Raw genomic sequence first — 72,089 nt, 5'->3', positions numbered from 1 at the left:
TGAGCAGAAATAATTTGGCAAGACATTTCATATGAAGTAGAAGAAGGCTCAATGTATGGATCTGGGATCGCCGATTAATCCAAAGTGAGTAATATTATTATTCGAGTTACTCTGCCAGAATTGTCTCTCAAACTTAAAACGCTTTTTTCTTGAAACTACATTTTTGGAGGTGGTTGACACGATATCTAAAGTTCTACTCAACCGATTTCTTTGAAATTTTGCGAGAATCTTCCTTATAAATCTCTCATTTCAATTATAAATATTTTTTTGAAATTCAAAAATGTAAAAAAAGGATACAAAAATTAATTTTTTTTATTTCGACGTCATTTGATGAATTTTTATTTTACTTAGATTTAGTACGATAACGACATCTTTACTAATTTAAAATTTTTCAAATTTGTTTGATTCAGATATCAACAAGTGAGAGTGTCGTGTTTTTTTTTTTTTTTGTAGCCCGTTAGAGATAGAGCAAAACAATTGTAACAAAGTCTCTCATCAAAATACCAACAACTTTTATTCGAAACATTTTTTCGAAGACACAAATACGAAAAGATATTCAAAGTTTCTGATTCATTCATTCATGTAGCTCCGAATGGGGCAGGAACGAATCTACTGAAGGGCTTTTTGAGTTGTAGCCCAGAACCCGTGGATACAAAGAACCCACCCTCCATTGAAAAGATAATTTAAATTTTTTATGGATTTGTAAGACATAAATATGGAACACGTATCTGGAAAGTGTCCGTAATATCTATTATTGATTTATTATCCAGATGACGTAAACGAACATTTAGTGAATGAGTGCATTCAGTTATACACAACCAAATATTTAAAGGAACAAAATTTTACCTAGCAAACAGCTGTATCTCTGCAAAAAGTATAATAACAAATTTTGGTAGGAGAGCTGGTGACAGTTTTTAAGTCATCATTTTAGCAAGGTTGAGAACACATTTTATCGATAGTGCTGGCCCAATACATGAGTAAGCTATTGGTCTTCCAAGCAGTATGCGTTACAGTGTCCGGCTGAAGGGCCCGAAACGTCACAAGAAAATATTTTAAATGTACAATTTGACTAAAGACGAAACTTATTTTTATCGATTAATTAAAATCAAATAAATGAGAAAATGTAAGTCCTCAATTCGAAAAATGTTGTAAAATGCGTCTTCCTAAGTGTTAGACATTGCAAAAATAATTTTAAAATGTACAAAATGACCAAGGTTGAGCTTCTGTGAGTGGATAGTTGGCGTAATAAGTAAACGGAAAATCATCGTATTCCATTAAATTACAGTTGCAAACATCGTCTCAGCAAGATTGAGCTTTTGTTAGTAGATAGTTAGCGTGATAAGTAAACAGAAAATCAGTAACAGTAGATAATGTTTGCAAATGTAATTTAATGAAAGACGATAATTTTCCGTTTACTTATTACGCCAACTATCTACTAACAAAAGTTCAACCTTAGACAATTTGTAATGGGAGACTTCCATTTTCTCATTTCTTTGACTTTAATTAAATGATAAAAATAAGTTTCGTTTTTAGTTAAATTCTACATTAAAAACTTTTTTTTTATGTTTCGGGTGCTTCGGCTGAACCTTTTAAATGAGCTATTTCGGGTCAAAATTCGATAACTTTTTGCAGAGATGTTATCGACTAAATCATTTATCAGTTTAATTGCGATTTAACAAAGGAGTTTCAATGTGATAAATAAAGAAATTTGCAGCATAAAAAAGTAGACTTACAAGCCACCTTCCTCTTTTTTATGTCGAGATTCACTATTTTTCGCGGTTTTTAAGAATTAGGACACCATTACAGTGCCTTCAAATTGAGGTCGAAGGTTAAAAATTTCTAGTTAATGTTAAGAATGTGTTTTTTTTACCTGTCGATTCTCTTTCAACATTAACTACAAATTTTCAACCCTCTACTCAATTTGAAGGCACTGTGGTGGTGTCCAAATCCTAAAAAACGCGAAAAAATAGAGAATATCGAACACGAGTGGTGTTTTGGGGGGTTAAACCCCCCCCCCCCCCATTGAGAATCTGTCCACATAAATTTTGAATTAACCATATAGTCCTTTAAATGCACCCATTTATGAGGCGCATTTCCACTGACGAATCAGATATCAATGCATATTTTAAGGCGAGGCTATCGCACTGGCAGATGCGGTGAAATATATTTTGATTGAAAGAAGAGGACGCGCTGGAGAAGAGTTCAGAAAAATTTCAAAACCATGAGCGATATCTGCGATGAATACGACATAGAAGTGCGGAAGCCAAAATTCGCGTCATAACAGACGCATGAATATACAGATTGATTCAGTTGAAGATTATAGATCGATTTTTGAATAATCACAATATTTTATCAAATTTAACTTCTCAATAAAATGAAAAATTTTAATGAAAACTCTTGCTCGACTTATTGAACTAGAATATTAAATTTTGCACGATGATTTCCGTGACATCTGGATCGACAAAATTCAACTTTGGCGAAAACGTATTGCTGGACGGGGTGCCAAAAATTCACTCGAAGCACTCAATATTTGCAATAAAGATGCTTTTCCGAATGTCTACTAGATGCTTTGCGATCTGGCAGGGTTGCCTTTGATAACACTGACGAATGCACGCTGCTTTTCACCCTTGCCGTCTCAATACATATCTTAGATCAATAATGTTTGAAGATTGGCTAACCGGTTTATTTCTCTCATTCAATATACATCGGGGTACTATGCACACAACCTGCGCATGGGCCTGATCTCGATATTAAAAAAGAGAGATGTGGCTGGTAAGTTGGAATAAAAATAGGTACAACTTTTATTCAAAACTTTAATTTGCTAATGATAATTATCATAAAATTATAATTTTTACGATAAACCTTATCGTTTTTAAAATGTTCCAAAAAATCAAAATTGTACCACTTTCCAAAACTGCGTGGGAGATGCTACAACTAATAAGACGCAATTCTAGCAAAGGGAAGAAGGGTGGAGAGTGTTAAAAGAGGTAAAAGTACAATAAAACTAAGTGTACTAACTTGAATCTTTATCAGACATTTCTGATGTATACAATTGAAATACTGATCGTGTATCACTCTTACGATCGCACTCTGGTGCTTCATTAATTGTTAAGCTCTCATATTGATTCTTCCATAACATTAACATTTGTTTGGCTGTGTTCAAGGCCTGCTCACCACCGTACTCGTGAAGTTCTAAGTGTGCCTTAACATTCATTAAATTCAAACAATCTGGATATTCATCCAATGCTGTGTTAACAAGTCGTAATGCTTCACCATGTTGCCTGGATGCAGACAATAGTAATGCTAACAACTGTAATGCTCCTGAACCTTCAGGGCGTAATGCCAATGACATGCGAACATGTGTTAGTGCTTCATTAATACGTGCCATTAATGCTAATTGTAGTCCACAATAATATTCAGCCAAATGATCATTAGAATCTTCAGTGATAGCCGTTTGAAAATTTTCCAATGCTAAATCGTTAAATTGATTCTTTTCATTTTTAAGTTGGGCCGCAGTAGCTTTTAATTGGTAACCAATACCAACGTAAATGTGACAACGTGCCAATAATCCTTGTGGCGAACTTGTTTCCTTTTCAATTTTTAATGCTTTCTCGCTCCATTTTAAACCTAAAATTGGCAAGTTCATGTGTTCGTAGCATATTTTCGCAGCTAATAAGCATGGAGACACCAATGTGGGTTGCATACGATTGACTTGTTTAAGGACATCCAAGGCGTGACTGTAACGACCCATGGTAACTAGGCATAAGGCTTGTTGATGCCATACATGTGGCTCGTCAAATGAGAATTTCATAGCACGTTCTAATGCTTCACACAAGAGTTCCGTTTGACCCCAACGAACTGTTGCCAATGTTAATAAATCGTATACACATGTTGCATCAAGGTAGGCTCGTATACGTGCTTCTTTAAATTCTGGTGATTGTGAAAGAACAGCATTGTGAACAGCCATTGCTTCTGAGATCAATAGAAGTAGAATGATTTCTTCATTTTCATTTTTTGGTATAAACTAGAATAAAACAAATCAATTATTTGTAATAAACAAATCAAAGAATGACCAGACAATATATCCCCGTAAAAATACTCATATAAAAATACAGTGGACCCACGGTAATCCGACAAACGTTTTGCAAGGTTTTGAAAAATAATACCTTGTAATCCGACAAATTACATATCAAATTGATAACATTTCAATCATTTCCTAATTTCAGTCAAGAAGAATTCATGTATTTATAATAAATATGCATTGAAATTATCGTTATAGTTTACAAGGGGATTACAAAGGATGCCGGATTACCGCGAGTCTACTGTATTCCTGAAAAAAAAAACTCGAATAAAATATTTAACCTAAATAACAATAAAAATATTTTTTTCATAAAAGGACAATTCAAAATTCTACGTCCTACATTCGAACATACTCAACGGTACAAAATTTAGTATGTATACAATTATCAACAATTGAAGTTGTTTCGGTTACGGAACCCTAAACCACACTTGAAACATAGCTAAGAACATTCTCCATAAAATTACCTTTTTCCTTATAGCCTTCTCCAAACTGAGACAATTTTGAATATCAATGCCTCTCTTTAAATGTTTCGAGTACAAAACCCAAACTTGTACTTGAAACGTAGCTAAGAATACTTTCCATTAAATTACCTTTCAAACAAAACAAAACAAAAAATAAAAATCGGTTTATCCATTTAAGAACTACGATGCCACAGACAGGCAGACAGGCACACACATAAAGCGGTAAAACCTATAAGATCTCTCTTTTTTGTTCGAGTGTTGAATAACAGTAACGTATCTTCAGCGAAAGCAAAAATTATTTTGCGTAAACTCCAATTATCACTATTCTTTTCCAAAAAGTGCTAGTGAGCTTTGTCGTACGATCTACTTTTATCCCTCGAACCAAAAAGAGGGGTGCTATAAATTTGACCGCTATGTGTGTGTGTCTTTCTGTCTGTCTGTGGGATCGTAGTTTCTAAACGAATGAACCGACTTTGATTTTTTTGTTTTGTTTGAAAGGTAATTTAATGGAGAGTGTTCTAAGATATTATGTTTCAAGTACGAGTTTAGGGTTCCGTATTCGAAGAAACTAAAAATGTGATTCAGTTTGTGATTGAGAAAGAATAATTTACTGCCAGAGCGAAATAGACACTTTGGACTTTAATCCGCTATGTCACTTGGAATAATGATCACAGAAATCTACCTGATATCATTTAAAAACGGAAAGTACTTTCTGCAAAATTTTTTCAAAATTCGCTAATAATAGATACCATGGTACTTACTTGATTCAAACTAACATAACGCTTAGGTTTCCATGGAGTGGCGTTGCTATCATGACCAGCAGCACGTTTAGATAGACCATATAATGGTGGTTTATCTGGTGTTACATATGAGTTACCAGTTACACCACGTAACAATACTTCAGCCAATTGACGTGTAAATTGTAAACGTAATTCGTGTGTGCTATTTGATTCTACAGCTGTTAATATAGAACGATAACGTTCTACAGCTGATGCCAATTTATTGTTACGTATATATAACAATGGTGAACGTTTTAAAGCTGTTTCCATAATTATACCCATCATCATTGGTTTATTACCACTACTTGTTGTTGTATTCACTGTACTCATGGTATTTGTAGGTTGTGGACTATGTGAACCTATATTCAACATTTATTTTATCATTTCTTTTATATTTAACTAAGTAGTACAATTAAACTAAATATCAAAAATTAATGCATCTTTGAAATTTTCCACAGTTGTTTATTATGTTGTAAACACTTCATCGTCGTAAAAAAAGTCTATCTCTTAGGGACGTATCTAGCCCCCTTTTTTAGGGGGTAGTTGAGGGTTTTAATCAGTTATTTACAAATTTAAAAAAAAAAAAAAAAAAAAACTATGCATCAAATAAAAAAAAGTTTAATTAAAAGTTTTAGCTGAAGTATTTGTGCACATTTTCGTTTTTCTTTTCGACTTTCTACCTTCAAAGTTGATTGAGATATGCCAATTTTAAAATGGAATTCTAGAATGTTTCACAAAACTACTAGTTGCAGTTAACCTGAAAAAAATCAACACACTTTTTTTATAGTTTTGGAGAAAATGGGCACCATAGTTTTTTCCTAAGTTGCGCCCTCACGGATAAACTGTGATGTTTACGAAAGAATGATTTAAATAAAAGTTGGTAATTTTTTTTAGGATTAACTTTTACATTTAAACTTTTGTTCTATCTCTAACGGTTTACAAGCTGGAAACTTTTTCATTTGATTGAATGAGCAAAAAAATTAAAAGTGGCATATCTTGATCAATTTTGAAGCAAGAAAGTCGAAAAATAAACGAAAATACGCACAAATACTTTACTAGAACTTAACTTTTTTTTTATTTGATGCATATTTTTTTTTTTTTTTTTTTTTGTTATTTGTACAAACTGGTTAAAAGCCCCTCCCAAAAAAGGGGTTAGGTACGCCCCTGAGAGCAAGACTTTTTTTGCAAATGTGTGTTTAACCTAATAAACAACTGTGGAAAATTTCAAAGATGCATTAATTTTTTCTTTATTACCCTGATAGTCTATTTTATTTTATTAGACTTAACCCGATCATCTTATTCAATATAAGTGATCAAACTCGGAATCTAACGGAATAGTCTGAATTTTTGTACAAACCTTTATTTTGATAGTACAAATGTCACAAAAGTCACATATGATTCCGCGTGGGCGTCGTTATATATTCAAGGTCAAATGTCTTGAAAATCAGTTTTTTGTGAATATCTCGTTTCTTTTGCCATCAATCGTATTAACATTTATTATAAAAGTTGTAGAGGATAAAATTTTCTACAAATTTTGCTTGAAACTTTTTTTTGTAAGCTGAACCATTTTCGAAATAGAGGGTGCAAAAGGTGTTACGCTCAGCTTAACGTACTTCAGTGCTGGGTCACTATTTATAAATTTAAGGTATTAAATAATTATTTAAGTAGTATTTCATGAATAATTATGGAAAAAAACCGCATAACAGACTGGTATTCACGATTGATCTTGACTATTATACAGTTTTTTCACTTAATTATCAATTAAATACTACTTAAATAGATTTTTAATGCCATATATTTATAAATATTGACCCTGAACTAAGGTAAGTATCGCTGAGATACTATTTGTCTGAAAGCTTTTTTTATACGTTAGAACGTTTTTGAAATAGAGAAAACAAAAAAATGTTTCAAGAAAAATTTGTAGAAAATTTTATCCTCTACAACATTTTATAATGAATGTTAATACGATGGAAGACAAAAGAAATGAGATATTCACAAAAAACTGATTTTCGAGACCTTTGACCCTCAAAGTACTTGAACGGCAAAAGTTTAAAGTCTATATAGTATTTCTATTCGTTGTGTGCGTAGTCATGGTAGGGACAATAAAATCGATGCTAGCGCTTCTAGTGAAAAATTTTGGCGATAAAGGAGGCTGTTATGACTAATTTGTAGTTCTTTACATGTGAATGTTATAGAAAATGTCAAATTAAAATTATTGAAAAATATTAATTAATTAAACTTAATGCATTAAAAATTGTGAAAATAAGAAATCAAATTGCACAAATATTATTTTTCAAATATAAATTATCATAATTATTTATTTAAATTTGTTAGACAATAATATTAAATTTTCGATGTAAGTCATAAATGCAATCCATACAATTATATATGCATCCATACAATTATATATGCATCCATACAATTCTATAATTAAAGTAGTGTATCGTTATCATGGAAACGAAACTCACGCACGGTGCGAATACATGGTATTTCAAAAATTAACTCAGCCAATTGTTTGTTTTCAATTTAGGAAAATGAAAAAATTAAATATTATAATTTTTAATTTTCCAAAGCATTTTTTTCCACTTTTCAAAGCATTTTTAATAACAAGGAGAAAAGTTTTCCCTCATCCTCCGAATTTCACCGCCACTGAAAATTTGTCGCCCCATGTGCCTATATTATAATACCAGCGCTATACACACTTGATATTGTATGAGAAATAGTTGAGTGGTACCGTACAGTTAAAAATAACACATTATTTGATTATAAGCATGTATACTCTTTTCCTATTTGTGATAAAACATGCAAAAATCAGTGTGTTTAAAACTAACCTGTAATTGAACCTTGAGTATTATTATTGAGTTTGTCAATCTCTTGTAAATAAAGTAAACTTAAATCAGATGCTAGTTCGTAGCATCTCATCATTTCTGCTTCTCTTTCGGATTGTTTGAATCGACTGCCAGCTGGGTCTGCTTTCTCTAAACAATTTCCTTTAATTGCAAACGATTCAGCCACTATTCTTAAACTACGACTGTTTTAAACAAATAATTTTGATTATTTATATTAAATATAATACGAGACATATTTAAAACGGAGTGATTATTAAACGGTTCTTAATAAACGAAAATACTTGCAATAATCTGGTCAATAAATTCAAATTATTGAAATATAGACATAATAGTCGTAAAAATACGTGCTATAGCTCGTTGAATTCGGAATGATGTTTAGAAAATGTGCAAGAAAAGATGTAAAAAAGGCATTTCGCCATAAACTATTAATATTTATGAAATTTTTAAAAAACATTCTTAAAGAGGATGAAAGTTTCAATAAAAAAGTCCCACTCCCAGAAGTGTAACCATAAAAGTATCGAAAAAAGCTTGAGGATCCACCTCAAAGTAGCGGGAACATATGAGAAATACATTCGTTTCATGTCTCCACGAACACAATTTATGTGGTTTTAGAGATATATAATATCAAATACATATCATATATCCCTAAAACCACATAAATAAACTTTCATAAATATTAATAGTCTATGAAATATTGGCGTAAAACGAAATAACTTTTTTCATCTTTAATTATTTACAACTTTTTCAATTTTTTATGTGCTGAAGAACGATTCTTGCACATTTTTCTAGACATCATTCCCATTCAATCAAAGGTATCACACGTATTTTTACGTTCATTATTTCTACCAATTTGAATTTGTTGACCTCACTACAATATTTCATCGTCATTTTCATTCATTTTTCAAACTATTTTTCGTATCTAGAAATAAATAACCGATTAAATAAATTAAAAACGAGCTATTAATTATCGCAAGTATTATTAAAAATGCCAAAAAAATATGTTTAATTTGTATATCAAAAGTATTTTGATAATAAAAATCCACTCAGCCGTCATATTTAACTCTTGGGACACAGAGTGAACACAAGGGCAAAAAACTCGCAGACTCGTGCTCTTTTATTTAAATGCGTGGCCAACCCGTGAAAACTATGTTATTATTTTCGTTAATTAATAACCGTGCTCCTTGTAAGTACTAATAGTCACACCGTATATTAAAATAGATAAAGCATCGAGCTCACTTACATTGGAAGATGTTTTTCAGTAAGGGTATGTAATTCTGCTAAGTTATAATGTTCCAAACTTTCTGAATATTGTCCGCACGCAAAACATAATTTACCTAACAGAAGATGTGCATCCAAGGCAACACCAGCCTTTTTACCTAAATCATTCGCAGCCTCTTTTAGATATCGTTTTGCTTCTGATAAACCAGATCTGGCCTTTGGTGCATTTGCTTCAATTGGTGGATTTGTATCTAAATACAATTCTAAACGACCCTCTCCAATTAGAAAATTTGATAAACATTCTAAAACAGACACATAAAAGCTCAAGGTTATGTTGTACAGTTCTTGTGTGTAACATTTTACCATCTTTTCTAGATCGTGTTTTTAATTGTTCAGCTAATTCAATAACACGTTTCCAATTCGATTCTTCTCGACTCTTTTCAATTTCTGTTTCTAGTCTATTAATATTGTTACGAGCTTTACCTGCCATTGCTTTTTACATTAATTTACTCAATAAATGCTCAATAATAATATGTCAATTAAATACAAATGAAATGACAGTTACTAACTGTCAAATGAAACTTAAATTTTCTTCGTATAGATGGTATTACTGTTGTTATCTTTGCTGGTAGTGCTACTAACGCACTGGTAGAGCACTAGAGCACTGGATCAATTGGATCGAATCGAGGCTAAAGTCGCTAAATACAACAATGTTGAACAATGTTGTATATGTATAGTTTGGCAACAATCTCAAAACAAAGAGAAGAGGACGTTCTTATGTATAAAACAAAGAGGGAATGTATTATACTCAGTGCCACAAAAAATGCAGGGATTACAATTCGTGTATTTTTTGTGACACTGAAATACTGTGAATGATGTGCGCTGTATCGTTTGTGTACAACTTCAAGTGATATACAAGTGATGAGACCATAGTATACTTATTATACATAAAGAACGCGAGGGATCTGCTAGCCTGTAAGTGGATGCGATATGATGAATGACAAGGAAGACTGTCAGTGAGTTCCCCTGTGTCCTTGTCATAATCATATGTATACATACATACTTATTATATGTATTTGTAAGTAATATACTTGTACTAGACAAGGACAGAGGGAAACTTACTGGCAGTTTTCTCTCTCGCTTCGTACATCGCATCCACTTACAGGCTAGCGTTCTCTATCTTCATATCTCTATAGATAAGACTGACTGGCTGTGTTCTTGTATACACATAAACAACTACAGATCAAATGATATCATTACGCGCGCATCACACTCAATACATTGTCTGAAGACTCATAATGTCATAATTACGCAAGATATGAGTCAAAGATGAGTCAGGTTTGAGTCAATATTTCCGCCTTGCTGACGTAAGATTTTTACGTAAAAATGACGTAAATATGACGTAAAATTGACATCTATATGACCTAATTGACATTATAATGATCTAACAATGATATCACAGTGACGTCACGTTTATGTCAAATATCTGACTTAATTATGATTTATCCTTACGTAAGATTTACATAATTCTTACGTTATTATATGTCACGATATTTTAATTAAAATGACCTAACAATGATATCACAGTGACTTCATGTTTATGTCAAATATCTGACTGAAATATGATTTATCCAATTTATCCTTACGTAAGATTAACATAATTCTTACGTTATTATATGTCACGATATTTTAATTAAAATGACCTAACAGTGATATCATAGTGACTTCATGTTTATGTCAAATATCTGACTGAAATATGATTTATCCTTACGTAAGATTTACATAATTCTTACGTTATTATAATGACCTGAAAATAATTAAAATGACCTGGAAATGATGTCATAATGATGTCAAATACCTTCCTATAATTTGATTTTTCTTTACGTAAAGTTTACCTAATTTTTCCGTTGCTCGTTGTCACGAGATTAAAATGTCATCGATATGTAATGAATTGACCCAGTGAACACATGACCTTAATATGACGTCATACATAGGTCATACGTCATATTTTACGTATACATGACATAAAGGTGACTTAATTTAAGTTGTTAATATGATGTCATATTGAATGACCTCACTATTATGTCATACTGACATTAAATGTGATTTTGATATGATGTCATTTTTATGACTTTAATGTTACGTAAAACTGATGTCATATTTAAGTCACATTGTGACGTCAAATCAAAGTCATAAGTTTACGTAATATTTACGTAATATGTGAATCATATTCTTACCTCAGAAGCAGGTCATACTGTTACGTAACACTGATGTCATTTTTAAGTCACATTGTGACGTCATATCAAATTCATATCCAATTGGAGCGCGTTACCACTTTTACTCCGACTGCTTAAGTATTATTTGGAAAAAGTTTATTTTTCTGCAATTAATGAACATTTGACGGTGAACCACCTGTAATAGTTAATTTTTAGGTTTTTCCCTAGTTATATGTAATATTTTTCTTTAATAAATTTATTTTGGTCATCATTTCTTCAATTGAAGAAAATTACAAAATTTCCCGTTTGCTATTTAAATTTTTTATGTTACTTATGGTTAGTTTTTCTTTTTTACTCCCTTTATTATCCGGTCAAATTAAATAAAACAAGTGAAAACAAACAATTGACTGAGTTAACTGTTGAAATACCATGCATAGTCAGTGTTGGTTTCTTTATCACATTACACATTCAAACATGTGACACATACATATACTTCATGTACATATAACTGATAATCAAGCCATAGTACATATGTAAATGACTTTATAGGTTTCTGCATTACCGACCGACATTTAGTGTATAGTTTGTACACATATTATAAAATTTCCGCCTAATTGGCGCCCTCACGGGTAAACAGTGATGTTTACGAAAAAATGTTTCAAACAAAAGTTGTTTAATTTTTGATAAGGAACATTTTTTTAAACTTTTGTTCTATCTCTAACGGTTTACAAGATGGGTCCTACGGACCCAAGACCCAATTAACCTATGATGCTCATTTACGAACTTGACCTCACTTTTTACGTCCTGAGTACGCTGTAAAAATTTCAGCTCGATATCTTTTTTCGTTTTTGAGTTATCGTGTCCACAGACGGACGGACGGACAGCCGGAAATGGACTAATTAGGTGATTTTATGAACACCTATGACAAAATTTTTTTCCTAGCATCATTATTTTTAAGCGTTACAAACTTGGGACTAAACTTAATATATTATGTATATTTCATATACATGGTATAAAAATATGAGTGAACAAAAATTTTATGCTCCACACAGTCTACTTGCACAGATTTATTCCGTGCATCTCTCGAACTATTAGTGATTCCATAAATATACAGGGTCTTCCGCAAGTACCGCATACTTTTCTTGCATCAGGTAGAAAATAAAATTCTAAGACGAAAAGTCCTGTTCCATTTTTTGATTTAATGCACGGATAGTTAGCTATTAAATAAAATAGGCAGCAAATCAGAAGCATTCGAATCACTCGACTCTGACCGAGACTTACTAATTAATGATTTTTGATTGATTAAAAATTATTAAATAATTTGATAGATCAAATTCTTTAATAATTATTATTGTCATTATAAAAAAAAAATTAAGTATTCAGTTTGAGTAGAGTCGAGAGCTTTTAATTAATTGCTATCAAAATTAATTACTCAATACCTAATAATTTTTTAATATTAATTAACAAGTTTTTTTAAACATTCAAAAGTAAAATAGAAAAAAATTTTAATAAACAAGTGAAAACAAACAATTGACTGAGTTAATTGTTGAAATACCATGCATAGTCAGGGTAAACAATGATGTTTACGAAAAAATGTTTCAAACAAAAGTTGTTTATTTTGTTATAAGGAACATTTTTACATTTATACTTGTGTTCTATCTCTAACGGTTTACAAGATGGGTCCTACGGACCCAAGACCCAATTGACTTATGATGCTCATTTACGAACTCGGCCTCAGTTTTTACATCCTGAGTACGCTGAAAAAATTTCAGTTCGATATCTTTTTTTGTTTTTGAGTTATCGTGTCCACAGACGGACGGACGGACGGACAACCGGAAATGGACTAATTAGGTGATTCTATGAACACCTATACCAAAATTTTGTGCGTAGCATCAATATTTTTAAGCGTTACAAACTTGGGACTAAACTTAGTATACCTTGCATATTACATATATGCATGGTATAAAAATACTTTTTAGGAACAATTTTTTATTGTACTAAAAAGTAGAAAATGATTTTTCTTATGAGTGACTATTACTTAATTATTTGTAAAAGCGAGTTCAATGTAAAATATCAAGAATTATTGAGAGCACCTCATGTTTACTAATAATCCAGTCAAAATAAAAAAAAATAAGTCATAACTTAGGAAAAATTCGCATAGTGCTGAAAATTGCCAGAGACGTTAAATACATCATTATAAATGAAATATCAAAAATCCCCTTCGATCCTACTTCTGCAAAAAATTTTATTCAAGGTCAAAAGTATAAAATTAAGGTTTTTTCCATTTTTCTCGAAAACAGTAAGTATTATCGTAAAAATAGGTCGGACAAAAGTTGTAGATCATACAATTCTCTACAAAAATGGGCCAGTCACTTTTTCTTTTACGACTCACCATTCGTGAGATATCGCGGTTTTAATCATTAGAAAATTCATATTTTACATAATATGCACTAAAATGCAGCTTGTATACGTCAATAAAACTTGTATAAATTAAATGAGGATTTTAAAATATAAGACTATACTGCCAGTCCTATTCGTCGGTAACCTTGAGTAACATCTACTAGCTACGTCATTGTTCGAGTGTGGAGGGGCGCATACCTGCTTATTTTTGAATATAAATGAAATGCTCGAGAAATCGTATCCGCAGCGCCTGAAGGATCTGATTTATCGAAGATCATAGTAAGACTTGGAGGTTTTCATTTACTCATGTCTTTTTTTGGAGCGATTGGATATATTATGCAAGGAAGTGGTATAAAAGAAGTACTTTCTCTGATTTATGCACCTAATTCATTAGAAAAAATGCTCAATGGTCATGCTTACGCGAGAGCTGTTCGAGCTCATACCTTGCTACATCTTACTTTAGCAACAATAATATCCAAAGAGCTTGTTCTCGATAGTGAGATGGATGAAAACCTTACAAATACAATTGAACTTATAATAAATAAAACTTTTTCCTATAATGATATTGAACAAGGCGATGAAATAGCTGAAGCATTACTTTATCAGTTTAATGAAAAACTACAGGAGCACGGAGAACGAGGACCTACAGCAAAACTATGGATACAATATTTTCATATGGTGTCTATTGCAAAGGAATTTATAAGAGCTGAACGTATGGGTGATTGGCGAGCTCATTTGAATTGCGTTAAAGAAATGCTTCCTTATCTTCATGCGTCAGGACATTTTAATTATGCCAAATCTGCGCATTTATATCTACAAGATATGATGCAATTAGAGAACTTGATGGATCCTAGTGTTTATCATAGGTTTATTGAAGGATTTTTCACTATTAGACGTTCTAATAAATTAAATTGTGGAACTTCGACGGATATGGTGATTGAACAATCGATGATGAAGTGTATGAAAACAGATGGAGGTGTTGCTCGAGGGAGAAGTACGCAAGAAAGTGTCATTAGTAAATGGGTTTATGGCATGCATACGATGAATACTGTGTGTGAAGGATTGGAATATCTCGCAAATGTTAGAATGGACACAACAGACCAGCATGTGGATGCAAGCGATTCTCGTGTAAAGAGAGATATTGAAGATATTAATAAACTTATGGAGTGGCTCTTATTACATGATCCGTTTCCTATAATTCCAAAAATTATGTCTATTGCTAGCGGAGTCGTTGGCGATGAGAAAATTAATTGTCATAATGCTCGTGCAGTTGGACTTGCTTCTATAAGCAAAATGACTGGTCAAACGTTTAATAATATTAAATTAAAACGCGCTGATAGAGTACTTCCTCTTTTAAATGCAAGTAGCGTCATAAAGGTACATGATGAAAAGGTGCCTATAGACCCTGTATTGTTATTTCAACGCATGAGCATTACTAAGACATTCGAAGATGAACTTGAAACATTCTTCGCATATGAATTAGCTCCTTACCCATTATCACTGTTTGATGAAGTGGGAATGCGTAAAACTATGAAGTCGGCTCTTTATAATTGCTTTGAATGTTTAAACTCCGAAATTGATAACACAAATGCTATCTACATCATCGATGGAGGGTATCTATTACACCGTGTTGTGTGGGATAAAGATGAACCATTTCATTCTATTTTTGAAAAATATGTGCAGTATGTACAAAGACATTTTGGTCATAACAGTACGATTGTATTTGACGGCTATACTAATCATACGAAAAATATTAAAGCTGCAGAACAACGTCGTCGGACTACAAAAACATCTTCATCTGTTGATATCGTTTTTGATCGACATATGAAAGTTCCAACAAACCAACAACAATTTCTTGCAAATACTCACAATAAGTCTCGCTTCATTTTAATGCTATGTGAAGAATTTACAGCTGCTGGTATTTCAATAAAACAAGCTGATAATGATGCTGATGTCCTTATTATTGAAACAGCAATAGAACAATGGAAAAGTTCAAATACAACTGTCGTTGTTGGGGAAGATGTTGATTTGTTGATATTACTAACTGCACGGACTCCAAATGATCAAATGATTTACTTTTTAAAACCTGGGAAAGCTTAAGTACAATCAACAATATATTCATCACAAAGTCTGACTGCATATCCGAAATGTCAAGCTCATATTTTATTTTTACATGCAATAACTGGTTGCGATACTACATCAGCCATTTTTAAAAGAGGTAAAACATCAGTATTTAAATTGTTTGAAAAACGTAATGATTTAATTCATTGCGCAGAAGTATTCACAAAGATTGACTCTTCTCCACACGACATCGTTACAAATGGAATTCGTTTTCTTCTTGCAATGTATGGTGCTCCAAAAAAAATTGATTCCATAGACAAATATAGATATTTGAAGTTTGTAAAATCTGCATGGAACAATAAAACAGTACAGTTGTCTTGTCTGCCTCCAACATCTGCTTCTGCCTTTCAACACTTGTATCGTGTGTATTATCAAGTTCAAGTGTGGCTAGGCAATGAGCTGGACCCAGAAGAATGGGGTTGGAAATTAACAGACAACTATTTGGAGCCAATTAAAACTTTACTCCCGCCTGCTCCAGAAAAACTACTTAATACTATTTTTTGTAAATGCAAGACGGATTGTAGTAAGAATTGTGGCTGTCAAAAAGTAGGATTATTTTGTTCGCCAGTATGCATCAATTGTCAGGGTCAGACTTGCTCCAATATTGAAACAAATACAACAGATGAAGATATTTATGATATTAATGAAGAGACAATTGATGCATCCCTTTTCTTAGAACAGCGAACAGAAATTCTCCAAGAAGAAGAGAATGAAGACGAAGAAATAATTGATGAATATGAATTTTCTAAAGATTAAAACCGCGATATCTCACGAATGGTGAGTCGTAAAAGAAAAAGTAACTGGACCATTTTTGTAGAGAATTGTATGATCTACAACTTTTGTCCGACCTATTTTTAAGATAATACTTACTGTTTTCGAGAAAAATGGAAAAAACCTTAATTTTATACTTTTGACCTTGAATAAAATTTTTTGCAGAAGTAGGATCGAAGGGGATTTTTGATATTTCATTTATAATGATGTATTTAACGTCTCTGGCAATTTTCAGTTCTATGCGAATTTTTCCTAAGTCAAATGTTTATTTTGACTGGATTATAATAATCATGGATTAGTGACTCATAAGAAAAATTACTTTCTTCTTTTTAGTATAATAAAAGCTTCTTCTTAAAAAAGTTTTTTTATAAAAATTTTTAAGATTATACTTACCATAAAAATCCATTGTCATAGTATTTACATAGGCATGCAGAATTTAAACTCAATCCGAAACCGAGAGAAATTTAACTTTCAAATTTTTTTTCAGATACCGCTTTTTTTAATTTAAATTTTTGTTCGATAAAATTCCAATAGAGTAATAGTGCATAATGGTGACACCTACATTTAATTTTCAAAATTAAAAATTAAGTATCTTTTTACCAAAAATGACAAATTTTTGACAGTTCAAATCAAAATAAAACTAAAAATATTTACATTTAAGTATGATAAGCGACAAGCAATTTTTCCAAAAAGTCATCCAAAACTTAGCTAGAACTTTAGCCTGTGTAAATCCAACACCATGGGATAAAGTAAGATTAATTTTCTTTAAAATAATTTAATTCGATGTAAAGTATCTATCATGGCTTTTAATTTCGTTAATTTTGTTTTAGCTTTTAAGTCTTTATAACCATTGTCCACAAGATAATGGCCAGGGAGTGTTTCGTATGGATAATCGAAGCTTAGAAGCTATATATGCTTTGGGTATATACTTCTTAGAATCAAATTTTCAACATGCTGAACAATTAGTACCATATTTTTTAAAAGTTTTAAAAGGATTATCAAAAATTATATGGATTGATGAAGTTAAATCGTTTCCTGTGGAACGTGAGTATTTCAAGTTTATACTTTAGATTTGTTTGACATTAAGGTCAAGGTTCATTTTTTACATGACATCATAATACGGTTCTACAACCACCGTTAAATCACTGAAATCTGAAGGTTATTTGATTATAAATGCAATTTTTGTATGAACCTATATAATTTCAATTAAAACTTAGGTACCTACTTTAAAATCTTATTAGTACTGGTGTAAATAGTTTTTCGATGAGCAACAATATTTTCAATTTTGATGCACCCACTCAAGTTTTTTAATGTAATTATACCATGTATATATGAAATATACCAAGGTATACTAAGTTTAGTCCCAAGTTTGTAACGCTTAAAATATTCACGCTACGAACAAAATTTTGTCATAGGTGTTCATAGAATCACCTAATTAGTCCATTTCTGGTTGTCTGTCTGTCAACACGATAACTCAAAAACGAAAAGAGATATCAAACTGAAATTTTTATAGCGTAACCAGGACGTAAAAAGTGAGGTCGATTTCGTAAATGAGCAATATAGGTCAATTGGGTCTTGAGTCCACAGGACCCGTCTTGTAAGCCGTTAGAGATAGAACAAAAGTTTAAATATAAAAAATTAAACAACTTTTGTTCGATACATTTTTTTGTAAACATCACTATTTACCCGTAAGAACGCAAATTAGGCACAAATTATATAGTATAGTATGTATGTTTGGCTATTTATTTTAGGCTTAAAACAATGCTGTTTTACTCATGTAATTTTTTTGCTTACCACTTTGTTTTCGAGATAAAAGTTGTTAATTAATCCAAGTGGTAATTGTTTATAGCCATTCTGACTCTTTACAAAGAAGCAAATTATAATATTAACACCCTTTCTTTGTACATTCTACAAGTTCTCGGTAAACTCGGTAATACGGCTTGTTGTTCAATGGAGACAAGGTTTCTTAATTTATTAAAATGTTTTAGTTTTTAAAATGGAAATTTTTTCTTTTTTCAGGAATACCAGTAGCTGAAAAATTTAGCTTTTGCCTCAACACCCTATTATCAGATATCGCATCAAGATGTGAAGAATATCGTGAAACAATTATCGTGGCTCAAGTTGAATGTTTAACATCGTTAACAAATATTATTCGCGAGGCAAAAGATCGTAAATCTGACAATACTCCCGGTAAAATATATCTATGTCGATCAACTGTTCCCGCATTAATTGGATTATGTCGTTCAATGGGACGATTTTGTACACAAGATCCACCATTAATGTGTCGTATTTTCCCGAAACCAGAACATCCTTTAGGTGATAAAATGAAAATGAATAATATTGATGATTCGAATCGATATAATACGTTAACAAAAAAATCGAGTTTCACGCATTATCGCAGTATAATTCCACGATCATTATCGGGAAATTTGAATGCTGTTATTCATATGGATAATTCTCAAAAATCAATCGATACCACTGATATTGCATACAATACGGATTCTTTAAAGAAGAGTACAAAAATGACGTACAGTAATCCTGCCTTGGCCCAGTATGATTCATCCAGATATTTTTTCGTCAAATATGGTTAGTACAGTTTAAATGTGTTTATTTAAGTCGAAGGCGAAGCCGAGGGTGACAAACATCAGATTTGAGACATTATTTACTTGCTCCTGTGGTGTGCATACTATTTTTCTCCCCGGCGGAGGGAGAAAGCGGCAACTTCGTTTTGCACAGCAGGACGACACTTTCTGCACGGTGGTGACAAAAAAATTTTTTTTTGGGTTTACAAACTTATAGTGAAATGAAATTAAATATCTAATTAGAAAAAAGTATTGCATCTTTGGAATTTTTCACACTTGTTTATTAGGTTGTAAAAACTTTGTACCAAAAAATCGCCCACTTAGAGGGGTGCTCAACCCCTTTTTTTGTAGGGAAGAGAGGTTGTTAGGAATTATAATCAGTTTTTTACAAATTACAAAAAAACTATGCATCAAATAAATTAAAAGTTCAAATAAGAGTTCTAGCTGATTTAATTGTGCACATTTTTTTTCAACTTTCTAGCTTCAAAATTGACCGAGATATTCCAATTTTAAAATGGAATTTTTTTTGCTATTTTAATCAAAAGAAAAATGATCCATCTTGTAAAGCGTTAAAAATAGAACAAAAGTTTAAATATAAAAGTTATTCATTATAAAAAAATTTCAACTTTTGTTTGAATCATTCTTTCGAAAACATTACTGTTTATCCGTAAGGGCGCAACTTTGGAAAAAGCTTTGGTGTCCAATTGCTCCAAAACTATAAAAAAATAAGAGAGTTTAAAATTTTCAGGTAACTTCAACTAGTGGTTTTGTGAAATATTCTCGAAAAACGAAAAAAAATTTTTGTAAATACTTTCTAAAAGTTTTGAAAGTCTAATAAATATTTTTGAGACGCCCTCACGAGTAAAAAGTAACGAAAAAATATTTCAAACAAAAGTTTGTTATTTTTTTTATAATAAATAACTTACATTTAAATTTTTGTACTATCTCTAACGGTTTACAATCGATAAAGATTACATAAGATTAAGAAAACTCCGCAAGATTTTTGTCAGATTAAGGTACAGCATGACCAAGTGATTAAGTTGAACATCCAGTATGAAAGTCTGACGCGCTCAAGTTACTACAAATGTCGATTTTTTTTTGCATTTCCAAAAATCCGCCATAAGCTTGCGTCATCTCCAAATCTTCAGTCTTTTGTATGGGAGCTTCGTTGTTGATTCACTTAACGTCCCCTTATGAAAATCTGATGCCCTCGAGTTACTTTTTTCCATTTTCAACCTTCATATTAATACATTTCCCCTATCAGAGATAAGTGGGAGTATCACAGTTTCAATATTTGAAGCGCTCGAGTTACGCCATGAGTCTGTTATTTTTTACATTTTCTAAGGCCTATAAGAATCTTTTTTTTACTTGTGTAGGTTCAAGTTTTAACCAATTTCCGTACACACGTTTATCAGAGAGTCCTGAAAAGAAAATTGCTATGTTATTTTCAATAACACATTTACAAGCAATTTTGGCAATTGCGAAAAAATTATTGACGAAGGATATGCTTGAATATTTGGATGATCAAGCGCATGAAGTTTATGATGGTGGAAAAATATTAATATTTCCATATAAAAGTTTTTCCGAAACGATGAATTTAGTTATGGTTACACTTTTACGTGAATTACTACAGAATCAAAAAAATTTACCAATACCGTTTACAAAAGATGTACAAGAATTTGTTAAAGGATTATTTTTAAGTGGTCAAACTGAATTACAAAGTCGCCATCATGATGCAAGTGAAAAAGAGGATCGTGATACCAATTATGCAACGGTTAATAAATTTAAAGTAAATGTTATGGCGAATGCAGCTTGTGTTGATTTATTAGTGTGGGCGATTAGTGATGAAACAGGTAAACTTAATGTTTTTGACTTAATATTAGGATACGATACTAAATTTTTAAAGTAAATATACTCCAGTAAACGAGGAGAAAAAAGACGAAGTCTCTAAATTTTGGCCTATAGTACCGATTTTGATGAAAATTTGGGATTAAGTTTTGCTCACCCTCTAGATCAAAATTTATGTGGTCTTGAGTAGTGCTTTTGCCTAGGGTTTGGTAACCACCCCTTCTAGGAGGGGGAAACATTCGTAATGTTTGAACAAAAAGGGCCGAATCACATATTATAATTTATTACATAAATAGATAGGCAACTCTACTGAACATGAAATGTTGTCCAAAAAGCCCCCTGGCGTAAGGAACTTACAGTAAACTATTTAAAAAAAATGGTAGGAATTGGGCCTTATTGAATTATTTTTATTTAGTGGAGAGCCGTAATATTTATATCTCGGAATCCAAGAACAGTCAATGAACTTTTATAAAAACTGTGCGACTGCATTGTTTAAAGCTTACTAAAAACCCTTCTCGGGGGTAAAAAATTCATGCCTTTCTTAAATGATACCTACAGTATAAAATCAATATCTTACCGAAATTTCAAACTTCTATCATTAGCGATTTAGGCTGAGCGTTGAAATACCAGTCGAGACATTTCCTTTTCCCCCTCTAAGTAATTTCCCTCCTCTGAAAGGTTTCTGATTTTAAACAATATAAAAAAGAAACAATAAAAAAGTCGTCAACATCGGAGCTGTTATTGAGGACTCCCTAAGAATGGTTATTTTATGTATTCCTTTATTCGACTAGTACGAAAAACTTTCTTTTCATTATAACTCCGTTAATTTTCGTGTTATATGAAAAAATTTTAGTTATATGACGTTAAATACTCCGAATTTCAATCGCCAATAACTCGGAAAGTATTGACTTTTCGAAATATACTGAGATAATGCTTTTTAATTAAAATTAATCATTCTATCGATTCCCGTTGCCATTTTTTATATACAATTTCCCGCCTCCTAGAAGGGGCGGTTACCACATCCTGGGAAAAAACATCATATCAAGTTTGTTTCTTGGGGTCATATCTACTTACCGTCAAATTTTCAAGTCGATTGAAGTTAAGAATTTAGAGATTTAACCCTCGTATATTGTACTAATATCATTTTTTAAATATTAAGTGTATTGCAGAGTCTGAGAAATTCACCAAACACCCCAAAAGTGAATTTTCATTTATTTATCTTCAGGTCGCTCATTTTCTGTGTTTTTTAATTCATATTTTTGGTCTAGTTAAAAAAAAGCCTAAGGTATCTCATGATACCGCACAAAATGAAAATGATTCGTTTCAACTAGTTTTTATCAAAATTCTTTAAGGGAATTGCTTTTGTACAACTTCTGTATCGCAAATCAGTTGAGTTGGCTTTACGGGCCATTCTTTTTAAACGTAACAGATAGAAAAATATTTCAATGCTAAAAATTTTTTTTTTTTTTTAAATTTTTTGTGTTATAAACATTTTATCATAAGTTTCACAGTTTTATTTTAATCAATCAACGCCGGCATTTTTTTCGTAGAAATTATCAGTAAAAAATGGAATAAATAAAAGTTATTCGGTTCCAAAAGAGACACATGATGAATGTCCTGATTTGACCTTAACTTGTTGGGCTACTTAAAATACTTCTCAATTTCATAACTGATAAGAGATATAGGTACTCATCAAATTTGAAAGTTGTTCTTTATGAACAAACAAACAAATTTTGAAATTTGTATAGATTCGACAAAAATTATCTTATTTTAATATTTCACCAGGGAAGGACTTACTCTTACATGAACTGCATGAAAATTATTGGTAACAAATAGGAGAACCTTTTTGTCACCTTGAATTTGACTTTTACCTTCCATGGTAGCTGCCAACTCAAGTTAATAGTCGTAACAAAGCGCCTTAAGGATGCTCTTCTGATTACAACAACTTGCATACAGGTCATGTTAGAATTGGGCCCCCCGACAAATATGCATATTTTTCCTTGCAGCTCTCTCCAAACTGAACCGATTTTCTTTAAATACTCTCCATTAAATTTCATTTAAAAAAAAATCCAAATTGGTTCGCCGTTTAGGAGCTATGATGCCACAGACAGACACAAGGAACAATTTTCTAATTTGATGTTTGCCTCTATTTCTGATCAATTATGAAATCATGCCCACTTTTATGCTCCTATTAAAAATTAAACTCAAATCATTTTAACTATGATCATTTTTTATTGAGAACATCCATGACGAATTGCTGGCGGTGATACATTAAAATAAGCACCCTGAATATATAGTAATATTTCAAAAAAATATAAAGCGTGTTTCTTTAGAACCTTTTCATTTTCGAGATGTAGAATGAATTATTTTAAAACTTGGTTTATCTCAGCAAGCAAAAGTCAGAAACTTTTTCTTATTTCATTGAAAGGAATAACAAATTTTTACTTATTTTTTTTTAACGATTTTTTCAAACAGTTAGGGTCGGATTAACCATTTTGGGGCCCCCTGGCAATGCAAATTTCGGGGCTCCTGTTCAGTCGTTTGAAGATCATCAGCTCTTTTCAAGTTGATGAAACGATATGAGTAAAATGATACGCGGATGTTTTAATTTTAATTTTATTTTTAAATTCAATAAAAAAAACAATAAACGAAAGAAAATATTTTTGTCAAGTAAATGAAGTTTAAATATTAACTTGCATAACTTTTTGCATACAAAATGTTCATAATATCTTGAAAGCCTTATCTTTTGTACGTACGCAGGACCCCTAGTCCATGGGGGGGGTGGTCCTCTAGACAGTTGCCCACTCTGCTTAATGGTTAATCCGACCCTACTAACGATTCTCCACTCTAATATCTAAATCAAACCTTGAATACAACTTGAAACTACTACAGCAGAACTTGAAGTCATCAACTATTAAAGTTTTCTAGTTTAGGTTGGAAAAATGCTATAGTATATTTCTAATTATAAAATTCTGCTTTTAAATACTAATTTTAAAAAATTATTATTAATATTACTTGTTCTATTCATACTCCATTTGATTCCATTCTTAAGAAATACAGTGCGCAGTGACAGTTTTTATTTGATTTTTTGTTTTAATTTTCAATTGGCAGTCGACGAAGAATTTAATTTTGGTTCTTTAATAAATGCCTTGAACATGAATATAGGTGAAGTTTGATTTTTTAATTTTTGTTTTTGGAGTTCAGATCATTATTTATTTTATCATATTTAATTCAATACCTAAGGACAGGAATTACTTCATGTTCCATATATTTTTTAAATCAATTTTGTTTTTAGAGAAAGGTTTTCCCTCAATAAAAGTCCAAATTGATTCGTACTTATATGTAATCCAACATATAAAACAAATCCAACATTCTCTCCACACATATTAAATGATTGGGATTTATCAAAAGACTATCCTATGTACCGTACCTAATTCGATAACTGATTGAATTAAAAATTGTTTTGTTCGAAACTGAATAAAGCAGAGTATCCGCTGTCCGACAAGTTATCGGATAAAGAACTAAAAATTTTTATTTTTTTGAAATTTCAAACAGTTATCTCGGCGAAAAATGATTATCAAACATTTTTATCATCCCTTAATATTTTATATGCAGGACTGGAACGCTGAGCAAATTAATTGATTAATTTGATATTTAATTTTAAAAGCGTGCACGGGGTACATAAATATTTATACAAAAAGAGTATGTGCAATCGAAAACTTGTTTATTTCTCTTTAAAATGAGCTTAAATTATTTTTTATACAAGCTTTTAAGGTCGAATTATTCGCCGTCAAAGCAAAATAGATACTTTTCACTTTAAAATCTCCTCAAATAATGACCTTACAGAATTAATCTAAATTCACTCGAAAGCCCTTAGAAATTAAACCTTTATGTTTTTGAAACAAAAGCTAAAAAATTTATATCATCCCTTATCGCTTTGTGACGAGGGTTCAAATTCCGAGCAAAAACTTTCTAATTGTTTATGAACTTTGAACGGTTGTACAGGGTCCTAAAAGTTTTTTTTTAATAAAAAATTTAATAAAAATACTTGAAAGCTTGTTCATTTCTCTTTAAAACTTGCTACTATTCGATCTCGTTTGAGCTTTCTTGGCTAAGTTATTCACTGTCAAATCAAAATTACTAAAAAAAAAAAAATGGTGACTAACTTGTCATCAAGCAATTCTTGTTTATTGTGAATGACATTTCGTTTATCGACTAACTTCATGATGTTAAAAAATTGAAAAACTAACTTCAACATGTAGTTTATGATGGGTTAGGGTTTGTGTATCATTATAAAAATTCACTCTCATTATTTTTTCACAACGCCCCTATAAACAAGTATAAATTCAATACAGGCCTGTGCTCAGGAATTATCCAAGGGAGGGGTTCAAACTTTTTTTCGCCATGTTAGGTCATAAGTCATTAAAAACAAGAAATGCTTTATTCGACTAAAAGAACATTTAATTAGGTCAAAATGTGATATTCACAGCATTTTCACAGCATTAGCAGTTCGCTGGCCTCGCCAAGACCCCGGCTTTCTGTTTGAAGTACTCGACTCAAAGACAAAGTCAAAGAAGGTACCGAGCTGAAAATATGCATGGATATCTCATTCTTCAGTGAAAATACGAATCATAAATGGGTGCGTTTAGAGGACTATATTGTTAGCCCAAAATTTATGTAGACAGATTCTCAATGGGAGGGGTTTGAACTTCGAAAACATCTCCCTTGCGCGCGGGCCTGATCCAATAAATCTAAAAAATTAATTTATCAACAAAAAAATTTAAAAAACAATGATAAGAAATTTCTAATTCAGTTCAGTGAGTTCTGGTTTATTCCTGTAAGGTCATTATTTGAGGAGATGTGGCAGTTTAATGTGAAAAGTGTCTATTTAGCTTTGTTAGCGAATAACTCGATCCTAGATGAATCTCATTTTAAAGATAAATAAACAAGCTTTCGATTGCACATACTCAATTTCTAGTATAAATACTTACGCTTTTAAATCCCGTCTACGCTTTTAAAATTCATATAAAATTTATAAATAAATTCGCTCAGCGTTTCAGCTCTGCGCATAATGCGGAACGATAAATGTTTGAGATATTGATTCAAAAACTAGAAAGTACAATATGTTCATTCAGATCCAATCATTTTTCGCTGAGTTATACCTGTTTTAAATTTCGATAAAATTTAAAATTTATTAAGAGCGCCACTTTTTTAGGGGGCAGTATATAAATATATTATAAAGTTTAGTTTTGATAAAAATATAATTTCTGTTTGATTTGAGGGGATGCCTTTAACTTTGATTAGGTTCATACTTTATCGTACCCCATAAGGTATTTATCCAATTCCTTTGTATCGCTTACAGAAAATGACCAAATCAGCTAAGCTAAATTTCCCAGTTTTATGAATCAGCACAAAGCACGTTTGATTTTTGGGGTGAAATATACTAATTTCAGTTTTTGTTTTCTTTTTTGCTAAATAAGTCTCTCATATATCAATTCACCCATTCGTCCATATTTGTCTATTTTCCTAAATTACCGTTGACCATATATTCCGTTGGGTCTAGGATCAGTGTACACTTTGTCAATTTACAGGAATTTGTGAGACTGTTGTCAAGAAAACTTCTTTAACGGTAACGATATATTCAAAATGGAAAACGGCTACGGCCCGAAAGCATGGGATAATTTAACTTTTCTACACTTGTATTGCCCTCATACAGCGCTGTAGACAATGAAGTATTTAAGGTTGCAATTTTATGGGACAATATAATTTTTTATGGGATCTGGCTCAAAATGTTCGTATGAGTGTGTTGAACAAAGTCATATTGATTAGAAAGTGTGCTTCACCCAAGCTAATTCTGCTGGAAAATCATAAAACTTGAGAAAACAGCCATTGGATATATTTTGGGCTATTCTAAGCATTTTTTTTCTCTTAGTCAAATTCACTGTTTTTGAGATACAAGTCATTGAAAAAAAAACCTAATTTTGATAAAAATTTGATATTGTCGAAATTAACGATTATTGTATGGTTTCTATCAAATATTTACAATTGTATCTAATTTTTTTGGACAATTTTAAGCAATTTTTCTCTTAAATTTTTCATATAACCTGATCGTTTTTGAAACACCAACGTTTTAAAAAAAAAAATTCGAATTTTTAAGTTATAATTTTTTCATCAACAAAATCACCAATTATCGTACGATTGCGATTCATATTTGTTTTAAAAATGATTGAAATTTATATTTTGGACTAAGTAAGTTTTGTGTGTTGTCATTTTTAAAAATTTATAGCGATTAATCCTCCAAAAAGCGCTTAAAATTCGAAAATGTGGAAATAAGGCGAAAAATAATTTGTTTAGAATAGTCCAAAATATAAATTTCAACTGTTTTTAAATCAAATATTTGATCACAATCACACAATAATCGTTAATATTGTTAATTACAAAATTTTAGCTTAAAAATGCGAATTTTTTTATAATGCCGATATCTCAAAAACGGTGAGATGAAGGAAACAAAATCAAGAGATAAAAATTGTTTTAAAATGGTTCAAAACGTGAGATCCAATAAGTTTAAACAAATCCTAGATTCTAAGCTTTTTTTGTTATAAGTGATCATTGTCTATGAAATAAACTCATATTGCCTCATCCGATTTTGTTTCGTTCGCAAGATATAATCCTTCTTGTTAATTTCCAGCAACTAACGCTTCTTTTGAGTAAAACGCTCATAACTTTTTTTCGGTCATAAAGATTTTTGTTAATGCCAGCGTAAAGAGAACAAAATTTATCTACAAGCTAGTATAGCTTTCTGTGTTTTATAGTTGAACTAATACAGTTTAGTAGCGTTAAGTTGGTAAGACATGTCTATTAATTTTTATCGTCAAATATTTGCATTTATGTTCGCTAAAAATGAAAATAGCGAGATCATATTCATGTAGCCTAAATTCTGGACAAGTTTTTGGTATATCTCATTGAGCATATTTAAGATGCAAATGAACGTTACCAAACTGTATTAGCTCAACTATAAAACACACAAAATTATATCAGTTTGTACGTAAATTTTGTGCTCTTTACGCTGGCAACAACAAACATTTAACCTACCAAAAAGTTATGACCGTTTTACTCCATAGAAGTGTTGTTTTTCTGGAAATTAACAAATAGGGTGATTTCTTGTGAACGAAGAAAAATCGGATAGGGTAATATGGGTTTATTTGGGAGACAATGATCATTTGAATCTAGGGTTTGCGTTTGAGCTACTACTTTAGGGCACTCTGTATAAGATCCAATGGTTGTTTTCTCAAATTTCATAAGTTTTTAGAAGAATTAGCTTGGGCGAACTTGTAAGCTCGCACGTTTTATAAAAGCACACTTTTTAATCAATATGCCTTTGTTCTACACACTCACACGAACATTTTGGGGCGAGTCCCAAAAAAAATAATATTGTTGTTTTAATAGCAACCTTTTGGTCTTTATTCCACTTCATTTCTTAGATAAATAAATAGATAAGTTTGTCTCTCATGGTCAGTAGATTTTTCCCAAAATGTTAAATTAGTCCGTAGCTTTCAAAGCCTAAAACAGCCTTTCAAATTACTGTCCTGGATAAAATGAACTACTATAAAGTATACTGTACCTATATATAAGCTCAGATACAAAAAATTGGAACACCTAAATTTTGATTTTTAATACGGTAATAAATTTTCAAACTTGGATCATAGGTAATAGTAATAACACATAACATTAAAACGGGCAAAATTTTTGAAACAATCTAATAATAAACTATTTTAAAATTTCAACTAACACGAAATCGAAATTTTTGTAGATTTTTTCTTTTGTTTTGATATAGAGATACATAAAAAAAATTCAGCCAAATTGATAAAATACTTGGGATTTTCGTCAAGTAAAAAAACAAAATTTAGGTGTCTTTTTATTTTTATAACTGAATTTATGTTATGTTAAAGTTTGATTTCAATCCCAAAAAGCTAATGTTTCTGATCATGGCTGCGTTAATTGAAGACACGAACGTCAACCATATAAATTGCGCAACTCCTACATGAGTCGAGTAGCTTGTTTGATTGTCAGCTCATAACAAAAAAACATAATCAATTTTTAACACTCTGCGGATGATGGAGGACATGTATACAGTCACAAGTAACAGAAAAATGTATAAAATAACATTCATGACGAATTAATGCATACTTAAAAATGAAAATTTGTTTTAAAACACAGAGAAAAACTTTTTACCGTCTTCCATTCATTTGAGTAGAGTTCATTAAAAGTTGATTGGCAGACGGTTTTCTCGTGTACAAACTTTAACACAATCAATATTAGTTAGTAAAAAAAAATTGTTATGTAAAAGTTTGTACACGAGAAAACCGTCTGTCAATTAATTTTATTGTATTGAATAGTCTTGCATTTTATTTAATTGGATGGCCGACGGTAAAACGTTTCTCTCGGTATTTTACAAACAAAAGTTAATTTTTAACTATGCAATAATCGTTGTGAATGCTATTTTATACATTTTCCTGTTGCTTGTGGCTGTATATATGTCCTCTATCATTGACAGATTGTAAAAAATTGATTATGTTTTTCTGTTACAACGAACTGACGGTCTATGTATTTTCTTATGATTACACACAATCTATAATAATTATGCAAACCTTTAACTTCATTTTGCCAGAACTTGGTTGCTTCTTTGTTCGAAGATCAAAGGACTTAAAACCTAATTTTAAATGTGTTACTAATTTTTGATATTGTATTTTAGGCGCCGATAGTCTTTGTGGACGTTTAACTGAAAAATTAAATTCAAATCATGGACAAAAACTTGTGTTAGCGCATATGCCATTATTAATGGTATGTCTTGAAGGTTTAGGTAAATTAGCACAAAAATTTCCAAATATTGCTTCCACATCGATATATTGTTTACGTGATTTTTTGGTAACGCCATCTCCAATACTCTTTAAATTACATAAAAAGAATACTGATCGAATTAATAAGGATAATAAGTTTAAATACTCAGGTAAAGAATTTTTGTTTAAATTTATAAGTGAATTTAATTTATAGCCCGGAAACTGGCAACAGATTTCGTTTTTTATTTTCGTATATATACATACTTTTTTAAGTTGACATATGCTTAAAACTCGATAAATAAATTTAATCGAGAAAAATGCTTCAAACGAAAAATATTAGTTTCAAAAGTACACATTTTATACCGGAATCAAATTCGATCAAATCATCAAATCAACAAATCAAATTAATTAAAACCTCACTCTGATTTATAACTGACAAACATTAGACGAAGGGTTTAAATTAGAAAGTTGTTCTTTATAAATACGGAAACATTTTTTTGTAAACCGAATAGTTTAGATAGCAATTGATAGCATAAAATCTAGCTTTTTGTGTGTTTGTTCATTCAATTTGAACAAAAATGGTCTTTATAGAAAAACAAACTACTTTTATTGGATTTATTGGAAATTTTTTTTGGAAAAGTGTTAGATTTCCCAGAACAATTATACGAAATAACAATTTTGATACGAAAAAATAATTTTGGATAAAACATTTCATTCAGTTTCGGTTTGTAAAAAAATGTTTCCGTTTTTATAAAGAACAAATTTCTAATTTAAAGTGTTAGTCTAATGTTTGTCAGTTATGAATCAGAGTAAAATTTTAATTGAGTTTAAAAACTTAGATTGATGTGTGCCTTTGAAACTAAAATTTTTCGTTTGAAGCATTTTCCTCCATTAAACTTATTTTTCGAGTTTCTCGCATATTTATACTCATCATAATAAATAAAGAATAATTTAAAAAATACAAAATTTTACTAAAATTTCAAACAGCTGTATCTTAACAAAAAAGCCATTGGATTGGGAATCTCAAAAGGTCTTTTAAAAGTACTTTCTAGTTTTGGAATATATTGCTTAAAAGTTTCTATCACCTTTTGCCGCTTTGTACGGATGGTTTTAAGAGTGAGAAATGTTATCCCCAAATTTTATATGATATTTAGAAGCGTACAAAAACATTATTTTACCACAAATCTGCTAAGGCCTATATAAAGATATTCATTTTCCACGCAAAATTGATACTGAAATTTGTCTCATATCATTCGAAAACTTAAACTTCCTTCTTTTAAGCCTTTTGCTTATTGTCTTGTAAAAAAAAACTCGCCCACTTTTCGTTTTTAAAGCATTTAAAAAACATAGAATTTTTCCATGTTTCAGGCGTTTTTTATGAAATGTTCATGTCCTCTAAACCCATGTAAAATTCCAGGTTTCTGCGTCTTTTTTTTTTTTATAGTCACAGCTACCGAAAATTCAATGTTATTAAAAAGTAACTTTTTTATTGATTTTGATTGAATCGTGAATCTATTTTATTTATTTATTTATTTATTTGATGTGCCCTATTGGGCTAATCAATCCATACATAAGTACATAAGCTCTGATAAAACAATAAAAAAGTATATTTACATCACAAAAAAGAAAACTTCAAATTCTTGAAACAATTAATTAATAAATACTACTATAAATATCGAAACAATGGATATCGTGAATCAATAAAAAGGCGTTTTTCTGAATCGTATGTATCCGATTATCCGCCATGGTTCTAATGAACTTCTCTCAACTTTTTTGGCATATCCCAAAACATGAGTAATACTTAACTATCGCTAGTACTGTAGTGATAGTGTAATTTTACATTTTAACTTTATTAAACAGTTGCGAAACTTTGCGAATAAAGTCATAGAAAACCGGAATTAAATCATTTTTCGCCAAGATTTAGTAAATTAAAATTTTTCCCGTTGTTTCTGTATGATTTAAAAAATTTTAAAAAAATTATTCTTTAATGAAATTAAATAAGAGAAAATTATTAAGAGAAAAAACAACGCAAAAACCTGCAATTTTGCATAGCTTTTGGAGGAGAAAAATCATAATGGGATTTTAGATTTAAAAGGTTTAAAAATTATAAATTTAAAAATTATAATAATAAGAAAGCGAATATCTTGGTGCAAAAGCTCGTATGGGAACTTTTTATAGCTCATCCTATTTTTCATGAAAAATAAACAAACTTTCGATAGATCTTAGCAGATTAGTTGTAAAATAATTTTAAAAAGTTTTGTACGATTCGAAAATTCTTATAAAATTTAGGATGATAACATTTCTAACACTCCGTATAAAATTGACCAATATATTCCAAAACTAGCAAGTACAAGTTTTCAAATGAGATGCTATTGAGGTTCAAAATTCTATGATTTTCGTAGAGATATAACTGTTATATATTACTTTACTTACTTATATATTACTTACTTACTAATTTTGTCGACTATTAATAAATTCATCAAAATAATTCAAGAAAATTTTAAAAACACAATATTCTACAAATATTTTAAACAGTTATATCTCTACGAAAATCATAGAATTTTGAACCTCAATATAATGTAGTAAGTATACAAAATTAATAAAATTTGTGGTTCATTTGGTAAATTAAATTTGTAATTGTTAATGGTTTTTAGTTCAAGGTAAAGAAAATAAAAATTTGAATGTTAAAACACATTCGTCTGCTGAAGAAGCATTTGAAAAATTACGAGATGCTGCTATTGAAAATTTATGCATTGCATTAGAGGCTTCGTATGCTGTCGATCCCTATTGTGTACCTGCTTTGGTTGCTAGTGTATCAAATCGACTGTTTACAGCTGAAAAATCAGATAGGTACAGGTTTTACATTTATTTTATTGAATGACTTAGATAGTGGAGCAAAAATTATAAAAAAAAAGCTTATTTTAATTGTTTAACCAACTAATTCTCGACCACCAGCGACGAAAAACAAGAATTTGCTACAAAAAATATGTAGTTATATTTAAAAAAAAAGTTGAACTCTGTTGATGTTACATATCAAGGTGGACCGTTTTAATAGCTCGTTTTGTAGTTAACCAATAAAAAATAACTTAAACAAAACATACAAACTTTGATAAGGGGCATCATGTTCTGACATTAAATTGGATCTATTTCTTCGAGTTGCTTTAACAATCAATTAAGATCCTGAAATATAACAGATAAAACAACACTTCACATTAGAAAGTTGATCCTCAGGAAAAACGAACATTTTTTCGAAAATCATTAGATTTCAGAAAAATATATCATTATTGCATTTAATTAAAAGAAAACACGCTAGCTAAGAAAAATACTTTGGTCAAAAGTTGTCAAGGACAATAGAGGATATTCACCTATGCACAGAACAATAACATGAAATTCTAGTTTCATGGTCATTTGACCTTGATCTTCAAATGATCTTGAAAATTTACCTAGACTTAATACTTTTTATTGCATTCTATCTCTTACCTATGATCTAAATTGACTATTAAATCAACACGTAGAATTAAGTCCAATCTGATGCCAGAACATGATGTCCCCCATCAAGCTTTGCAACTATTGATTAAGTTATTTTTCAATTAATTAATTACAAAACGAGCTATTAGCTATTAAAACGGTCCACCTTGTATATATATGAATGCCATTCAGGTCTACATATCTAACACAAGGGTTCAACTCTGTTATTTTGACAAATTACATATTTATTCTATTTTAAATATATTACAAATTACATTCAAATTCTTATAGTCTTATTTCATCTTAAGTAAATTACGATCCACTGGCAATCCGGATTTCTACAGATTGCTCGATGAAGATTTCCTCGTATAAAAAAACAAATACTGCATTTTCATTTCACCTAAAAATGAATCGATACATGTTGACGCGTTTTATGATTTTTCATTACATTTTCGAAATATTAGGTTTGAACTATTTTTAAAAATCATTTGTAGAATCCTTCTGTATTCTTATTGTCAAAAATATAACTAAATGATAAGGTTTTAGCCCCCTATCCTTTACACTTGGTAAATTGTTAATGTTCGTTTAACTTATTTTTACAGTGAATCTTCGTTAATTTCAACAAGTATTGTTATTATGTTAGGCCATGTAGCCGTTTCATTAATTAATACACCAAAGACCAATGAAACTATTTTACAATTTTTCCTTCAACGTTTTTGTCGCGTTCCATCTCAATTAGATAATTTAATCGTGGATCAATTAGGATGTATGATTATTGCCAAATGTGAACCTCATGTTTATGAGGAAATCATGCGTATGTTTACAATGATTACTGTGGAAGCGAGTAGTGCTGCATATGGAAATATGGGTGATGATAGGAAACAATATCGGTAAGATCACTTTACATTTATTTCTAACAAGCTAAATATTTTTTAACTAAAAAATTACGAAATCCTTATTGGCCTATAGAATAGCAGAAAAAGATATGGCTTACGTGTTGTGTTCGGTTATAGGTCAGAAATTTTTTTAATCTCTGGGAGAGGGGTACTCATATAATGGACCTGCCAAATCCACTCGCGCGGAACCTGGGATCTGGAGTTATTAAACAAATTTTGTTTTGCCTCCTTCTAAGTGATATACCTCGTAAATGCTGCACTTTCACTTTAGAATACTGGTGCTATGGAACTTTTTGTTCCTTAGATATTTTCGTATAACTTAAAAAAAAATTTTTTTTTGTACCAAGTTTTTGCGAAAAATTCTTAAAATATGCTATTTTTCAAATGAATTTATTCGCAAATATGTGATTGTTTATAATAATAATAATTTGATATCTATCATGTAGCTAAACTCGGTCCTAAATCATGTTAGAGAGGTCTATTTTTTTTAAATCTTCGGATTTCTAAGCATTTTGCTAAATTATAACCACCCACATCTCGTTAAGTTGAAAATTCGTTGAGAAACTTAATTTTGCAACTAAGGAATTTTCGCCGTTTTTTGTTTTTGTTAAACCGCTGTAATTGTGGTCTGCTGAAACTCAACAATTTCTTTTGAGACATTTAGTGCAAAATGGAATTGTGCAAAAACTATTAGGTCGAATGAAACGTTCCAAGGTCCCAGGCGAGTGTACCATTATGTGAGTAACACCCCCCCCCTCCCGCAAAGATTAAAAAAACTTTTGACGTGTAACCGAATTTGGGCCCTGTTTAATCGGCTTCTCCCACGATAGTTGACTAATTACCGATTGTAACTATAGTATGCGCACTGCGCATTTCCTACATCCAAATATTGTCCAATTATTGACCCTCTAAAAAGTGTACAGTGTGTGATGGTACTAATATTCAACCACAAAAAAACTAACTACATTCTGAATTAAATTTTGTAGACATGTGTCGTTAGCTGTTATAAATGCCTTAGCAAATATTGCAGCAAATATTCAAGGTGAAGCTGCAATGACTGAATTATTGGTACGATTACTGGAGTTGTATGTACAACTTGGTTTAGAACTTAAACGTGCATCAGAAAAAGTACCAGGAGTGCAAAAAGCATCGAGTAGTGCGGGTAATTTAGGTATGCTTATACCTGTTATTGCTGTCTTGGTACGACGTCTACCACCCATACGGAATCCAAAACCAAGATTACATAAATTATTTAAAGATTTTTGGTTATATTGTGTGGTTATGGGATTCACACAATCTGATTCCGGTAAGTAATTCAATAATCCTTATATATTATTACTCCAGCATGTTTTTTTCTATCCATACTTTATCTTTCTTATTCCTTTATCAAATTCCATGATTATCCCCTCATTTTCAAGCTTATCATGCTGCTTTTCTGACGAAAAATATACTCACGGTCTAAAAATATACCGCTTAGGAAAAACAGACTAGACAATTAATGAAAAATATCCATAAATTTTAACAAGTTTAAATAATAAGTGTATTAGGCAAACATGTTTTGAATGTAACAGTTTGAATAGATTTTCTCCTAATACTGAAGACATCATTAAGTAGTAACGGAATTCCGCACTGGTCGAACTAGTAAGATAATATTGGAAAATTTGTCAGTGAATGTTAATTTAGTTAATTTATAAGTCGAGTCTGGGTTGTTTTTTGTTCGTGTGGTATTTAGTGTAGCAATAGTACTATTAATAGATAAAAATTTGAATTTTTCTCTTTGGAAAGTTTAATCAAATGTAGTAGCCCATCGCCCTACATGACTGTGCAATATTTTAAATCGTTATTCCTATAAATAACGAAAATATGAGGGTGTCTTTACCTTAAATGCGACACACTGTTTATGTTCTATGAGAGAAAATCCTCCACATCGACTCAGGAGCTTATTTACTACGCGACAGAAAGTTAGGGTTGGTGGGTTTTTTTTTATGTGCCATATCCTAAAATATTAGGAAATTTGTATAATAAAAAGTTATTGTTTAAACAAATATTAAAAGAGATATCGGTCAAATAATCAATAAGAAAATCGCAATAGCCGTAAACGATTAGTGATACCAAAAAAAAATTTTTACAAAAAAGTATAGGAAATTTAATTATCTACAATAAAAGTTTTTTTGGTCTAAAGAGCACGGTTTTGGAGATGTAGACCAATACAGTTTTCCTTAAAATGGAGACACTTACGCCCTCATTTTTAAATTCCTGTAATTTAGTACAGTATGTACAAGAGTAAGGAGCTTCTATATTATCTGTATGCAAATAATTTGATGTGAACTGTTACAAGAAGTTTGGCGGTCTTGAAAATTTATTTTTTCATTTTTATGATAATTTTGTATTTTTATTTTGTGTTATTTTAATTTTAGTAATGTTTCTAAAACTCTGTAAAGAATGTAATTCTTTGCATTCTTAATATAATTCTATATCTGAAATTACGACAATTTTTTTGATAATTCAATTGTGACGAAGTTCTTTGCTAGCTTGCCTACTTAAGTGTATTAACTTTATTAAGTACACTTCTCTAAGATTTTGTAGTCCTTTAGCTGATGATATATTGTTGGACGCTTTATTGGTTTTAGGTCTTTGGCCACAAGATTGGTATGAAGGTGTTAAAGTGATTGCCGTAAAATCACCCTATTTAGTTTCGCAAACATCGAGTCGATCGGAAATGCGAGAATTACAATATACAAGTGCGGTCCGAAATGATAGTGTGTCACAAACTGATGTACAAGAGCTTAAATCACAAATATTAAATTTACTGGAACATCCACCAGATATTTTGGCTTATGTTAAGCAACTTACATTTGCACAATGTACTTATTTATTATCAGTTTATTGGCTTGAAACTTACAGGTAAGTTATCGAAACGTGCTATCATTTAAAATTTATACTAATATCCTTTCAAACTAAGGAATATTATAACTTAATTTTTGTCTCAATCTTGCTGCTATCAAAGATTAAAATTGCAAATTTTGAGTAAATCACGAGAATAATCGATTTTTATGAAAAGCACCTTTTTGTAGTAAACAGTTAACTTCATCTAAATCTCATAATTAAAGACCTTTAGCCTCATGGGCGTAAAAATTTGAGGGGTTTTAGCTGCCAAAAATCCCATATTTTACGTCCATGAATTGATATTACTTATGAGGTTGATACTAGTTGTTTGGTATGAAAAACAGTGTTATCACACTAAATTTTATCAAAATCGCACTATCCGTTCTAAAGTTATAGAAAAAAGACGATTTCAAAATTGCAACTTCAAGAGCGTACAGGGCATGTTTAGCTTAGCTGTATGTGTTATTTTGAGCTAAGCTATATGCGTTGAAGCGTTGTTAAGACCTTTTATCGACACCCTGTATAATCTCTGCGAAAAATTATTGAATTTGAAACCGCAATAGCTCGTTTAAAAACTTTTACTTTCTAGTTTTGGAATCTATTGCCCAAAATTTTGGGTTGAAAGGGTGAGAAATCTCTGGATTAGAAGCGTATCAAAATTTTAAAAATTATTTTACAACAAATCTGTTAAGACCACTCGAAAGTTTGTTTGTTTATTTTTCTTGAAAATCAGCTATAAAAGTTTCCGTACTATTTTTTTGGACCGAGACATTGCCTTCCAAGTAAAATTTACACATTTTTTAGATAAATTTTGAACTGAGACGCATTTTGTCCATGCACGGATCTTACCTTAAGTACTCACTTCCAAGATTCGTCGACTACGTTCTAACTTCTCCTAACTCCGGTAATAAATTCTTAGTAAAGATATCCTCCAGATAGGATTGGGATGAGAACTTAGTTAAGCCAAAGGGCGTGAATTTTATACCGACGTATGTAAGTTGATGATGAAGGTAGGTTGTGGGATTTTCTCTGAAAATCTAGATTTACGGCTATTACCACTGGAAGTGATGGCTATTTACCAGGTATGTGAATGTATAAGACTGAACACTATCATGTGCAGCGACATTACTATCTTTACCGACAGCCAAGCAGCGCTAAAATCCCTCAGCTCAGTCTATCTTATCTCGAAGGTAGCACAGGACTGCCGAACGTCCTTAAATGAGCTGGAGGAACAAATGAATGTAAACCTGGTATGGGTACCGGGACACAGGCCATTCCAGGAAATTTTACAGTCGACGAGCTAATTAGAAATGGCACAGTGCTGCCGGGCACCAGTATCAATAGACATCCGGGAGTTCCGTTTGCGAATTGCAAGCTGCTCCTTATAGAGGGTATCTTAATAAAGGCTAAGGCGGCGTTCATTAATTCCGTGAGGCATTTTTAAGGATTTGTTTACCCCTCCCCCCCACTTGGTGAGATGTGGTAAAATTTTTGTCGACCCCCTCCCCAACCCCAAACTCACGTGAGATTTTTCAAAACTTATACTTTGGGTATAAAAGTATTGTATTTATTTAAAAAAATAACACAATTTGTTCAGTTACTTTTTATTGTACCACCTCTTCCTGACAGCACTTTTTCGTTTCTAAGACGTGTCTTTTGACGTAAGCATTATAATAATCGTGAAAATTCATTTTAAATTAGTAGAAACTTCGGCTGAATCGTTGTAGATAAAAGTATTTACGAGCGTAAACAAAGCAGGTTAGAACCTGTCCGCGCGCCGCTGTTACTCTGTTGTTACGCTGCAACGATCTTTGAGTCGCGCGTGTGGATACGGCTGATGAAGAGCGGTTAAACAATCGAAGAGCTACTATGCTGCTCTGTGGCGTTCGAACAAATATGATAAATATAATTGTGTTAGATTTTGCCATATTCGATTCAAGATACGTTTTTTACTTTCATTCAACTTTGAGTTAACTTAATTTTCACGCAGCTTTACAACATTTTCTGCTAAAAAAAATTACCTGATATTTGCCAAAACCCTCCTCTCCCCGAAGTGAGATTTGGTAAGATTCGGTTCGACCGCCCCTCCCCCCTAAATACCTCACGTAATTAATGGACGCCCCCTAATCATAGATGGAGGGAGGAACGCACTTGTGGTACTACACAAGGCAGTTATGGTCTGAGTACAATCTTAGCCATTCCGAAGATCGCCTTCCATCGCTTCCAAGCTTATCCATCTTATATCGCTTCCAAAGGCCTCTATTACCAAAATTGTTGAGGCTATTGTAGGACTAAGTGGCAGGCGCGTTGAACGCTGAGATCTGACAATGTATCACGACCATTGTAGGACAGTGTATCTGGACTATTGTCCAGCTCTTGTCATGAGGAGATGGACTCACTTGAGCTAGTCTTTCTTTGACGTACTTTCCGACCTGAAGTCCGTTGACATTAAAGGACTCCAGCTGTTCTTAAACAGCACCAAATGGTTCATGGAATAGTGACCAGGAATGGGACAATCTTTTTTCGGCGTTATCACAAAGGACCCTATGGTCTAAGTCCCACCCCAGGACAGCCACTCTAACTTAACCTAACTTAGATAAAATTGCTTTAGTTATACAGACTAGGTATCTCCTCTCCAACATTTGAAATCTTAACTACTTACTACTAAAATGTTATAAATTAATTGTTTTAAATTTCAGAGTTCTAAATTCAGAAGAACCATCCTTACAACCAATAATTGAGTACTTAAGTGATTCAGCAATACAAAAAGATAAAACTGGAATGTGGAATTGTATTTATAGTGTTGGTGAAAAAGTTTTTGCGAAATTTTTAGATATTACTGCAAAAAAACCAAAAGATGAAGCACGCGATCGTGAACTTGAAAATCACGCAATCTTTTTACTAGTTAATTTTAATAATACACAAAAACAAATCCGTCGTGTTGCTGACAAATATTTAGCTGGACTCGTTGGACGTTTTCCACATTTGTTATGGAATAGACGTGTTTTATGGAGTATGTTGGATATATTACAAGTGTTAAGTTATTCATTAAATGTGGATCCAAATCAGGAAACACCCACATTGAAAATTCCATCAATACCTTATCAGATTCATCTTATGGATAATTTAGAAGCAAGAGAAGTAAGTAGTCTGATTATATTTAGTAAAACGACCCGTATAACTCTATTTAATATAAGCCTTACGATTTATTTTATTTACACTAAAAAAACGCGACATTTTCGTTAAAAAAAATTAATTTAAAAAACAAAAAATCTGTCTGTGTTTAATAAAAACTGAGAAGAAAAAAACAACTGCAGTAGTTTACATAGCGACTTTAACAGTCGGGACCCATTAAAATCTAGATCGACTCAAATCTTCCCAATAATGGATCCCGAATGTTGAAGTAGCTATGTAAACTACTGGATTTGTTTTATCTTTTCAGTTATTATTTAACGCAGTCGTGTGTTTTTATTTTACACATTTTAGTTAGAATTTTCAATACCTATTCAATGATATCCCACTTAAATAATTCGTCGACTTTCCTCTTCTGCCTAAGTGTGTATGTTTGGTTTTTTGTGGCGCTCTAGAGACCAAACGCGTGATCCAATTTAAATGATTCTTACATTAATCTATTTGTCAATATGTAGCTATTTAATGATACCCCACTTAACTTAGTTCGCCTACTTTCTTTTTCACAATATGGCACCTGATGGTCGTCCTAAATATGTCTTCCTTCTCATGAACACTCCAGTTCCTCACTTAACTCCTTTGGTCTCCAAGAAGGCTCAGAAAGCTTCATACAAAATTTTAACTCCCCTTGGACTTTTTTTTCAGTTAATTCAGCTAATTTCAGTTAATTCAATGCTGCTATATTTTTAATATAAATAAATATACAATTAAAATAAACATAAAAAATAGTAATTAGATTACTAGATAGATTACTAGATTAGATATTTATTCTACGGTGACTTCAAAGCTGCATATAAAAATGCGATGCTAATTATTAAACGTAACATAGAAGTCAAAATTTTAGATCTCGTTTTATCGAAAATTATTCGTTCCACGTAAAATTATATACAACATACATTTTCTAATAAACAATTTTCTTAACGAACAAATTAATGAATTGAAAAACACTAATTAATTAAACTTAATGCATTAAAAATTGTGAAAATAAGAAATCAAATTGCACAAATATTATTTTTCAAATGTAAATTATCATAATTATTTATTTAAATCTGTGAGACAATAATATTAAATTTTCAATGTAAGTCTTCAATGCTATCCATACAATTATATATACATCCATACAATTCTATAATTAAAGTAGGGTATATTTACCATGGAAACGAAAATCGCGCACGGTGCGAATAGAGTTTTTCAATAAGAGTTATTCAACGATTAAAAATCAATGAGAATGCCTTCTAAAATCTCAGTTTAAATATAAGATACGTAAGTAAGTCATACGTAACGCGAGGAAACTATTGATTTTTATAGTTTTAGGGACAAAAGCTATCCAAGAAACATAAAAGTCAATGGCCCGAATTAAGTACGATTTTCACACATGTGTCACGGACACTTTAAACTCCCCCTTAACATATTCTAAGCGTTCAAGAATGGTGAATCTTTGCATAATAAAACTGCAGACTGTACTGAATATTTTACACCTCAAAACAATCAAAAAAATATATTAAAAACTAGAAATTTCAATTTAAAAATTTTGAAAAGTTCTTGATTTGGAATAACTTGCGAATCGTAACTTGTGTTAGATACAGGTTGGATCTGTTACACCTAAATGTAAATATACTGGAATAAAATTGTAAAATCTGTACATCCTTATACATTACTAGCTTTTGTACACGGCTTCGCTTTTGATAAAGATGTATTTCAATGTATTCTATAAATAATTCATTTAGTGAATCATTGATTCATTTAGAGGACCTAACTAAACCTCACTTATCCGCCCTATATACTACTCACAACATAGACAATGTCAGTCTTTGAAGACCCATGAGCTATCATTCAACCCGCTTGACCTTAGAAAATAAAGCGGACTTCGGTCATGGATCCCGCTGCGCTCCCTTAAAGAATGAAATAAAAAAGTGATATTCACTTACCTCATTTAAGGAACATGTGTACAAAATTTCATGCTTCCGTACTTAGCGGTTTCAGCTGTGCGTTGATCGATCAGTCAGTCAGTTTCATCTTTTATATACAGTGTTTGTTCGTTACATCTAGGCATATCAATATCACTAGTATGACAGAATACATGCGTTAAGCAATGCATCTAAGTGCTAATGCAATGCGCTTGGGGAGTGGGAATTTTTAAGTTGAACAGATGAACTAGTAAATTCATCAGTGGTTCAGACTTTAGTATGCCTTAACATGTATGTATATAATACCTCTCACTTAGATGCATTGCTTAACGCATGTATTCTGTCATACTAGTGATATTGATATGCCTAGATGTAATGAACACAGATTGTATATATAAATTTCTTCTGCATGTTTTTTTCTGTCCATACATCTTCCTTATTCCTTTATCAAATTTCATGATTTACCCCTCATTTTCAAAGTTATCATGCTGGTTTCTGGCGAAAAATATACTCACGGACTAAAAATGTATCGCTTAAGAAAAAATAGGCTAAACAACTAATTTTTTCCTCCCTTCCGGGCGGAAATTGTCAACTTTCGTCCCACTGTACTAAACGAATTTGCCGTTTTCCGCCTCCGTCGAGCAAAAAAATAATATACACATCACGGGAGCAAGTAAAGAATGTTTCGGATCTCATGTTCATTGTCGTCCGAGGCGATGCCGAGGGTGACAAACATTCTTTAATTAGATATGTAATACTATTAACGAAAAATTGTAGTGTATATCATAAGCATGAATAAGTTTAAATAATAAATATAAGAAGGCGAACATGTTTGGAATGTAACAGTTTTTATAGATGTTCTCCTAATACTGAAGACATCATTAAGAAGTAAAAACAGATATTTCAAAACTTTTAAACTATTTTTAAAACATGTTCTACTAATACTAATAACCACGGGTGCGGATTTACGCACAGATCGAACTAATAAATAAATCTAATAAAAAAATAAAAAAAAAAATTGAAATTGAATTTCTTGAGAATGAACGCAAGTTTGAAAAATTTTAAGATCAAATTAAAAAACTTGTAGTCATACACTAATAATAAAATTATTTTAATTATTTATTATAAATCATATTTTTCGAATCTTTTCCAGACAATTGTAAAAGATTTTGCATCACAATGTCAACAAATTTTGCAAGAGGCTATGAAATGGGCACCAGATAGTACACGTTCACATCTACAAGAATATTCAAATCATATTCCAGGATCGGGAACATGGCATCATGCTGGCTTAGCATTAGCCACAGATGCTGTGCTACAATTCACTGGATTAAATTTACAATCCGCTCCATTATCTAGTAATACTCTAGAACGACGACCAAAGTGTGTTAAATCAGATGTGTCACGGTTTATATCAATTCTAAGTATACGTAGTCGATATGCTGGAGAAGTTAATGGTTTATCACATTATGAAAAAGTCAACTTACAGAATGAATTAATTAAAGAAGTTTGGGATTCATGTAAGAATAAATCAGATTCTGCACATCGTAAAGCTTTATGGAAAGCTACTGCACTCTTAATCAATACACCAGGAATTAATCGAAAGCTTTTACATGCAATTTGTTGGTCTCAAGTGGAGTTATTTACTGTAGAAGCAATGACAACGTGTGTGGAGTGTTGGCAATGGTTGAATACAGCCAGGCCTGATCTAGAATTAGGATTTTTACGTGAAATGTTATCAGCTTGGCAATGTACTGTTGATAAACGTTTAGGCCTGTTTTCCAGGGACAAGGAGACAACTAGTCCCTTAGCTGCTTATGAAGGTAAATTAAAACATACATCACAAAAAAGATGACGCGCTAAAAAAATGTAATTGAAAAATTCAAATTTTTATATAGTACAATGAATAAATAAAAGGGAAAAAGTTGCATCTTTGAAATTTTCCACAGTTGTTTGATGGATAATTTTTTTGTAATTTGTAAAAAACTGATTCAAATCCCCAACTACACCCCAAAATAAGGCCCACCCGGAGAGGTCGATTACGAACGATAAACGCTCGTTTTTTCGGGAAAGTAATTTAAATTCATTAGTTTCAACTTAGCTAAAATTTACGCAGAAAAAAATTTCGTACAATACAGCAGAAAAGCACATCTGTATGTGTAAGGTGTCTTTTTATACCATGTATATAAAATAATATCATAGTATATTAAGTTTAGTCCCAAGTTTGTAAAGCTTAAAAATATGGATGCTACTGACAAAATTTTGATATAGGTGTTCATAAAATCACCTAATTAGTCCATTGCCGGTTGCTTGTCTGTCCGTCTATACATCACTGTGTACCATAGACACATAGGGACGTTAAGGTTACAACCACCCATAATCAGAATTTCTATGTGATGTATAGTTTTGGCTTTAGCTTGGTGATAGAGAATTTTTTCCACAGTAGCTTATTTGATTAGTCTCTTTAATACTTATATTTCGTCAATCAACTCTTATTTGAATCCGTTGTTGGGAGTGGAAATCGAGAAAAACTAATTTTTGGATGATCCACAAAGGGTTTCGGGTTCTAATCCAAAGTGTATATACGTTATACGCTCACGTTAGATTTTTCTAGGTGTTCAATTTTTTGGCAGTTTATTATATCTGACGTAAATAATTTTTGCAACGTTGTAAACTATCTGAAAGAGTTTATTTTTTACAGGATGCACTTTAGAATCATATCCACCATTTGTAGCACCACATGGAATATGGGTTCAATTTATATGTGAGCTAGCTGAAACTGGAAAATATCGTAGTCAACAACAAGTGGACATGTTAGCTACATTATTGCATCGTGCATTACCAATGACAGTTGGTAGCCGGGAATGTAATCAAAGTCGGCATATTGCATCTGTTGGAGTTCGATTTAAGTAAGAACTTTTTATTCAGTTGTAAAAAAGAGGACGACTATGCATTCCGAGTTGACGTTTGTATACACTGACAGGCATGACACAGGATTCGTTATCAGCGACCAAAATACCTACTAGATTACAATTTTTATCTTACATATGCCCTGGCTTTTATCTTACATATGCCCCCCCCCCCGCTGGGGTCCTATGCCCTTTTATGACTAGGTTTAGTTAGCTGAATGTTCCTTGGGGTTTTATAAACATGTTACAAAAAGTTTCATTAAAATCGGTGCTGTTTCCTAACTTTTCAAATGCATCTCGGATTATTAACTGTACTACTTGTAGGTATCTCCAAACTGATCCATTTTCTTGAAACATAGCTAAAAACACTCTGCATTAAAATCGGTTCATCCGTTTAGAAGCTGCGATGCCACAAACAGACAAACACACATAGCGGTCAAACTAATAACACTCCTCTTTTTCGACGGGTGTTAAAAAGGGAGGAAATTGGAAGCTTTTTAAAATCTAGTTTATTTATAATTCTGATTTTTTTTAGATTATTAGCTTGTGGATTATCTTTACTCCAAGGTGATATACTTCCAAAAGGCTTGGCAAAAAATGTATTGCGAGAACGAATATATTGTAATTGTTTGGATTATTTTTGTGGGCCAAAAATGTATCCAATACAAAGCTCGTCAAAACTACGTGAAGATATAAGTGTACTTGTAAGATTCTGGCAGACAATGCATGCTGATAAAAAGTATTTAAAAGCAAGTTGCGTTGGTGACTTTGATTTATATGGGCCAACGAATGTGTTAACATCCCAAAATGAAATGAAATCGGGTGGATCTGATTTTACACGATCTGCAAGTGGTTGGATTAATACTGTTCCATTATCATCCAGTACGAATACATTGAGTAAACGATCGAATCGAAGTAAACGACAAGAAATTGATGTTTTTGTTAAAGATTATTTAAAGAAACGTAATTTAATATTGGAATTAATAGCGGTAGAAATTGAAAGTCTTGTGATTTGGCATAATCCAAGTTCACGTGCTGAATTGCAAGTAACTGGCGAGGATAATATATCAGCTTGGCGTTCAAAAGCTGTTACTGAAAAAACATGGCGTGATTATGCACGATTGGCATGGGAAATTTCACCATGTTTAGCTGTTTTTCTACCTGTCAGGTAACAAAATCAAATTTTACATTCATATCTATTCAAATTTTACATTCATATCTATTCAAATATGTACACTTTCATATTTAATAAATCGCTAATACATTAGCTTTATAATAGGGGAGTCCAGGATGTTAAATGTGTAGTAAAACTCGAGCGTCGTCGATACTTATTAGATTTTGTAACTTAGATGATTCTAAGTTTATTTAATGATTCTAAGAAAAAAGGTTCTATAAAGTTTTTCAATTTAGCGATGAGGGGAGGATTTACAGTCCTTAGAAAATGTGAAAAGACAGAGATTCATGGCGTAACTTGAACGCGTCAGATATTGAAACTCTAATACTCCCACGTATCTCATATAACGAAAATATATTAATCTGACGGTTTGGGCGGTGGGGGTAGCTGTGCGGAAGGGTTAAAAATGTAAAAAAATAACTCGAAGGCATGAGATTTTCATAGGGGACGTTAAGTGCATCACAACGAAGCTTCCATACAAAAAACTGACGATTTGATGATTTGGAGATGATGCAAGCTTATGTAGTAACTTGAGCGCGTCAGATTTTCATACTGGAGGTTCAATTTGATACCCTGGCCATGCTGTACCTTAATCTGACAAAAATCTTGCGAAGTTTCTTAATCTGACTTTTTTTTGACACTTACATTTCATTATTTTTAGTGATGTTCCGACTAGTCGACAACGTCAACTATCCGGCCATTTTAGTTTTCGTGTTTCTTAATTAGACAAACACATTATTATTATTTTCTTGTAAACAGATTAAATCACAAGCTGTGCAAGAAACATAGCATATTTTTTAGAACACATCTGCTTCTATATTGTACATAGTTTCAAGGTTAAGCGCACGGATATCGAGCCTGTAATTGAGTGCAATTTTAACCGTAACCGTATCCGCGCATCTAGACACGAAAAATCCATATCCCTGTCCGTATCCCCGGATATACATTTTTAATGATCTGACACAAAAGCATTGCCCGCGCAAAAGTTTTTATCGATTTACGAGGCCGTGACTTGTGGAAATTACCAGATTATAAGTTTTTCATGTCCATTGAATTTTTCCCTTCAAAATAAAAAAAAAATTTGACCGCGCTCGAGTTACTGCAGGTTTTTTTAATTTTCAAGAGATTGAATTCGTGGAAATTTATATTAGTGTATCCAAATAAGGCGTATATGAGCTAAAGTTTTTACTTTCAGAGAAATGTCAATCAGCCCGAATACATTCAATAAACCATTTAAAAAAATCCTTTTTCGGAATTTTAAATGCCTAAAACTCGGTTAGATAAAATTTGATTTTAAGATCATCTGTAGCAAAAAATTTTATTTTTCTGTTTGCTGTAAATGGGATTTCGTATTAAATTGATACAAATTTTTAATAGAATGGAGGAACCTCTAATGTTGCTTATGTTTCATTTTGAGAAAAGTTAAATTTAAAATAACATTATCGTATTTCTTTCGGCGTAAATAATTAATTAAATTTTACAAACGTAGAAAATTTGTTTTTTTCAACTTTCATCAATTTATTATTTCGATAAGTAGCGACAAAACAACAGCATCAGTTTGGAATCGAAAAGTGTGATTTTTGTGTTGTTGTCTTAAACTTTCAGTTATTTATTATTCGTTATTAAAACAAAATATGACTGAGTTTATAAAATTTACATTTATAGGTTGAAAAATTCTGACAGTATAATACGAGAAATAACGCGTCAAGTGCGTTCAAATCCAAGCGCCGTATCACACATTCCAGAAGCGTTACAATATTTGGTAACAACTGACACACTAATGAGTGACGCTCATGAATTAGTACATATGCTAACATGGGCTAGTGTTAGCCCTATACAAGCGCTATCATACTTCTCACGTCAATACCCACCGCATCCAATATCAGCACAGTATGCAGTACGAGTCTTGTCTAATTATCCAGCTGATGCGGTTTTGTTTTACATTCCACAATTGGTGCAAGCTGTCAGACACGATGATGTAAGTATTTTTATTTTGTTTCGGACAAATTGTCTAAACAGGTAAAAGGTCCTTCTTTGCATGCTGACCAAAAAGGTCAAAGAGCCCAAAGTATTTGAATCAATAGTTTTTGTTATATTTTATGTCAAAGTTGAAACATAGGCAATAAAACACGCCTACAGGGCCATATTTCTAGCGCAAAAAATACCCGAGGAGAAAGAACTTTAAACGCTTTGATTCTATTTTTAAAAACCTGTCAAAAAATATTCCGCATAATGGGATGAGCGAAAAATAGGTTCCATTATCATTCCTTTAAAAATAATAGCCTTCTTGTGATTTTTATACTGAGGCGAATACCTTATACATCAAATAAATGGTTTGGATGCCTTAAATAGCGAAGTTGTAGAGGATTTAAAAACCCGCCCGGTCATCGAAGCTGCATATTAATTTATAATATTTACTCTAGTTCTACCATGATATTTACAGCGGTTTCTAATTAAAGTTCTCACAAGCAGTATGTTAGGAATGTCACTTTATTAATCGAAAATCTGAGATTTCATTCTATCATTTACGTACGAAAAATTTGAATTAATGGTTATAAATACATAAATGTAAAGTTCGAACCGGCATAAAAAGTCGAGAGCAAACAATAGATTTTTAAAGGAAATACAGTATGAAAGATTTTCTTACAAATGGTACAGTAAATCTGGCATTTTGACTGGAAAAAATTACAATAGTGGATCTGAGGTTATAGCTCGTTAGGGGGGCATGTAAATAACTTTAAAAAAAATTAAGAGAATTTTTCGTTCCGCTGTTTTTGAGAAAATCCAAAAAAATGGGAAAAAAAAATTTGGAATGCGTTTTTCTCGGAATCTATTGATTTAAGGGAAAAGTTTTTCAAATAAAAAATGTAGAAGACACTGTCAGCTACATTTTATGTCATTAGAGCAACGTCATACGAGTTAAATTACAAAAAGTAGGTGGCGTTAAAGTATCATAAAAAGGGTTTTCCACGGTTTTCATTAAGAAAAAATGATTTTTTTGTAAAAGTGTAAATGAAAAAGTTGTTTGACTCAAAATTAGCTTCAACTTTTATTTAAACAATTTTTTTGTAAAACTTACCGGGATTTATCAAATTGTATAAAATTTACTAGATACTTTTCATCTATTTCCTCCATGCAACCATAATGTCACACAGCGAAGTGTGGCGGGGTACATCTAGTTTATTTATATAATTGATTGATTTATTTATTTATTTATTTATTATAAACGGGCAGCTAACCCTTTACAAGTATAATTAGCATGTACATAAATAAAAATAATTAAAATATAAAAATACAATAAATGTAGGAATAAAATAAATACAATAATTTAAAAAAAAATGATATTGATGTACTTAAGTCGATTATACTACGTGATGAATAAATTTCGTTAATATGGTATAAACTTGGAAACATTGACTCAAAGCTTGCCTTTAAAGATGTATGAGCACCAAGGCAATTTTAAATAAGAAACTTAATTTTTTTTTTATTAATTTGGGCTAGATCTAAATTAATTCTGAAAATTTTAAGGGGAAGGGGTTCCCTGATTATTTAAATAAATAAATGATTTTAAAATTAGGCATATTTAACATTGGTCTTATGAGAAAACGGTAGATAGATGATATGTTTTCATAGATTTCTCCAAAACTAGCAGGGGAAATTAAAAAAAAACTATTTAATGAAAGTTAAAACCTTAATAAATTATTGGGAAAAAAACCTGTTGTGTCCGACTAATTAAGAATGTATGAGCACGGTAGTGGGACAAATTAAAATTTTTTTTTTCCAATTTTGATGGTGAATTATGTTATAACTTGAAAATATAAGACGAAAAGTAAGAATAAAATTTTTCAATATCTGGAGTAATTTTCAAAATATCGAAAATTTCGTTTCTTAATTATTTAGCTTTCGATATTTCAAAAACCAAGGCAGATATCAAAAATTGTTCTTATTTTCGTCTACATTTATGAAGTAATAACGAAATTCATAATAAAAGTTGAAAATTAGGTACAAATAATTTCAAGCATACTACCTTAAAGTATGGTGACTTAATATCCAAATTGGTAATATTTTTGATTTTGTTATAGATGGGATATGTAACAGAATTTATAAAATATATTGCAAAGAAATCACAAGTTGTTGCCCATCAACTGATTTGGAATATGCAAACGAATATGTATATGGATGAAGATATGCAAATCAAAGATAGTAAGTAATGTTAATAGTTTTTATTATACCAGGTTTATGAAATATACAAAGGTATACTAAGTTTAGTCCCAAGTTTGTAACGCTTAAAAATACTGATGCTATGAACAAAATTTTGGTATAGGTGTTCATAAAATCACCTAATTAGTTCATTTGCGTCATCTGTCGTCTGTCTGTCCGCCTGTCATCACGATTACTCAAAAAGGAAAAGAGGTATTTAGCTGAAATTTGTATAGCGTGCTGAGGACGTAAAAAGTGAGGTCAAGTTCGTAAATGAGCAACATAGGTCATTTGGGTCTTGGGTCCTACGGACCCATCTTGTAAACCGTTAGAGATAGAACAAAAATTTGAATGTAAAAAATGTTTCTTATAAAAAAATAAACAACTTTTGTTTGAAACATCTTTTTCATAAACATCACTGTTTACCCATGAGAGCACAAATTATGCGCAAATTGCATAGTATTATATGGGTATATCAGTTATATGTAAATGTGTAACATGTATGTATGTGTAATGTGACAGTGTAATCAACACTGTCTACACATGGTATTTCAATAATTAACTTAGTCAATTGTTTGTTTTCACTTGTTTAATTTAATATTAATACAGCCGGTTTTCGGCATTCGATGCAGAATTGCTTGAAGCATATCAGAAAAATCGGAAAACTTCAATTTTTTATTAAAACCCCTCCGAAAATGGGTAAATCCTTGAACTGCGTTTTTCGGTTCTAGATATGCTAGAAAGATGGGATTTTCATAAATCGAAACGAAATAAAGTCAAACTAACAGAATACTTCGAAAAATTTCACTCCCTACATCACGACAAAAATAGCACGTGTAATGTCACAAATTAAATCGGAAGGCTGATTATGCAAATTTTACAAAAATCACGTTTATAATAAAATTGAATAATCTATTTATTACCGAGTGATTATACAAATATCAAGAGACCGTAACAATTAAGACACATAGGCAATATAATTACATAAATTATATAACTTTTATTTATAAATTTATTATAGTACTACAATATTTCGACCAAAATAAAATATCTGCAATACTTTTTATTGAAGAATTTCTTGATTTAAGGTATTTCCAGTATGAAAGCATTTATCGACAGATTTGGCCCAATTTTTTCAAAGACTAGGAATAATATTAGCTGTGAGATCACGAAATTGTAAATTTTTTTTTATTTTAGATTGCTAGATAATCAGCTGCAAAATTAACGATTTCGAGCGTCAGAACATGCCAAACTCATTGTCCTCCCAGCTATTTTTTTACGATATTAAAAAACCATCTTGACAAGATTTTTTAGAAAGTAGGAGGAGTTGAAAGGAATGTTTTTAGAATAAAAAAAAATAGCACCACGTCGTTTTGTTTTTGAGATATTAATTTTGAACTTAGTCTTTACAGTTCAAGCCTCCTATTAGAAAAAAATTTTTTTGAAGTACACATTTCGTGACCATGGAGAATGGATTCGAAATGTTATAAAAAAATAATCTAAAAAAATTGCACAAAAATTTGCCTTTTTTGGCGAGTTTTTTGAAAAATTTTGGCTAGGTTTTTTGGGGAAATTATTGATTTTCTCTGATAACATTAAATGAGCAAGCTGAAGATACTCCAAAAATGCGTATTTTGAGCCAAGAATCGACTCTGTATCTTTATCCGTTCTCCAGTTATAATTAATTGAAGTTTGATATTAATTAATAGTATTATAAGATAGCACTTTTTATGTTCTATTGCTTATAACTAGAGAGCAGATAAAGGAGTCGAGTCTTAGCTCAAAATACGTATTTTTGAATTATCTTCAACAAAAAAATTAAAAGTTTCCCAAAGAAATACCTATTTTAAAAAATTGTCAAAAAACCCGCCAAAAGAGATCGTTTCCGTGGCAACATTTTTGTATTTTTGTTTTTGATAACTTTTTGAACCCATCCCCCATGGTCACAAAGTGTGTACCTCAAAAAAGTTTTTCTTCTAATAGGGGGCTTGAACTATGATTTCGTGTTTTAAACGGCAAAATTTCTTAAACTTTGAGATTTAATAGTATGCCCTATTCTTAGTCTCTGAAAAAAAATTCGTTAAATTCTGTCGAAAAGTGGCTTTTTACCTTAGTTTTAGCATAGGAACTGCAAATACCATGCTGGTAAAACCTTAAACCTGCTTACTTGTTTATACCAATTTACTGATTAAAGGTAAAAGGTTGTAATTAGTTTCATGCAACGCGTATTTGGTATTGAATAGGTATACCTTAAATTTTTTTCTAAAATATTTTACAAATATGGGCTAAAACTGCTTCAAAATTTAACCGAAAGCAGATGATGTTCATTTGTTTAATTCTTTCACCTTTTTTACAGGTGCGATTTTTGATACGTTAGTATCATTAGTTGATTCTATTGTAAATACACTATCTGGGCCAGCAAAATTATTCTACGAACGTGAATTTGACTTCTTTAGCAAAATAACAAATATTAGTGGTGATATTCGACCATACCCTAAAGGGCCAGAACGCAAACGAGCATGTCTTGAAGCATTAAGTAAAATTAAGGTATTTATATTTTAAATATGTATACTATAATTAAAATCGCATCAGTTAAAACATTCTAAGTGTTATTACTATAATATTACATGGGATGAGTATAGTATACTATGAATGTGACTTACTGTTGCAAATATATTGACGAGGAGTATAATTTGTAAGGTATTTTTTATAATTTAATTGAAATTAATTAATAAATTATTGAAAAAAAAAAAGAAACCGTTGTATCCGACCAATTAAGGATGTATGAGTACGGTGGTGGGAACACAAATTTAAAAAGTGTATATGTATTTTCAATTTTGATGGTAATTTAGGTTATAACTTGACAATATAAGACGAAAAGTAAGAGTAAAATTTATCGATATCTGGAGTAATTTTCAAAATATCGAAAATCGAAATTTTTTTTAATTATTTTGCTTTCGATGTTTCGAAAACAAAGACAGATATCGAAAAATTGTATTCTTATTTTTCGTCTTCATTCATGAAGTTATAACAAAATTCATCATCAAAGTTGAAAATAAGGTAAAAATAGTTTTTGGTGGCCCGTACTTCCTTAATTTTCTAGATCGATTCAAAATCAACTCGTATTCATAAATGATATGAAATAATTTTTTTTTTAATAAGAACGTGGTTATTCTGTATAAACAAATTTTATTCGTAATATTTTTCTCATACCTCTTTATTTGTTTTTTCATTCGATATCTACAGAATTTTTTTGACTTAAGAAAAAAAAATTTGTTTAGCTAATAACTGTGCCAGTATTAAACCATGCTTTTGGCCCAAGCTTTTGAGTTAGTAAAAAATTGAATTGAATATTAATTTTCTTAAAATATACTCATCAAAGCACAATTTTAAAAATATAAAAGTTTACGAAAAATTCAAAAAGCAGTATCTCTGAGGAAAGTCATCGCATTTGGAACCTCAAAATCTCTTTTGAAAATTTCTTTTGAAAAAACTTTAAACATTATTTTATAACAAATCGGCGAAGGCCACCCGAAAGTTTGTTTATTTTTCTTAAAAATGAGTTATATAAAGTTTCCAAACGACTTTGGATCAAGATATTTGCTTTCCATGCAAAATTGGTACTTCTGGATTTAAAATCCTGTTTCTTCTGAAATAATCGTCGCATTGAAAATTGTCTCATATCATTTGAAAACTTAAACTGCTTTCTTTTAAGTCCTTGCTTATTGTTAAGTAAAATTATTTAATTGTTCTCCCACATTTTGTTTTTAAAACATGTCAAAAACAGCATTTTTTCATATTTTAGGTGGTATCTAAAATCTCATCATGGTTTTTCTTAGCTATTAATATCTCCAAGAGTTATGCAAATTGCAGGGTTCTGAGTCTTTTTTTTCTTGATAGTCTCAGCTGCCAATTATTCAATATCACAAAATAATAATTTCAAACAGAAACGGAAAAAATTTTAATTTACTAAACCTTGGCGGAGAATGATTTAACTCCAGCGATATTTACAACTAGCATCGCCGCGCGATGTTACCGATTAAAAGAGAGTGGTTTTACCTGCGATTAAAATAAATTTTGAGTGTTTTTATCGTTACTGTGTAAATTAATCAAGCCTTCTTGAGAAAAATGCGCTAAAAATCTATTTCACGAACTTTTACAAAACTTCCTGTATACACGATTCCTGTATACTAACCTGGTTCCTGTATACTAACCCATTGTAATCGTGAATTTTTACAGGATAAAATTAGCCTATGTCACTTTCTGACCCTTAAACTACCCACTACCCAAAAATCATGTCGATTCTCGGCTCTATGAAAAATTAAAACAAATCTATTCTACGGTAACCATACATTTAACTTCATGAATGTAGACGAAAAATAATAATACAATTTTTCAATATCTGCCTTGGTTTTCGAAATATCGAAAGCTAAATTAATCAAAATTTTCAATTTTCTTTATGTCCCACTACTGTGTTCATACATCCTTAATTAGTCGAACACAACGGTTTTTTTTTTTTTTTTTTTTTTTTATAATTTATTAAGGTTTTAACTTTTATTTATTATGATTTAAACATTTATTTTTGGATCAAGTCTAAATCAACGATTTTAGGTTTTTTTTTTTTTTTTTTTTTTATATAATTTATTAAGATTTTAACTTTTATTTAAATACATTTTTTTAAATTTCCACCGACTAGTTTTGGAGAAATCTATGAAAACATATCCATTTACCGTTACATAAACCAATGTTAAATATGCCTACTTTTGAAGTCATTTATTTATTTAAATAATCGGGCAGCGCCCCTAAAATTTTCAGATTTGATTTAGACTTAGTCCAACTTCATATACAAAAAAAATCTAGCCTTAGTTTTAAGTATATTTGCAATGTATATTAGGTGCAAGAAGGCTGTTATCTTCCAAGTAATCCTGAAGCAATGGTCGTTGATATCGATTATAAAAGTGGAACACCAATGCAAAGTGCTGCAAAAGCACCATATTTAGCAAGATTTAAAGTACGTAAATTTGGTATTCAAGAATTAGAACATTTTGCAATGGCTGTGTCCGAAAAGAATATTAATTCTGAGGTAAATACTATTATTTTAATTATTTTCTTGTTTACATACGATCTTTTTTTTTAAACCCGTGTTTCAGATAAAAAAAGAACAAAATAGTATGGGTATTGAGATTTGGCAAGCTGCAATATTCAAAGTAGGCGATGATGTGCGCCAAGATATGCTAGCGCTACAAGTAATTGGAATTTTTAAGAATATTTTCAATCAAGTTGGATTAGATTTGTATTTATTTCCGTATCGGGTTGTGGCAACAGCTCCTGGGGTGAGTAACATTTTTAAAATAAACAAAATTTTTATTTGATAGTTCAGTCGTGATTTTTTTTTTTAATTTGATGTTATTATATTTTTTGAATTTCTTTATTTGTTTGGGGCTTTGAATCCTGAAAGCTCAAAAAATATAGAGCAAAAATTTGTTTAATTTCACGGCGGAAATAATATCCAGTCAATCGATAGGAAAAAAGGATCTCATATTGGAAAAATTTAAGTAATAATAGGGGAGTCCAAGAGGGGATTTGTAAAGTTACTCGAGCGCGTCAGATTAACATATGAGGGGTTCCTTGGATTTTCTTTAGTACCTCCTGCAAATATTAGAGTTACTACACAAATACCTTCTTGGGCTCCCCTATTATAATCTGTTACACTGCGGTTCTTTATTGGTAATGCTTTATGCAAGGGAAAAGTTTTTCATAATTAGTAAAACTTTTTATGTTTTTCATTGAAATATTTCCCCAAAGGTTTAATTTATTTTAGACTTTTTAGTGTCCCGGCACATAAAATTCCCTCTTATTATACTATATTAAATTTTTTTAAACAATTTATTATTAATATTTAAATTTTAACATATAAATTATATGAAGAGTTGCAATGGAATAAGAAGGAATCCATTTAAACCAATAGTCCATAAATGTGGAAATATTAATCTTGCACAATTTTCAAAACCAATGAGTTAATAATGGACGGAAAAATTTGCATTCCCCGATTTTGTTAAGAAAAATTAATAACTTCACAAGTTTTTTTTTTCAATATAAATGAATGTTTTGTTACAAACTTTACAAGAAAAAGGTTTTCCTATATAATATCAACCTTTATCTTGTAAAGTGAGTGGCAAGGCATTTATTTAAAAACAATCCTACTGTTTGACTGCTATATAAACTGCTGTACTTGTTTTTTCTTTTCAGTTTTTATTTAACACTGTCGGGTTTTTTTTTTTAAATTTTTATTTTATTCTATTGAATATGTGTGTGTGTGTGGTTTAAAAGAAAATGTATGTGTATTTTATTTGATTCTCCTAAGGTAGGGGGTGCTGAACCTTTATATATCAACGTGCAATTTTTTTCTAAAGAAATGTGATTAATGAGGCCATAAACGTGCGTGCCTTCAAATAATTTTGACTTTGTTGATTACTGGGATTCGCAATTAATTCTTCATCAATGACGTTTCCAACGCAATATCGATCAAAAACAGCTAAACGTGCATAGTTAGTGACGTTAGTGCTTCCCTCAAGACATAGCGATGTAAAAGGAGCAAAGTTAATGGAATTTTTTTTTTTTTTGATTTGTTACATTTTCGACTAGTTTAAAGATTTCTTCTTTTATTTTGTTTGAGATAGAGTAGTGTTTTTTATGCGCTGAATTACCTTATCTTTAATATCGAAATCACCAAAAAGTGAGGTCGCGCATGCTAACCAGACTTCCTTCAAAAGCTTTATCTTGAAAAATGATAATTTTTACCTACATATTTAAGCATAGACGTCGACTGTTTATTTCTATAAACTTTTGTCCTTGCAATTAATTCCTTTTGCTTTGGTTCGCTTTTTTGACAGTCCACGATGTAACTACAATAACAAACAAGCGCGCCTACGTTCATAATATAATACTTCAAATTCGGATTCAGCGCCCCAAAAACCATAATGAAGCGCAACCGCTTATCTGAATGTTTTCTAAGCCAACTACAAATTTCCTTGTGAAAGTAATCAAAAAAATGTTTTTTTGTTTGTATTAGTGTGGTGTTATTGAATGTGTTCCAAATGCAAAATCCCGAGATCAACTTGGAAGACAAACTGATATTGACATGTATACATATTTCTTAACAAAATTCGGTGACGAAAACACAAAAGAATTTCAGAATGCTCGTCGTAATTTTATTCGATCTATGGCCGCTTACAGTGTTGTCGGTTATTTATTACAAATTAAGGATCGACATAATGGAAATATTATGTTAGATATTGAAGGCCATATAATTCATATAGGTAAGTGTTTTTACATATTTTATGTCTAACGTTTATCTTTAGCTTCACATAGGCAAGGCCATTATACAGAGAGGTAAAAGTTTTTTTTTAAACCAATATCGATTACACAGGATGGGTCATTTTAATCTATAATGGCTAAGAGCTCGTTTTGTAGTTAACCAATTAAAAATAACTTAAAAGTTGCAGAGTTTGATGGGGGACATCATGTTTTGACATCAGATTGGACCTTCTTCTTCGGGTTTTTTTACTAGCCAATTTAGATCATAAACGGTAAGAGATAGAATAACAATTTAAATTAGAAAGTTGATCCTCATAAAAAACATTTTTTCGAAAATCGTTACCTTTTGGAGGAAATGTGACTTAAAAATATGTCATTATTGCATTTAATCAAAAGAAAATGCGTTTAATGTATATCGATAATTTCAGGTCAAAGTCATGTACACAGGCGAATGTCCTCTATTGGTCTTGGCAACTTTTGGCTAAGGCATTTTGTCGTATTGTTTTCTTTCGATTAAATGCAATAATGACATATACTTACGTTGTATAACCTCCGAATGCTGACATTTTTCCAAAAAATGGTTTAAGTGAAAAATGTTAGTTTTTTATGAGAATCAATTTTCTAATTTAAAATGTTATTCTATCTCTTACCGTTTAGGATCTAAATTCAAATTTAAGTATTTTTTGACTTCTGATAATTTTCACTAAACCTCGCCGTTTGCGATATGTTTGCGTTAAAAAAATATAAAGTACAAATTTTTGTCGAAAATTCATTATTGACAAAAATAAAGAATATTTGGTGGTTCTGGTCAAAAATTTGATGTGAAAACTATCTGATTTTTTATTTTGAATAATTCTAAACACTTTTTGACTCATGATATTTTTACCTTATCTCACCGTTTTCGATATACACTCCGCCAATTTATTAACGGAACAAAATTTATACACAAAATTTTACCTAAATTTCAAACAGCTGTATCTCCGCGAATAATCATCGAATTCGGAACTTCAATAGCTCATTTGAAAACTTATACTTTCTAGTTTAGGCATCTATTGGTTAAATTTGTATCACCCCTTGCCGCTTTGTGAGAAATGTTTTCCCTAAATTTTATATAAAATTTAGAAGCGTACCAAAATTTTCAAAATTATTTTACAACAAATTTGTTTAAACCACTGGAAAGTTTGTTTATTTTTCTTGAAAATGAGCTATAAACAATTCCCGTACGATCTTTTTGGACCAAGATATTTTCTTCCAAGCAAAATTGACACTTCTGGGTTTAAAATCCTCCATCTTTTGAAATAATTATCGCACTGAAATTTTTTTCATATCGTTCGAAAACTTAAACTACCTTATTTTAAGCCCTGGCAATTTTCGTTTTTAAGGACGTTCATGCGTCAACGATATTAGTAGAGAAATTAAAAACAATATGATAAAGCGATAGTTTAAATGATTTTCTATGATTTAAAACAGGAAAAATATCCTGTTATCGAATTAATTTCATTAAATTTTAAAAAGTGACTAAAAGTAAGGTTTAATATGAGACTAAATGGAAAATATAAATCGATATTTTTCAAAAATTATATCGATAACCATACTTGAAACTTTTACCAGTTAACTATTATTTAAACTTTTAATAGAATTTTACAAAAATTTTCTATTTTCTACTAATTTAAAATTCTTTAAAATTTACCTACTGTTTCCCTATGAACGCACATAGCAAAACAGGTACACGCATGAATGTCCTTAAAACAAAAAATTTAATTTTTCCATATTTTAGTCGTTTTTTCACCTGGCCCCTGTTCACGGAATCAGCTAGTCAAAATACAGTAAGTTCATTATTTAACGATAGAGAAGTGTGAATTTTGTTGTAGATTCTGTCAAACCAACTTTTACGGTAATGCATTAAATTGCTTTTTAAAGATAAAAGAACAAGCTTTCAAGGGCTTTTAATGGATTTCTTGCAAATAAATTTTTGCACTTATTTAATCATTCCTTTGTACATAGCCTTAGAGAATGATTAAAATTATTAAGTTATTGATTCAAAAACTGAAAGTATAATCTTTAATGTAGCTTTGGGCGCTTCAGATTCAATCATTTTAAACACCTGGTCCAAATGTTTTAAGTTCACCGGTCGAAATTCTGTGCCAGTGAATGTAAGTCTAAAGCCAGATTTACAGAACAGAGTGGGGTGATTTTAAATTATAAAAATTTACGATGTTTAACTATAGTCCCATAACTTTATGCATTCGTGTTTGCGTCAAATCCGGTAGTTCTGATTTGAAAGGCTTTATCTTGGAAACTATTGGGTCTATAGAGACAACTGACTATTTGCATGATTTTTTTTTTTGCTTTATTAAAAACTTATTAATGTAACAAACAAAGCCACCAAAGTTTTGTTTTTATCTCATTCTAGCAAAACAGAATTTAACATGAAGTAACTATAGTATACGATATGTAGTTATGTTATAACATATGGCTGATAGACACACTGACGTCATTGTTCTTATCATATCTCTCTGTTTAATACCAGTCTTTAAAATGCTTATATCATCCGTATTTCTTGGTCGATTTTAATTTTAATTTCACTTTTTGTCATCTCGCTTACGGTTTTTTTCATATTTTGATAAGAAATTCGAAAAATAAATTTCATGCAAATACCCAATTCTAGTATAGAAAAAAATCATAAACAAGTTTGCAAAAAATCAGAACTACCGGATTTGACGTTAACTACACCGTACTTCCAGTGACATGTAAAAAACGTAGAATATAGCACTAACATCTGCAAAGATCAACAAATTTAAAATAAATGATAGAATTCTGATATAAAATTAAATTAATTTTTATTCCTACAGATTTTGGTTTTATGTTTGAATCATCACCAGGTGGTAATTTAGGCTTTGAACCAGATATCAAATTAACAGATGAAATGGTTCGGGTAATGGGTGGTACAATGGAAGCACAACCGTTCCGATGGTTTTGTGAACTTTGTGTTCAAGCTTATTTAGCTGTGAGGTAAATAAAACGAACGTTCAATTACAATGAGTAAAAATAAAGTTGAATGTTACTTAATTTGACCTTTCGTCATAATCGAGTCACTTCAAGATTTATTTCTTTAAATGAATAACGCTCTTAATTTCTTCGATAAATTCTCATTATTCGAGCGATAATTCAGAGAACATATTTTAAACGAGTTTTACAGTGTTCTAATAATTTCAGGCTTTTTTCCGAGGGTTTATATTCTCACAGATACTGCGTTTGTTGTATATAACGAACGGTATTAAGACGTTGGTCAATCTCAAAAGTTATACATAACTCCGGAACTTTTTGAAAAAGTACATACCAAAGTGATAAAATTTCAATCAATTTCTAATTTCATCCACGAAGAATTCATGTATTTATAATAAATCTGCATTGTAATTACCTTTATAGTTATGTCGGATTACAAAGGTTGCCAGATTAGACGGGGGCCGGATTACCGCGGGTCTACGTAAAATCAGGGTCGATTAACTAATTTTTTGGATAATGAATCGATTTTGATGTTTAAAATTCCATTTTGTTCGTAATTGTATTTAGAAAAAGGTCCTTAATTAGTATGTGCCCCTTCCCTACTCTCTTTTTTGAAAATTCAACTTTATAACCCCCGAATTCCTGAAACGTATTAAAAATAATAAATAAGGATGAAAATACCAATATGGGGGCTTTTGGGGTAGCTGTATTCGTATCTGACCATAAAAAATGTGGAAATTCAAATTTTGGGGTGAAAAATTCGATTTGCAGCCGAAATTCATATTTCGCCCTCGATAATATAAAACACAGTTAAATAAATATATTAAGAAAAAGTAAAAATGTAATTACGAACTAGATGTAATTGCGAACAAAATGAAATGCACATGAACACAATGAGTGGGTTTGTAAATTAACAATTATTTAACGAATAAGATTCTGAGAAGTTAAAGCAAAATTTTTAACTGTACTGTTCGCTCAGTTATATCAAAAATTATCTATTTTTCCTGATACTTCATTTTTGCTTTTTAGCTCCGATTTTAATTAATTTCATTAATTTGAGAAGTAGAGAAAATCGTTAATATAAACTTTTAGTGTTTATCAGTTATCTAGCAAGGGGACCTTGGGCTCTAAAAAATTGCCTACAGGGTGGGACTTAAATATGATTGTAATAGTCTTTATGATTGGTATAGTATAGAAACGCACTAGAGTCAAGAAAAAAAACACCTTCAAAGTTTTCACGTAAATTGAAGATATTTAGTCTGATAGAAGATGATTTAGTCTGATTTATTTAAAAATTATGTAGCTGCACTCCTATATTCAATATGTATATTTAGACACCAAGTTTGTGATCTTTTTTTTTTTTTTTTTTTTATTTAAAACTGGCTTTAGCTACTGCTATACAGCCATTAACAATGGTACATTTAATTTACAATGCAAAAAATAAATAAAAAATACATATATTAAAACAAAAAGAAATTATTTTCGGCAGTCCTAAAAAAAAACAATAAATAAAGTACTGCATTAATTCATAAAGTTTAGGACAGATTGGTTTCAAGTTTTGACACACACAAAAAAAACAAAAAAAAAAGAGACGAAAAAAGGTAAAAAAAAAAGAAAAAAAAAGGGTGATGTAAAAAAAAGCGCAATTCTTATTTTATACTTATAAATTGTTACACGAGGACACATAAGGAATTAGAAGGATTTTCGTCGTCGGGACCCGTCGAGACTTTAAACAAAGGTAGATGACAATAAAAACATAGGTTGGGGGCCGCGGAAATGTTTACAATAGAGAAATGTTATGGTGGAATTACAGTCGGAATGTTTAGAAATTAATTGTTTGTGTTTAAATTGGGAGTTGGGTCTTGTTAAGGAATGTGCAAATTGCAGAGAGGATTTCAAAATTGTTTAAGGATAGGAGATGGGGCATATAATAAGGACCAAAAACACCCATACGGGCTAAGGAGCTTAGAAGTATAGGTCTATGTTGATTATAGAGTGGGCAGGCGAAGGTAATATGATTGATGTCACAATATTCATAGCCACATCTACAATTAGCGTTAGGAACAATATTTATTCTTTGTAGATGGGCGGGTAAACTGTTGTGCCCCGTTCTTAGGCGACCAATTATTGTGATATTTTTCCTGCCCACATCCCATTCATGGAACCATGTTTGGAGTGCTGGTGTGGGCTGCAGGTCAAACAATTTGCGCCCTTTTGTCGATGTGCTCCATATTCGGTTCCAATCATTCAACATAGACTTCTTACAGACAGCCCAGAGATCTTGTGCTGGTGGTGGTGAGCTGTCATGTACACCATTTTGAACTGCATCCCTAGCCAACATATCAACAAACTCGTTCCCACGTATACCAATGTGTGATGGACACCACACAAAGGCAACGGAGAAACGATTTTGAATTAGATTAAGTACGGTGTTTTTAATCAATACTATAATAGATGGAGTTTTAGAAGAGATGGAATTTTGTTTTAGAAGGGAAAGTGAGCTCAGTGAGTCCGATACAATAGCTGCTTTTTTTATGTTATACGACTCCACGTATGAGAGAGCTTCTAAAATAGCGACACATTCTGCTGTAAAGATGGAAAAAAATTCAGATATACTAAAAGAAGCAGAATGTGCGTTGGTAGTACAATGAAATGCAACTCCCACACGTGAATCTGCAGTTAACTTGGAGGCGTCTGTAAAGATGTAGGTATAATTAGGTAGAATGGCGTTGAGGTAATTATTAAATGTGGAATTGACAAAAAATGAACCATAAACAGCATCCTTCTTGCCAAGCCCACAATCAATAAACACCGGGATTTTTGTGTACCGGGATAGAAACTCAAAGGAGAAAAAGGGTGGAGACAGCGATTGGTAAATGGGAATTATCGCAAAGACACGATAAGCCACCACAAGGAATGGAAGTTCTTTGTTTCTCCAATAGGGGGAGTTTAGACACAGGTTGTTAAACTGGATAAGTTTAGGAATTAAAGGGTGGGATAAGGAAGAATATTGGTTTAGGAAATATTTTTTTGCTAAATACAGACGACGGACGATTAATGGGGCATCCGCTGCCTCAATTAGTAGGGAATTAGTGGGGCAGGAACGCATTTGTCCAAGGGCAATGCGTAAGGATTGGAATTGGACTTTATCTAGCTTTGAAGATCGTGAGTTAGATAATGGGCATAAAAGAAAGGAGCCATAATCGATGAAACTCCGAATAGTCTGCTTATATATTGTAAGCAATGTACTTTGGTCGGCTCCCCACCAAACTTTGGTGAGAGCACGAAGGATGTTGATTCGTGGAGTACATTTACTTACAACATGGTCAACATGTGAACTCCATTTCAGTTTTTCATCAAAAATGACTCCTAGGAATTTTGAGGATGCTTGACAGGTGATAAATGAATTGAGAAAAGGAATGGATTCAACATTGCACCTATGCCTAGTGAAAACGATAGCTGAACTTTTTATAGCTGATATTTCCAAATTGATAGATAATAAATGATTTTGTAATGTGGACAAAGCATTTGAAACATTATCTATAGCTGTTTGTAGGGATTTGGAAGACGTATAAAGGACAAAATCATCTGCGTATTGCAGGAGCTGGATAGGAGGCTGATTTACGATTTGTAGACCAGTGGTGTAGATATTGAAAAGGAGTGGACTTAAAACTGCACCCTGCGGCAAGCCTAAGAATGCAGTTCTAGGGCCAGATAAATGATTTTGGTACTTTACAGTGAGATAACGAGCTTTCAGAAAGTTATAAATGAACGATATTAGTCTAGGAGGAGCAGACAAAGACGTGAGGATGTTGATTAAGGTGTTAATATCAACATTGTCAAATGCTCCTTTCACGTCTATAAAGCAACAAACCAGGTATCCATTTTCGGAGAGAGCAATCTGAACATCGGTCATGAGTATAGACAGGTTATCAAGAGTAGAGGATTTCTTACGAAAGCCTCGTGAGTACGGTGGGATTATGTTGTTGTATTCGCACCACCACTCTAACCTGTTTTTTACCAGGTGTTCCATAACTTTCGATACACACGAAGCTAACGCAATTGGTCGATAGGATTCATGTGTATTAGGATCTTTATTAGGTTTCAGGATTGGAACGATCATTGTGTGTCTCCATTCGTTTGGAACAGATGAATGCATAAACAGTTGATTTAGTGCTGACAAAAATGATGTTTTGGCGTTGTCAGATATGTTTTTCAACATGCTATAAGAAATATTATCTGGACCAGGGGACGCATCCACCAGACCAGACAAGACTTCCTCTAATTCATAGGTTTCAAACGGACAATCCAATGGATGATCGTTCTGGATCAACGGGATTTCTATAGGGATTGGAACAAAATCCGGAGTTAAGTTTTGTAGAAAGACTAGGGGCCAGGTTTGATTATCAGGAGTAGGGGGATATGGGTTTATTGCCCTTCTATAGATCTTGACCTTATTCCAGATCTCTTTGATAGGCGTGTTCCTGGAAAGACTTTCACAGAAAATCTTCCAGGAATTTCGCTTTTTCTCTTTAAATAGACGCCTGGTTAATGCTTGGAGCCTTCTAAAAGTGAAGAATCTCTCCGGGGTAAAATTATCCTTAAGAGATTTCAAGGCTTCCTTCCTTGCTTGAACTTGATTTTTGCATTCGTTATCCCACCAGGGTGTGGGAGAAATAGGTTTTTTAGGGGGTTTGGAATATGGAATGGCCTGATCACCAGCAGAAGTAATAGTTTGGTGAAAAACTGAATACCATTCCAAGGGATTAATTTCAGATGAGTAGGATGGAAGGGAAGCGTCAACAGTACGAGAGTACAAATCCCAATCTGCCCTCTCGCACTGTCTTCGCGGAAAGTGTTTGGGTAGGTGAAGATTGTGTTGATGATTTATGGTTATTAAGATAGGAAAATGATCGCTACCATAGCTATCATTTAGGATATTCCAATAGGAAATTAAACTAAGGTGAGGGGAGCAAAAGGTAATGTCAATAGCAGATGATCTTTGTTGAGGTGAAGGAATAGTTGTCGGCGATCCGTCATTCATGCAAACCAAATTTTTGGAATCCATGAATTCCGTCAAAATATCACCTCCCCTATCAGATGCAGCGCAGCCCCATAGAGGATGATGGTAATTTAGATCACCGGCAATTATTATAGGTTCGGGAACATTCTGAAACAACAGGTTGAGTTCTTCAGAGGATAAAATATTTTGAGATGAATTATTATAAATGGAAACTATAGATATGCCAGCAACTCTCACCGCGATTACCTGGAAGAAAGGGTTATCCGAATCAATCGGAATGGACCGAGCCGGAACACCCCTCCTTACAAGAATCGCAGTGCCACCATAACCATCATATCTATCATTTCGGAAAATTTGATATCCACGAAATTTTGATGGTAAATTAGGTTTCAACCAAGTTTCACTAAGCAATACAACATCAATGGGATAACAAAATAAAATAAGGGCTAAATTGGGTTTATTTTGATTGAGACTGCGGATGTTCCATTGGAGCAGTTTGAGCTCTTTGGACATCTGATCCATGATGGAATTTATGAATTATAGTTTGAACAATATTGGTTTTAGTAGCTGGGTCTAGATCAAAAGAGTTTAAAACGGAAATAAGTGTAGCAAAGAATGGATTATTGGGGGAGGGTATATTAGAAGTAGAGGATGATGGAAAATTATAAGCTATGGGTGAATTGGACCTACCATTAGGGCTATTCAGAAGGTTGTTAATTTGGGCCGCAATAGGGCTTGTAGGTGGGGATGCTTCTTTACGTCTCTTGAGGATAGGAGCGGCAGATGTCGTGTTAGCAGCTTTGGAATACGTCCGTCGGATTGTAGATTTAGTCGTGGCGTTCGGAGATGTGTCATTCGATAGCAAGGGAAATTGTTGAGGTCTTGAAGAGACATTTATTGAATTGGAGGGGGTGGCGCTGCTTAAAATTTTTGGGACTTGACCACTGGCTTCGAAGTAAGTTAGGCCATTTGAAGCCATTATTTGCTTAATTGCAAGTTGCCTTTTGTATTCTGGACAATTTTTGTAAGTGGCCGAATGGTCTCCGTTGCAACTAATGCACACTTTGGGTAGAGAGGGATCAGTTGTACAGTCGGCGGATTTGTGGGGACTGGAACATTTGGCACAACGTGGGGAACTCTTACAATTTTTTGTGATGTGTCCAAACCGACAACAATTATAACATTGGGTAACGGGAAAAGTGTACATTTCTACAGGACGGGAGCAGTAAAACAGGGTGATATAATCAGGGAGGATTGTGCCTTCAAAGGTAACTTGGATAGTGGTCGATGGTTTATAGGAAATTTCGCCTTCGGTAGATATAATTTTTCTTGTCATACGATGAACTTTTAAGGTGTTAGAATTTTTATTGTTCTTAATATGATCAAGTAATGTTTGTTCATCAATATTCTCGTCGATATCTTTAACAATACCCACTCGAGTGACACAATGGGTGGGGACATATGCGCGAAGGTTTTCTTTTTTTAGCACGGGATTGTCGAGGAATTGGTTTGCGGATGTTCGAGATTTAAATTGGACGCAAATCCTATTGCGTCCCAAATTATCAACCTTTACTATGTCTGGTATATTATTATTAAATAATATACGCCCAACTGCTAATGGGTGTAATCTACCCAAATTTTGTTCTTTAGACTCTACAAATATTTTAAAAGGCCCCAATGAGTTGGCCGCGTATTTATAAATGGGTTTTTCTTTGGGGGGGATATGTTCACTGGGTGGGATGGGTATCTTATCTATATTTGCGGGGACAGCAGGATCGAGAGGAGGGTTATCCAGACCCCTCCGAGAAGGGTCTGGAGAAGGATCATCCTCAGCCACCTCCTATCAGTTGATGATGTAATATTGAAATGACTAGTATTAATTAATATCAAATTATATTTTTAAATTAAAAATGAAAATTAAAATAAATAAATTAATTAAAAAAAAAAAAAACAGCTATTATATGTATCGACTCACCCGGTATATAAAAAGGTGTCAATTCAAACACAAACAAAAATTCGTTTATATAACTATCGTATATAATTTTGTGTTGTTTTTAATAAAATTTTGTTTTTTTAATATAAGAATATATATCTTGTTATTGTTGAAGAGCAGAAATTAATACGTCTGTACTCTATCAGAGTTTTAACAAGAATCTTTGTGATCTTAATATTGTAGGAAATGAAGCATTTAAGGTATTTTGGGTGTCATCAAAAATCCGTGATCAAAAACCAATTGAGGATGGTTGCAACCCCATTAAAACCACCCATAGAAGTAATAGTGGTAAAACATTTTTGAAATTTTTAAATATTTCTGTGGAAATCGTTTCTGTGGCCTTTTCGGGGTCGCTGATAACAAGACCGGGTTATAATTACAAAAATTCAAACGTCCAAAATGATATGCATTCGAATTTTTAATTCAATGTAGTCAAAAATTGAAAAAATATTTTTTTTTTGTATTCAAATCGTATTTTGACCTAGAATTCATGATCACCAACTCCAAAAACTCCCAAAAACCTTTTGCAACCACAAAAAGCACCAAGACACGATTTCCGAGGTGATTATCTAAATTTTTATCATTGCTACTTCTAGGGGCGGCTTTATTGGGGCTTCAACCATGTGCAGTTACTTTTTTGTGATCAGCGACCCCAAAAATCCCCGAGAGACGATATCCGGGGATAATTTTTTCCCGGTCACTTCTAGGGGTGATTTTAATGGGAATGGAACCGCATTTAGTTGCTTTATGACCTCAAATTCATGATCAGCGACTTCGAAAACCATCGACAGACAATTTCGGAGGTGAAATTCAGAATTTTCTTATCTTCTATACTTCTAGGGGTAGTTTTAATGGGGTTCCATCCTCAGTTGCTTTTTTACCTCGGTTTTGTGAACAGCGATGTTTGAATTTGATAAATTGTTTTCTCTGTCAGTTCTAGGGGTAGGTTTAATGGGGTTGCAACTGTATTCAATTACTTTTTAACTTTGAATTCATGATCAGCGACCTCGGAAACCCTTGGGTGACGATTTCGAAGGTGAAATTTTGATTTTTTTAAATCTGTCACTATTTGGAGTCCTTTGGGGATGGGAAAACTATCCTAATTTTCTCAATTTTCATTGTAATGCAGAAGTTGGTTCGGATTAATGTTCCTGAAGGTCTAAAAATACGTACAAAAAATTCTTTGAAATCGGAGCTGTTTCACCATTTTTTTACTTTTGATTGCATTTTCCGGCTTATTTACTATATTCAGTGTGTTCACATTCTTATTATAACCTGCCCTACAAGTTCTCGAATTCTTAATCAGAATGTTGCTTAGATAATTGATAGCCAACATTAAAAGTGTGTATTAATGAGTGGCTATTAAATATTTTTTTATAGACGTATTTACTAGGTGTCATTTGTGTATATTTTAAAATAATTTTCTTTTTTAGGCCCTATCAGGAAGCAATTGTCTCATTGGTATCATTAATGTTAGATACTGGTCTACCATGTTTCCGTGGTCAAACAATAAAATTGTTACGATCACGATTCACACCGCATCTAACTGAAAAAGAAGCTGCTACTCATATGCTGTCAGTAATTAGAAATTCATTCTTAAATTTCAGAACTCGCACTTACGATATGATACAATATTATCAAAATCAAATTCCTTATTAAATTAAAACTATAATTAATTGAAAAGGATCCTATTTGTCAAGAGTTACCATAGACCATAAGGTCTACAATTATTGATGTATTATATTGTATTTTGATAGAGCAGTGATTACTAGCTGCCTAGCCTAGTTATTTAGTATATGTGTAGATACTTCTTTCAAAGGTAAAGTTCACATATTTTAGTAGAAAATTTCTAATTACTGTATGTACCTCTGTACCTCGTTACATTTACATCATACTTTATGTCAATTTGTGATTTGAAAACAAAAACTTATCCTAAAAATATTATATTTTTTACTTGATACAAAAAAGAGGTGCTTTGTTTTGCTAGTGTGTTTATGCGGTAACTAATTGAGTGAATAAGACTTTTGAGATCGGAATTAAAAATTACACTTCCAATTTTTACGGTATCAGACCGCAAACTGTTCCTATAAGGGCGTAGAAAAAAGTCAGTTTAGCCAGAAAGTATGGTCTTTAAGTTCGTAATAACCAATGGTGCTGAAAAAAGTATGAAAAAAAAAACAACTATTGAATGTTATATTTTGAACTATTCTAAGTATTTTTTGTTACCTGGCATTTTTACCTAAACATCGCCGTTTTTTAAATAATATAAATATATTTTATGAATATTTGATATTACCAAATTAACGATTATTGTTTGGCTTTGATTCATAACCAATTGGTTCTTACATTTTAAACATTTCTAAACAATTTTTGTTATATGACTATCCTCATCGTTTTCGAGATACCGACGTTTAAAAAAATCATTAATTTAGGCTAACATTTTGTTAACAACAAATTAAACGATTATTTAGTGACGATCAAAAATTTGATTAGAAAATCATCTGACTTTTATTTTTGACTATTTTAATTTTTGTATTTTCGAGATATAGGCGTTTAAAAAATTTAAAGAAATCAATTTCGATGGAAATGTCTAAAATTCAATTTTTTAGCTTCTTAATTATTCAGCTCTTAAACTTCTAGAAATTGTAAGAAAAGTCAAAAATATAAAATCAGTTGGTTTTCTAATCTAATATTTGATCAAAACCACTCGGTAATCTTCAGATTTGTTGATAACAAAATTTTAGCCTAAAATGCGAATAAATTTTTTAAAACGTCAACATTTCGAAAATGGCGAGGCTGGGTGAAAAAAGTCATAACAGAAAAATTGGTTAGAAATGTCCAAAATGTAAGATACAATTGATTTTGAATCAAGTATTTGATCAAAGCCACACAATAATCGTTAATTTTGTCAATGTCAAATTTTCATCAAAATAACGATTTTTTTTTTTTTTTTTTGAACGCTTTTATATATAAAAAAACGAGATTTAGGAAAAAATGTCAAAGGATAAAAACGCTTAAAATAGTTAAAAATATAACATCCAATAGTTTTTTTTTTCTATTTTCAACACGATTGTATATTATGAACTTATAAGTGCGTAAATTTAAAGCCTGGTTCCATTAAAAATCGTAAATGTACTTTTAAATTCCGAATTTTGATCATTTTTCGATTTTAATACCTCGATTAAACGTATTTCCAGAATAAATGGTCTTATGTAAATTGTATGTTAGTGTTTGAGAATTGAGTACACTCATTATTTATTAAACATTTTATTCATTTAATATTAAATTATTTTTTTGCTAACCTATTAAGGCACACGTACATTGAAGCTAGATTTTTAGTCTATGTAAATTCAAAGTCTACACTTACACGCTATCTATTAAGTGATAGTTAGCTAAAAATCAGTTTATTAACTTTCGTTGAAGGTACCGTATAAATTTGGTCTTTGAATCTACATAGATTAAAAAATCTGGTTACAATTTTTATGTGCCTTGGAAAAATTTAGTTTTGAACGCTTCACAACCTCTATATACGTATAACGTATACGCTCCCACTTACTAAAATATTATTACTGTATGCATAGTCTTAAGGTAATAAAAAAAAAAAAAGGAGGTATTCTAATATTGCAATGCTTGATGAGAAATGTGTCCAACGTTTGACATATTAACTGTCAACTAAAGTACTTTCATGCCAACTCCCATATTAATAATAAATATTTTTATTATATTTTATGGATATCTATTTATTTTTATTATATTTTAAGTATTCTTAATACTGAGAACAAGTTAATTAGTAATATCATTTAAAAAACAGGTTATTATAATATTATAGCAAAAATCTAAACAATTTATTTGGGAACAGTCTTTGTAGAAGTACGTACGCATATATGCACTTCCAGAATTAAAAACAACATGATTTTCATTATCTGGTTGCACCTTTATAACGTTAGCAAGGATGTGA

The 72,089-nt window shown here is 31.5% G+C and overlaps 2 protein-coding genes across 3 annotated transcripts in view; one reads left to right on the top strand and one right to left on the bottom strand.

The window, feature by feature from the left end:
* The window catches only part of LOC123299663 (tetratricopeptide repeat protein 7B), a 16,333-nt gene extending 6,410 nt beyond the window's left edge, over window positions 1-9,923 (bottom strand). The window contains exons 1-5 of the mRNA XM_044881952.1: window positions 9,752-9,923; window positions 9,411-9,690; window positions 8,153-8,352; window positions 5,304-5,680; window positions 3,019-4,024 (exon numbers count right to left, since the gene is read on the bottom strand). Of these exons, the coding sequence (XP_044737887.1) occupies window positions 3,019-4,024; window positions 5,304-5,680; window positions 8,153-8,352; window positions 9,411-9,690; window positions 9,752-9,878 (1,990 nt within the window). The 5' untranslated portion in view covers window positions 9,879-9,923. The remainder of the gene's footprint in view (window positions 1-3,018; window positions 4,025-5,303; window positions 5,681-8,152; window positions 8,353-9,410; window positions 9,691-9,751) is intronic.
* Window positions 9,924-17,557: 7,634 nt separating this feature from the next.
* Window positions 17,558-70,377, top strand: LOC123301653 (phosphatidylinositol 4-kinase alpha). 2 transcript variants are annotated; one of them, XM_044884489.1, is made up of 23 exons: window positions 17,558-17,645; window positions 17,727-17,940; window positions 18,916-19,482; window positions 20,855-21,331; window positions 24,438-24,491; window positions 24,622-24,627; window positions 30,079-30,333; window positions 32,818-33,013; window positions 34,234-34,521; window positions 35,514-35,833; window positions 37,158-37,431; window positions 40,113-40,554; window positions 43,663-44,332; window positions 45,211-45,418; window positions 45,954-46,586; window positions 48,258-48,570; window positions 50,675-50,795; window positions 53,149-53,339; window positions 55,687-55,875; window positions 55,943-56,125; window positions 57,865-58,111; window positions 60,962-61,121; window positions 69,565-70,377. In XM_044884489.1, exons 1-23 carry the CDS (start codon window positions 17,559-17,561, stop codon window positions 69,788-69,790), a joined length of 6,321 nt encoding a protein of 2,106 aa, XP_044740424.1. In that variant the 5' UTR covers window position 17,558; the 3' UTR covers window positions 69,791-70,377. The 2 variants fall into 2 exon arrangements, with proteins under 2 accessions (XP_044740424.1, XP_044740425.1); XM_044884490.1 differs by lacking the exons at window positions 24,438-24,491; window positions 24,622-24,627.
* The last annotated feature ends 1,712 nt before the right edge of the window (window positions 70,378-72,089 follow it).

Source organism: Chrysoperla carnea, chromosome 5, assembly GCF_905475395.1.
Source record: "Chrysoperla carnea chromosome 5, inChrCarn1.1, whole genome shotgun sequence".
Classification (NCBI taxonomy): domain Eukaryota; kingdom Metazoa; phylum Arthropoda; class Insecta; order Neuroptera; family Chrysopidae; genus Chrysoperla; species Chrysoperla carnea.
The sequence above is the reverse complement of the archived record's forward strand: the minus strand, read 5'-3'. Positions and strand labels throughout refer to the sequence as shown.

Bases quoted from the DNA above. Each gene is read 5' to 3' on its own strand.
- LOC123301653 (XM_044884489.1), top strand. From the start codon at position 17,559: ATGATAAGCGACAAGCAATTTTTCCAAAAAGTCATCCAAAACTTAGCT. The intron at 46,587-48,257 runs GTAACAAAATCA...TTACATTTATAG, and splicing joins GCTGTTTTTCTACCTGTCAG to GTTGAAAAATTCTGACAGTA. The intron at 56,126-57,864 runs GTGAGTAACATT...TGTTTGTATTAG, and splicing joins TTGTGGCAACAGCTCCTGGG to TGTGGTGTTATTGAATGTGT.